Source organism: Ctenocephalides felis, unplaced genomic scaffold, assembly GCF_003426905.1.
Source record: "Ctenocephalides felis isolate EL2017-DRISC unplaced genomic scaffold, ASM342690v1 CF-g0.4_SCAFFOLD_01886, whole genome shotgun sequence".
Lineage (NCBI taxonomy): Eukaryota > Metazoa > Arthropoda > Insecta > Siphonaptera > Pulicidae > Ctenocephalides > Ctenocephalides felis.
This window is the reverse complement of record NW_020538040.1, coordinates 12,761,049-12,833,137: the sequence shown is the minus strand read 5'-3', so window position 1 is coordinate 12,833,137 and position 72,089 is coordinate 12,761,049. Positions and strand designations below refer to the sequence as shown.

At 29.8% G+C, this 72,089-nt stretch overlaps 4 protein-coding genes across 4 annotated transcripts; 2 read left to right on the top strand and 2 right to left on the bottom strand.

Moving 5' to 3' along the window:
- Positions 1–14,851: 14,851 nt before the first annotated feature.
- On the top strand, positions 14,852–36,495 carry LOC113374651. The gene is made up of 11 exons (XM_026614627.1): positions 14,852–15,371; positions 15,420–16,805; positions 18,883–19,048; positions 20,791–20,935; positions 23,177–23,382; positions 24,394–24,511; positions 25,603–25,902; positions 27,176–27,263; positions 28,331–28,376; positions 34,598–36,405; positions 36,470–36,495. The coding sequence occupies exons 1-11, from the start codon at positions 14,852–14,854 to the stop codon at positions 36,493–36,495; spliced, it is 4,809 nt and encodes a 1,602-aa protein (XP_026470412.1).
- Positions 36,496–36,510: 15 nt separating this feature from the next.
- On the top strand, positions 36,511–45,507 carry LOC113378112 (zinc finger C2HC domain-containing protein 1A-like). The gene is made up of 7 exons (XM_026618635.1): positions 36,511–36,650; positions 36,825–36,994; positions 43,453–43,550; positions 43,660–43,780; positions 43,884–44,011; positions 44,337–44,441; positions 45,106–45,507. Exons 1-7 carry the CDS (start codon positions 36,525–36,527, stop codon positions 45,204–45,206), a joined length of 849 nt encoding a protein of 282 aa, XP_026474420.1. The 5' UTR covers positions 36,511–36,524; the 3' UTR covers positions 45,207–45,507.
- Positions 45,508–48,468: 2,961 nt separating this feature from the next.
- Positions 48,469–60,706, bottom strand: LOC113377293 (protein transport protein Sec31A-like). The gene is made up of 25 exons (XM_026617552.1): positions 60,636–60,706; positions 57,900–58,268; positions 57,662–57,831; positions 57,522–57,604; positions 57,309–57,447; positions 57,108–57,230; positions 56,888–57,034; positions 56,644–56,814; positions 56,311–56,557; positions 55,858–55,961; positions 54,821–54,932; positions 54,637–54,747; positions 54,326–54,532; positions 54,036–54,241; positions 53,786–53,974; positions 53,601–53,700; positions 53,090–53,509; positions 52,846–53,001; positions 52,668–52,787; positions 52,315–52,439; positions 50,842–51,099; positions 50,580–50,750; positions 50,430–50,501; positions 50,282–50,348; positions 48,469–49,356 (listed from the first exon to the last, which is right to left on the bottom strand). Exons 2-25 carry the CDS (start codon positions 58,246–58,248, stop codon positions 49,235–49,237), a joined length of 3,969 nt encoding a protein of 1,322 aa, XP_026473337.1. The 5' UTR covers positions 58,249–58,268; positions 60,636–60,706; the 3' UTR covers positions 48,469–49,234.
- Positions 60,707–69,552: 8,846 nt separating this feature from the next.
- On the bottom strand, positions 69,553–71,214 carry LOC113374650. The gene is made up of 4 exons (XM_026614626.1): positions 71,056–71,214; positions 70,671–70,784; positions 70,342–70,566; positions 69,553–70,239 (listed from the first exon to the last, which is right to left on the bottom strand). The coding sequence occupies exons 1-4, from the start codon at positions 71,212–71,214 to the stop codon at positions 69,565–69,567; spliced, it is 1,173 nt and encodes a 390-aa protein (XP_026470411.1). The 3' UTR covers positions 69,553–69,564.
- Between the last annotated feature and the right edge of the window lie 875 nt (positions 71,215–72,089).

The following is a 72,089-nucleotide window of genomic DNA, read 5'->3' as shown; positions in this document are numbered from 1 at the left end:
TTTAATTACACATTAATATCAAAGGCAATTAATAAATCAAATTTTCTGCATTTTAAGTATAAGCACTAAATCTTATTCTGCCTTCAACATTGTATAATATTGTCGAATAAATTTTGAAATATAGGACACGAATATATAATTTATATTTTTCTTGGCTGTGATTTGGCTACTTGGCATTTTTCCAAAACTGTTATAACATTATGGTTATAGAAATCGTAACGGTTGCAACTGCGGCGGGAAGACACTGATTTTTTTATTTTGGATTCATCCAGCATTTTGGAAATAATAAATCTAGTGGTGAATGGCATCGTGCCTTAAGGCAAATTGCTGGCAAAAATTACCATTTTTGGCACTTTTTGCCCCGTATCTTCGAAACGGTACGACCTGCCTATGCCAAAAATTAATCAGCATGTCTCCTAACTAATCAAATCATTATTCGAATTGGTTCATCCGTGTTCTTGAAATCGTCGACGAAAATTTGTATCCTCACACACACACACACACACACACACTCACACCTACACCATTTTCTTTTTTTTTTGCGACTACTTTAACTTACTCTGCGGGAAGTAAAAGGATATATGGAAATACACTTGAATCCAATAATTGGACACAAATTAATATGGCTGTCTGATGTGAAAGACAACATCAATTAAGATATCACATTGAAGAAACCCTTTTTATTTTATTAACTATTTACAAAGTTATAATGAAAAAAAAAATCGCCGCGTAATGAACCACCTGTAAACCATTATTTAATCAAAATAACGACTAAATTTTCCGAAATTTGCTGTGGAAATGGCCATGGCAGCTCAAGAACCGATGCAATTGGTCAATGTCAATTTGTATAATAAATTTTGTATCCAAATTCCTTGTGTTTTATAAGATTAGCATTGCTTGGACTTTAATTTTAAAATACTATATTCCCAGTAAATGCCAACGATAGATACATCTCATGGAATGTTTTTGGAATTTTAAAAATAAGTTCAAAATTTTTTCAACACTTGATCGCAAGACTTCACCGATGTTAGCCTATATTTAATTCCTCCAACTTTTATTTTTAAATTTTTGAAAATTAGTTTAGGACTTATCAATTATAAATACGAAAATGAAGTTATATTTATATTTAAGTTATATTTAACTGCAAATTAAAAAAAATTGTTTGGTTGGTCACACAAGACTAAAGAGATAATTTAAAATGCTCAATGTGATTGGCATTTTTAAATAGTTCATAGAATATTTTTAAGGAGTTAATTCCAAGAAAACAGTTTCAACAGCTTCAATTTACTACATAAGTTTTTGCGATTCTATTATTTCAGAAAAATTTCAAGAAAAAAACGTGTGCAGAAGAAATTTTCCTTAAGTGTTTGCAAAAACTGATTTTCCCTAACAGCCTGATTTTCTTACAATTAGTCTCATCGTCAGTCATTTATATCTAAAACGCCTAACTGCACAGCAACCACATATCAATTTGACAGTTTTTAGTACCATTTTATATGAAAAACGGGCCATAAATTCGCCTTTCCGTAACATTGGTCTATTTTATGGCAGAATTGGCCGGTTAACATATTCCTCAACAGTTTGAAGAAACAACTCTAACGATTTCCATTAAAAAAAATCGTATATTATCGTTGAAATCTATTGCAGTTTTAATATATGAATTTTAATTTCCTTAAAATCGGTACAGTAGTGTTCGAGAAAATGAGAACAAAATGCAAAATTGTTATGAACACACATGCCGAAATCATATGAGCAAGTTGTATTGTATGTTTTTTTATATATTAAGACTTCAATAGAATTCGATCCATATCCTTAAAATCGGTACAGTAATGTTTGAAAAAATGGGAACAAAATGCAAAATTCTCATAAGCACACATGTCAAAATCACATGAGCAACTTGTATTGTATGTTTTCTTTTCATACAATTATAAAATATCTATCTTTCCATTTTCGTTAACTAAATCTCTTTTAAATTAACTAAATCGAGTTGTATTTAAGCCAGTTTCGTCTTTCCGTACAACATTAACTACAGGCTAAATACTTGTAAAGACATTGGAACGATCGGAAAAAGTAATTTGTCTAGAAAGACTTTTGTCAAAGGAGAGAAATAAAACATAAAATACAGGAAACTAGTATTCACCATCTATTTTCGGTAACTCTCTTTTATTTTGGCTTTGATATAGGGAAAGCTGTGGCGTAATGGACAGATTGCTCTACGACTTTCTTCCGAAAAACAAAAATGAAATATCGAAATCTAAATATTTACAACAAAAGTACTTTTTGAAAAAATACCTATAATTTACAAACACAAATATCTTGTAAATTTTAAAACGAGTATGAAATTTGATTTATAGAAAAACACTAATTATATTAGATTTCTGATTTCTAAAACTTAAACATACTCGTATATGATATTTTATATATTATAAAATTTATGTAAATCAGTAATGGAATTCCTACAACATATTATTATAACATATTAACCAACGTTTCAATTTCATTACTTTGATAAATCTAAATGTAGTGAGTTAAATAATGATAATTGGATTTACATTATATGTTGGTTTAAAACATGAGAGATGTTTTCAGTTTTTTTAGATGTAAAAACTCAAGTTATTTATAATTTGGTATACCCATACTAGAAATCTGTAAAAGTTTCTATTAACTTCCCGTAGGGTAAGTTATTGTAATCGTCCAAAAATCGAAATTAATAATTTTTGCATAACTTCACGTTTTGAAGGTTTCTGAACATTTTGGCATTCCTTAGAAAAAATGGATGTGTGTGTTTGTGTGTGTATGGATACAATTCTTCGTCCACGATTTCGGGCGCACGGATTAATTGATTTGAATGGTTAAAAAAACATTCGGTTGGCCAATTCATAGGAAGATGCGCTGATGTTTTTAAAAAGGCAGGTCCAGCCGTTTCGGAGATACCGAACTAAATGTGCAATAAATTGCTGTCTTTGAGAGAACCAAGCACCCGATTTGAATGATTCAAAAAACTTTCTGCTTGTGTTGAGAAAATGATTGCTTTTGGGATTTTTTTTCCAAAAAAAATTTTTTTGCCTTAAGGCACGATGCCATACACCACTAGTTTATTTATTGTATTCCATGTAATTTGATAATTTTTTACCATCACAAATAGTAAATTAGTTTTCTGTTATCACCACAAATAAGATTTTATGGAGGTAATATAAAAAAACTGTTGAATCTAACTTAAAAATAACAATACATCTCATCTTATAAAATAATTAGAAAATTACACAAACAACAGAGCTCACAACCAAAAAAAACTAACAACGAAAGAAAATACTTTTGTTATAGATTTTCAAAAATTGCCGTTTATCTCCTGATAGCGACAAGGTGATGGCTGGTTACACATCTTTTGCCCTCTACTTTCAAATTTTTTTCAAACTTTACTTGCTTTTGAAATATTGGTGATAGACCTATATACAGTCTTAAACTTGTGATTGAATTACGCTGTGCCACGAACAAAAAATTCTAGATATTTCGAACTTAATATAATTTTGTGAATAGGTATTCATTTTGGACGTGTCGGAACTTTGTAAGTAGCTCAATCTGAAAAATATGTCTTTGGTCGACAGTTTTCCCTATAATAATATGTATATATATATATATATATATATATATATATATATATATATATATCGTTTGTAGGACGTAAACACAAAAATACAAAGAGAAATAAAAGCTAAAAGTCTCTTAATAGGGTTCCAGAAATATCACACGCGGCGTCACCAACTGTCCTAACAAATTTATGCATACAAATATACAACATATATATATATATATATATATATATATTTATATATATACATATATACATATATACATATATAAATGTATGTATGTATGTTTGTATGTTTTACAATATTTTATATATCCTGCCGGAACTCAAATGTGTGAATTTATGCACTTTCTGCAAAAACGCCAAAACAGGAAAATCCACTTATTTATATCAATACTTTGATTTTCATTAGAGAAAGCAGTCAATGAAAAACCAGATTCAAAAAAATGGAATGTAAATAATATTGACGACTTTGATAAAACTCGTTACATGTCATCTGTAAACCAGGATTGCAATAGTATCATAATAAAATTGAATTGAAAACTAGTGGTGCATGACATCGAGCCTTAAGGATAATTGCTAGAACTTCCTGCACCGAAAATTAAAATGTTTATAAAAGTTTTAGATTTTTTTTGAAAACTTCAAAAAAATTTGATAGTTCAGAATTTTTGAAAAAAAAAGACTTAATTTTTCTTTCATTGTAAATTATTTTTTAATTTCGGAAATTAGTCAAGTTTTCACAAATCAATCATTCAAACTAGGCACCGTTTTATCAAGAACTAAATTACCATTTTTTGCACTTTTTGCCACGTATCTTCGAAACGGCTGGACCTGCCATTGCCAAAAACTAATGAGCACGTCTCCCTATCAGCATGAATCGAATGTTTGTTGAATTATTAAAATCGATTGATCCGTGTTCCCAAAATCGTCAACAAAACTTTGTATCCGCACACACAGAGACACCTCTACACACATACATCCATTTTTTTTAAGGTATGCCAAAATGTTCAGACACCTTTAAACGTAAAACCATATAAAAATTTCAATTTTCATTTTTTTACCTTAGGGAAAGTTTAAAACAAATTATGATTATGTGCCATGCTAATGGAACAAATATAATTATCAAAGAATTTTTAATTAATATAAAATTAATATTTAATACAGGAACTTACTCAAATATATTGGATGTTCACATTTGAAAGATTAAATTTTAGAACTGTTAAAAAATTTAAAGCATTCAAAATATTTGAATATTGGATCTATTAAAAAAAGTACATCAAATCGAAGAGGTTTCCCACGGTTTAAGTGAATTAAATATTATCAGGAGCCACATAGTATACTTTGGAAGTATACTTTAAATACTGCCAAAAAACTTTAATCAAATTAATAATTATTATGTTATTCAAAAAAGATATCTAAATATCTGATATTAAATTTTATTATTTAGAGAAAAGTTTTACGGTTGATGTTTCTTTTTATCCATAAACGTTCTTCCACATAGAGCATGAAAATCAGAGAGAACTAGAACAAACGACATAGTCTCACGAACCTATTAAAAACAGAAATCATCATAAGATTTTTTAATTTAAAAGATAAATTTCAAATACGGCTCATTGAATATTTTCAATATTCTCACTTGTTTATACTTATGTGAACCATTTTTTTTAATGTAATTTAAATAAAGTATCAATATTTTGTCGAATGACTTATTTTTGGAATGCGTTATTTTCGGTTTTTGAAATTTTTACGCTTTCAAAATTTTATACATAAAAGAGAGATTTAGAGACGGTATTAGAGATTTCATAAAATAAATTTTATTGCTCATTAAATTGGTTTATTTATAACAGTGTTTTATCATATCGACAAATCAAATGCTATAATGCATCGCTTGAAAAAAAAATTTCAAGTGCTTCACTTTTTTATTCGTTTAATATGAAATAAAACCATTTTTGAATAAAGTTAGCTCGAAATTTAAAAAAAATGCTGTTAAAATAAATTGAACTCTTTCTGTTTGAAACAATTACAGTAGAAAATTTCAATTTATTTTAACAAAACATTTTTCTTTACCAAAAATATTACTCTAAAGTACTCGGAAGACGAACGCACTTGCTGCGTTCGGCGCCTAGCTATTGATAACTGTTTCACACAGCATATGCGTGCAAGAAATAATATAAAACCAATTTAACAAAGAACTAGTAGTGCATGGCATTGTACCTTAAGGCAAATTGCTGGAACTTCCGGTACTGTAATTAATCATACAAGAAATAAAAATAATTAATTATCAGTAAAAATTCATCAATAATTAATTAGAAGTGTTTAAAATGTTTTCATATAGATATACATACTGTAACTTTCATTGTTCGTATTTTATAGACGAAATATAAGAGCTTATAGTAGATTAGGCGACGAACGGTATCAAAACTTATGTATGTTTACATGAAATGTAAACATATAAAGGAATGGAAACTATATAAAATATATCGCAGATAAAATTTCGCAACGGATTTAGAAAGTCAAAATATGCATTTCATAATACATAAGTATATAATTTTAAAATTTCTGAAATTTCTAGAAAAACTTTGTATATATTTGACAAATTCCTAAAAATTTTCTGACAGAGTTTGATAAAATTAAATATTAAATTTTTGTTTTTTAATTTTTTTCAAAATTTTGGAATCGCCGGACCTGTCTTCCCTAAAACTATCACATTTTGAACCAATCAAATCAGATGTGTGCTCCCAAAAACTATTATTTGTACTTTTTGGTCCGTATCTCCGAAACTCCTAGTCCTGCCTTCACCAAAAACTAATCTGCCTATCTCCCCATCAAAACAAATCGAATGTTTTTTGAATCATTCAAATTAGATGCTCCGTTCTCTGTCAAAAACTACGATTATTTTGCACTTTTTGCCAATTGTACTCGCTACGCATCTCCGAAACTCTTGGACGTACCTTACTAAAAACGAATCTGCACATTTCCCAATCAAAACAAATCAAATGTTTTTTGAATCATTCAAATCAGATGCTCCGTTCTGTCAAAAACTACTATTTTTTGCATTTTTTGCTAATTTTATTTGCTACGCATCTCCGAAACTAATCGATCTGCCTTCGTCAATATAAATCGAATGTTATATAAATCATTAAAATCATAATCGTGGCAAAAAATTGTATCCAAACAGACAAACAAAAGCACATACACACATACATTTTTCTAAGGTATGTCAAAATGTTCAGAAACCTTTTAACTTTGTGCTTTTTGTGCGATTATTATAGTTTACCCTACGGGAAGTTAATAACCAAGAAAAAAACAAATGCGAAAAAAGAATTTTATCTATAAAAAGTTTTTCCAATCGAGAAAAATAAGAAATTTGCTAGTATGCAAAACCGAATTCGCTTATGTTGGCGAGCATTTAATGAAAATTTAAATAAAGCATTAGTTTTTATTATTTAAAATAAAATTTTGTCTGAAGAGAACATTTAATGAAAATTTTGAAATGTTGAGCAAACTCATAGAAAGATAACAGTATTGAGTATTGAGCGTAGTAGAGGGCTACGCAGACCCATAAAGGATTAACAATACTTGAGAAGACATTGGAACGATTGGAACTTGTAAAGACTTGTGTCAAGGGAGACAAAAAGAATTTTTTTAATTTGCAAAATCGAGTTCGCTTATGTCGACAACCCATTGAGTGCATTTAGTGTAAAGTAAAATAAAACATCTTTATCAGCCTTCATTAATTTAACAATATTAGCTACAGACTAAATAGTGGATAGAACATCGGGGCGATCAGAACTAGTGAAGACTTTTGCTGGAGGAGAGAGAATAAAGAACTAATCTAATTTTCAAAACCGAATTCGCTTCTGTCGACGAACCATTGAGTGTAAAGTAAAATAAATCATCATCCATCATTAATTTAACAATATTAGCTACAGACTAAATAGTAAAGATAAGACACCGGGACGATCGGAACTAATGAAGACTTTTGCTGGAGGACATAGTATAAATAACAAATCTAATTTGCAAAACCGAATTCGCTTCTGTCGACGATCCAGTGAGTGCATTTAGTGTAAAGTAAAATAAAGCATCGGCCTGCATAATCCGAATGCATTTTCTCCATCCTCCATCCTCTCTTCACACTTCTTACTTCTCGTTTCTGAAGAGATTCATTCTAAAATTAATTATGCATGGATCTAGTTCAGCATCGGGAAGCGGCACACACACAGTACGACACAGTGCGGCTCACACACGATACGATACGAGATACACACGGGTCCGTCGTGGGGCCACGGGCGGACGACCGACAGCCCAAGAGCCCGAGCGGTTCATTCTAGAGCGCCCGAGGCGCCCGTGCGAAACGTACCGGCAATAAGGGATCGTTTGTTGGACAAACAAATGACACTAAACGATTTTAAGTAAATACAGTGCGCGGGGTCTAATCGAACTCAAGACTAGTGGCAGTGACAATTTTAGTTAAATTTAAAATATTTTTAAAAAAATATATATTTATTATTATTAAAGGGTAAACCAACGTGCGCGCGAAATTAAGGGTTATTCAAAGTGAAGTTAGTAACAAAAGTGATTATTGGACAATAGTGTGTTAGGATCAATTAAATTTAATACAAATGGTAGTAAAAATAATTATGATCGCGAAAATTTAATAAAATATTTATTTTTTAGTATCAAATGCATATTAAGATATTTGTTATTAAAGTATTCAACACTTTGATAAATAATAATATAAGTTTAAATAAAATGGTATTAAAAATACACCTATCCCCAAGATGTAACTCGAACACGGAAATGGAAAAAAAACGTGCTAAACCAAAATCACTATGAAAAATACCCTTTTGTCTGTTTTTAATTTTATCATTAACACACTTATTGAAAGAAAAACTATAGTGGGGCACATGGCATCGTGCCAAGGCAAATTGCTTGAACTTCCCGTACAAAAAAAATTTTTTTTAAAAAAGATTAACATTTTTGAAAAAAAATTACTCTGAAAAAATTAGATTTTTGAGAAACTATAAATTTTGACAAAAATTTACTTTTTTTTGAAAAAAAAAATTGAAGAAGAATTTATTTTGAAATATTTTGGAAATTCAGAACATTTTTTCAAAGCAATCGTACTGTTTTAACTGCATAGAGACGAAATATCGAAGCGCGTAAGCGCCGCGTCGCCGTCTAACGGATAAGCATTGGTACGGAACCCAGAGAAATGTAAACAAAATTTATACTTATTGTTAAAATCTCTATAAAATATCTAAGAAGGTTTTAAAACGTAAAGATCAATAAAAATTTTCATTTTTGATTTTTTTTGCGATTACTTTAACTTGCCCTACGGGAAGTTAATAATTATTAATATTTTTAATATCAAACACGTTTAATTAATTATAGCTTCATTCATAGATTACAAATTAGGGACGTCCATTAATCACGTGAGCAAATTTTTAAGAATTTTTTGACCCCCCTCCCTCTTGGTGATACATGGTGATATTCAAAATTAGCCCCCCTCCCCCTTGGTGATTCAAGGTGATATTCAAATTAAACCCCCCCCTTCCCCACCAAACATCACGTGTATTTTAAGTACGTGAAAAAACTGTAAAATTGATTTTTTTTTGAAAATGTTTCAACTTTCTTTTAAAAAATTAATTAAAAATTAAATGCACGTGATATCTTACTATACCCCCACGTGATATTTCGTGATTTTTTTGTCAAACCACCCTCCCCCTAAAAACCTCACGTGACTAATGGACGCCCCCTTAGCAACTTTTAATTTCATTATATCGGTTCCAAATTTCAATTTTAGTTTGAAAAGATATTGAAGCTTTTCTTTAACTCTCTAGCTTTTTATAATATCTTTTGCCAATATCAAACCATAAAATTCTAGATAAATTATAGATTTTGCAAAAAAATAATTGAGTTATTTGCTCACAATGATTAAATTTATGCTATCAATTGTCTAGAAAACAAAGTTTGAAAACAATAATGCTCTTTGTTTTAATATTTCAAACAAATTAGTTTATACACTCATTAAATTTAGTTATGATCATAAAACGGGGTATTCCCATCATACACATAGCTATGTACTAAGAATTCGTAACTGTAACATACATTTTTAGTGTTGTATTTTGACAGTAAAACAATGAAAATGTTATTGTAGATATAAGCAAATTATAGGTTAGTGTTTATAATTTTGTGTAAACGAAAAATTAAAAAAATTCATTGGAAAAAAATATTTTTCCAAAACCGTGTAGGATCGAAAACGTGTAAAACAAGTACTGCGTAAAACGGGAGATAAGTGTAATTATTACCCCAAAAATTTGAGTAAACTTTTAAATATTAATTTATTAGGATCTAATCTATAATAAAATATTTTTTTATCTAAAACTTCAATATAAGTTTAATTAACTCCGTTGAATAATAAACAAATAAATTAATTAATAAATAAATAAATAAATAAATAACACACGTGCACTATGAATTAAAAAATACTTTAATATAAATTTGAATTTACATACAATATTTAGGCATTTTGAATATTTTTCATATTAAAGATAATAGAGATAATAATTATAACTGATTTTAAAATCTAAGTAAAAATTAAAAACAATATTAATTTAAAGTTAATATTAATTCGTATCCATCTAAGATATCGATAGGATATATAATGCCCTCTGGTGTTTTTATTTATTTAAAACAAATTTTTAGCTATGTGTTGACGTTTCTCATGAAATTTTAAACCTAATTCAAGTGTTTTAAGTTTTGTTTGTTTTCTGGTTGATTATTGAATAGCTTGATAGCACACATCAAGTGTCGAAACGTTCAATTTATAAAGAATTTTCTATCTCTCTTATTGTTTTATTTGAATTAAATTTATGTTTGAATTTTGTTTCTGTTTTAAATATTTTTATTTTTCTACATATCGATTCAGAGAAAACACGTGCTCGGTAAAAATTACAGGATGCTCTGGTTAACAAATAAATTAAAAAAAAATCGTAAATTAATAGTTTTCAAATTAAATCCATAATTTAGTTAATGAATATTTAACATCAAAGTGCGATTTACTATATTTTTTACATCAATATCGTTATTATAAAAATAAGAAATTTATTATTAAAAATTATGGGTAAAGCAACACGCATTAAATTAAGGCATATTTAATGTTAACCAATAAATTAAAAAAGAGTAATTATATATTATTGAAATTAAATAAACTGCTTGCGATTTTCCAAAAACGTAATACAGCGTGATAAAAATTTGAAAAATATAAAAACAGAAATTGAATTTTTTTAACATTTAAATTGCATCAATTGCATTGCAATGCATTGATTTCTTATTATCAAAAATTAAATAGAAAAATTTGATTTAAATTTTGACTTTATGAAAAAAAAAATTATTAAATATTGAATAAAAAAAATTTTATACATGAAAATAATATTAATCTTTATAATATTATTATTGAAATAATATTGTATTCTAAGAATAAAGTACCACACAAGTGCAACCAATTGAATTTAAGGATTTCTAATTATTTTGCTTAATGAAAGAAAATCATAATTAGTTTATTTACAAAGCAAAAGCGCGTGATATTTATACCTAAAGACACGTGCTTTATTTCATAAGTTTATATATTATTATTTCTTAGAATAATACACACATATTTGGTAGAATAACATTCTACTTTTCAAGTTGCAAAGCAAAATAATAAAAAATTTAGCAGAGAGAAAACTAAGTACGTTGAAGTTTAACTTTTCTGTATTATATTATATATATATATATATATATATATATATATATATACATTTATAGAATTATAATTTAAACAGACGATTACAATAAATAAGCCAGCTTAACGGTTGATTGCAGAACGACCCAGACCGTTGACCGACTTCATTTTTTTAAACTGCTTTAATGTTTAAAAAAATATTTATAACTGATTAATAAAGAAGTGCACGTTGCAAAATAATCAGTAAATTAAAATCAAGTTAGAAATACATAAAATACGAAGTAAATACAAGACCTCGTGCTCGTGTCTTCAAACGTACGTATTAGAATTTTGTTACCCCCAATTTTTTATTCTCCCAAAATATTTTTTTTATTCTCCAAAAATATTTACTTGCATCATTTTATTGACAAATGAAGCAAGACACCTTTTCACAATAAACAGATGGATATTAAATAATACAAAAAGTGAGGATAAAAAGACTTTCAAAATGAAACATATCCTTAAACTGATCAAGTTTTCAAACGAAATAACCATTTTTACTTGAAAATATAAATCAAAAATATGTTTCCAATTGAAAATAGCTCTTTTCGGGCACTGCGGTGTGAAATGACAATGAGAAAACCCACACTATTTTTCCAAGGTTGAGTTGGAGTTGTTGGAGTCCTAAGGCAATACTACCCATTATTATAAAATTGTCATTTCTTTAGTAAAATACACGATTTTATAAAATTATTGATTTCCCGAAGTTCATTTTTTCCAAAAAATACGACTTGCTAATTTTGTGTTTTTTCGATTTAAGCCATTCTGAATCGTTTGAGACCAAAACTGAAAGAAATTATGGACATTTTGAACAAGCCATTCGATGTAACTCAATAAGAACTCGCGTTGATCAATTTTGTGCGGCAATCGGTCAAGCCGTTTCTTTACAATTACTAGAATAGTGCAAAATTTATTGTCCACGTTTTTCTAAAAATTCTGAGCGGATTTTGAAAATATATAAAATATGAAATTTCAAGTTCGAAATATATCAGTTGGGATTGGTACTGACTAGATCTTAGCAAAGATCGGCCGGGCATCTTTTTCATAATTTAATATTATTTATTTTTGGCATTTTTAATTAAATACAGCGTGTCGATGGAGTTCATGTCCTAAACGAACACCCTAAAATATTATAGTCCTAGGTAAAATAATGATTGCTAAATTTTGTGTTTTTTCGATTTAATCCATTCTGAATCGTTTGAGACCGAAATTGAATAAATTCATAAAATATGAAATACAAGTTCAAAAATATATCAGTTGGGAATGGTACTGATTAGTTCTTAGCAAAGATCGGTCGAGCTGTTTCTTTATAAGTGAATATTAGCATGCTGATAGAGTTCATGGCCTAAACAAGCATTCTAAAATATTATAGTAAAAATGAAAAATATTTAAATTACAAAAATTCAATAAAGTTTGGCCACGCGTTTTAGCACAAGATGCCACTTACGCCTAGTTAAATTTATCTTTAAAAATATATATCTCAATTAGAAAATTATTTAAATTTAAAAGCAAAAATATTTATAACATATAAGTAATTTATTAAATAATATTGACAATTGTTAATTTTAATAGTAGTTTAACCGCGCTTTTTAAGGCAAGATGCCACTTACGCCTAGTAAATTTATATTTAAAAAATATTTGTCATTTAGAATAATTATTTAAATTTAAAAGCGAATATATTTATAACATGCATTAGTCATTTATCAAATAATATTGATAATTGTTAATTAAATCCATAACCCTAATATAACTAACTTATATAAACGATTATTAAAAACGATCTGAGGATTAAATAATAAGCGACTAACAGATTTATTTATTTTAAACTAATTTATTTCATTTATCGTGTATAGATTCAGACGATTATTTAAAAATCTCAAAAACGTTTATTCAAAATTGTTAAGAAATATTTATTATCAAATGTGTTCAAAATGCGACAAATCACAACCGTAAATATTTCACAATTTCACACATGTGTTGGAACAGAGCTAAGTAACTTTGATGTTAAATGACACATTTACATCGACAGGAGTTAAAAATAGTAAATTAAATGTGTTTTCATACTAAAAATAACTAATCTATATCATTAAATTTATTTATTTAGAGAAAATAAATATAAACATGTAAGATTTCTTATACGAAGGAACTGGGTTTGTATGAATATGACTGAAAAATATGACTGTTTTAGTTGTTAAATTTAAAATAATATAAATGTGAATATGAAAAAATGAAGTACAAGAGTTTGCCAATTATAAAAAAAAATATATATAGAAGTTGGTAAAATATAAAATTGTCGAAAATAGCCAATAAAGGTTTACAAAAAGTATTTAAATAAAAATTATAAAGTCATTTATGTTATATCAAATTTATATAGTTATATATTATGTGATGCAGGACTATATAAACCGTGGAGTTAATGTTGACTGTAAAAAGTGTTGTGAAAAAAGTTAATTATTGACATGTGCGTCAAAAATACCGAAAAAAAATTAACAAAATGATCAAATAAATAAAAATGATGAAGTTGATATAATTGAATATATAAGTAAAACTTTTGATTGTTTTGTTGTCATAAAATAAAATTAATTTCAAAATGAATGTAAACGACATATTAAAGTGACTGGATATAAAAGTGACTGTATAATCAAAAGAATACAAACTATAAAAAAAAATTTTTTTTAATTTGAATTAACAATTTGCATTAGTGCAATAAACATTAACAAAGTGTTAAATACAAATAAATAAGAAGATCTTTAAAAATGTATCAGAATTAAAAGAATACAAATATTCGGCAAAAGGACTGCAATACCAAAAAAATCGAACCGAATAAAATTTGTACTTGCAATCATGTTGAATTCATAAAATAATAAAAATAAAAATTATACAAAAAATTATTTAAAAATATGTAATAATTGAAGTCGAAAGCTTCAACAAACTCAAATATAAATATGTAATTGCCTATGATTGAAATTAATAAAATTGGTCATAATAATACAAGTGCAAGGTGTTATTTAAATTTTGAAAAAAGTTGTTTATAAAAAATTGTGCATAAAAATTATTCAATGAATCTAAACTAACCAAAATCGTTCAAAATCATTTATAATTTTCCTTTTGAGCCTGTGGTTGCTATAGTTTCTGCTCAAAACTACCATAGTTACTTCTTTTGATGTTACAAAAGAAAACTTGTGGTTAACTATGCCATTATCACTTCATAATTTATGGTAACACATAATTCAGAGACACCACAGAACACATTTGTTCACGTGTAAAATATTATAAAAAGAACTATAATCACCGGAATACATTTTAATAAAAAACTTGTGGTCGACAATTTTATGGATGACAGAAATTTGCCATCAATGGCAACATCGTCACACTGTAATTTATGAAAATCTAAATTAAAGATCTGAATATAAATGTGGAAATAGAACAATTTGTTTAATTTTATATTTTAGTACCTAAACCATTAATATTTATTCATCCATATAAAATTGAATAAAATGTGGTCGACTATAACAAAAGCTGTGGTTTGTGGTACTCCTCGTACAAGAAGAAAAGCCGAAAGCCAGAACCGAAACCGTGATTTTAGCCGAGACCGACACGAACCGTTTTTATCACTAGAACGAATTCCAAAAACCGAAAATGAAAATGGTTATGGATTCCTTGACCAGGATACACAAGAAGTTCCTTATTACGTCCAAGATAAACAACAAACCATCAATAATAAAACACCCAAAAGTCAACCTAAAAAGTTCTTGGAAACCTCCCTAGACAATTTTGATCCTAGCACAATAGGTTCGGAAGAAATCATAATGGTTCTGAATAGATCATTAAACCGAAAACCCATCCAAAACCGTACAAACGGTTTAGAAACTTTTAAACCCATTTCTAAAACTAATGATATCTTATCACTTGTAGAACCAGAACAAAAACAGGAGGATGTTTCACGAACTACGCAAAATAATCATGAGGTCGTTGATTTGACTTTGAGTTCACCAAAATTTAATGATGTATCAAAATGTTTATCAAAATTTGATGATTGCGTTATTGAATATATTGATGATGTAGCTGCTTCATCCAACGATATCGATTTAGAAGCTATTCTAGCCAGTAATCAACATTTCATCGAGAATCACATACTGAAAAATGGTAAAGTGCCTCAGAATATGTTCCAAGTTGAACAAAATTTAAAGACGACACACAAGAACGCAGAAAATTTATCAGTGACTAAAAACAGTGTTGATAATCATCTAGAAACTGGTTCTAATATAAACAACATCTCAATTCCTGATGGACATACTTTAAATCCCATCCATTGTAGTAGATTAAAGGAAGAAGTAATTTATGATAGTTCAAGAATAGCAATGGGAAATTCCGGAACGTGCATCGAAGCCAGTAAAGGGTTTAGCAATGAAAATACATTAGATGAAGAACCCAAAAATTCTTTAAATATTTTAAACGACAACAAACCTATAGGTTCAAGTCATCAAACTGATACAAAAGATACAAATGCAGAAAATGCATTAAAATTAGGCTGTCAAAAACCTAAACCTAATGACATCAAAACTAATGGTACTTTAATAAACGCAGGTCAAATGATTAAACATTATGACAACATATTTGACACAATATACACACAACATTATCCAAAATTTGGTGATCCTGTTGAAGAATCAGGAAATATCAGTGAACAAAATAATAAACATTCTGGATACAGGAACGAAAATATTTACAGGAACGCATCATCAATATTCGGTCATGTTAGTTTTACTCCTGAACAAAATAGTAATATTAGTACAAATATTAGCAGAAATATTGACCAAGTAGTTAATTGTGATATGGTTGGTGTTTCTATGGACATCAAACAGAGAGAACAAAATGGCACTGAGAAACATGATAATAATGTTGAATCAAATCCACAAGAAGTTCATGAAACAGATGGACTAAAATCTGTTTGTAATTCTAAACAAACAAATGAAATTCAATTGAGTGATAAAAATACGATTGAATCCAATATCGATGACATCAAAAGTAGTACAAATTTTGAAAAGTCAAAATCAGATGAATCCTCCAAACCCAAAAAGCGTCCTTATTGGACTTTGAAGAAAAAGCATAAAATAACTGAAACTAACGAAGAAAACAAGATCGAAGAAAACTCATCAGAAACAATTATCACTTCTCCAAGGACCTCTAGATCATCATCACATTTAGATTCGGATAGTACAGCTTTCAATTCTGATGCTGAACCCACAGGGACAGTGAAGAGAAAAACCAAAAATTTTGAGAAAATGAAGAATTGGTTCATGAGGATAGGGGATGATGGGAGTACCATGAAAAAGAGTGGAAAAAATAAAATAAAAGTGGGTGTGAATAATAATAAAAGTGGTGGTAGTGTCGACGATGTTAAAATTGAAAGGAGAAGTAACGTGGGACAATATAAATTTGACAATATAGGTATGATCAAAATTTGTAAATAAGCTGTCTTAATATATATATATATATATATATATATATATATTAGGGTGGTCCTTAATATGGACATTTTCGAATTTCCTTGCTCCCAAGGGCTCAAATGGTTCCAAATTGATAAAAAACAATTCTCTGAAAGTTTTAGCTTTTAATATTAACGTTTAAATAGTGCGCAATTCAATCAAACTTTGTATGCATGGAAAAAAATTTGAAAATCGAAAAAAAAATTTTTTTAGGTATATCTTTGCGACAAATAAATTAAAACTGAAAATTCATGTCATTTTTTATTGTAAATTCGACGCTCTTCAAAATTTTTGAAAATTTTTTCATGCTTTTTCCATACAAAACTTTGATTGAATTGCACTCTATCTAAAAGACAATATTAAGAGCTAAAATTTTCAGAGAATTGTTTTTTATCAATTTGGAACCATTTGAGCCCTTGGGAGCAAGGAAATTCGAAAATGTGCATATTAAGGACCACCCTAATATACATATATACATTAGATGATAGAGTCTTGGATTTGTAAATATTTTTTTCTAGAGCTTCGAACAAAGAATCAAAAAATTAATAAAAAAACAAAAAAGTTTTTTTTTAAAAAAAAAACATTTCTTTATTTATTTACTGTCGACGTTTCGGAACTAGGTGCGTTCCATCTTCAGGACATCTGTCAAGAAACATAATTTCGATAAGACTTAAACAATTTATTTAGGAAAAGCAGAGGATGATGGATTTTTTAATTAATAAAATTGTTGAAAAAAATATTGTACAGAAAAATGACAATATAATCAAAGCGAAAATGATATGCTTATTTTGTTACTATATGAAATCTATTTCAACATAAAAAAACAATTTCTTAATCATAGAGTGATAGTAATTTTATAACTTAATGGGTTTAAAAAAAAAAAACATTTTACATATCACTGATCTAAAATGAATTATTAGTCAATTCACATCTGCAAACATTTTTATCATATACAACTGATTTTACAGAATGTTATATATATCGATAATTTTGTTAACAATATTTCACTTTTTCGGCAATAATAAATTAGAATCATGATAAAAATTCTGCTATAGCTAAACGTATTTAATAGCAAATAGCTTTGGATTAATTAAAACATTTCATACACTACTTAGACATGCTTTCAAAATATATAATTATTATTCAACTTGGGAGTAAAGATGGGTGCCCAAAATGAAACATGAAATTGCATTAAATCAAATAAAATATTATTCACAACAAATTATTACCTAAGATAGAAATAAAATATAGAAATCATATCTTGTTTGTGCCTTAACATTAGTACAAAAAAAGGTTTCTCACAGAAAAATCCTTCTCAAAACCAAAAACAAAATACCATATAGTCTATAAGAATTATATATGAAAAAAAAGACATCAGTACTGAAATTCCCGATAAAAACATGTCCAAATTTTACCAAATTTGGTATTTTTATTAAATTAATCAAATTTGATTTCCCAGTTTTCAGACACATCAGTACTGAATACCCCGATAAGGGATCGTTCAAGTATTACGTCAGCAGATTTATTACAATTATTTACCCCCCCATCCCCCTTGTCAGCAAAAGTAAGCAAAGCTCTTACCCCTTACCCCCATGCTTACGTAAACATTTTGCAATTAATGTATTGTTTTTTTAAATATTGTAATTATTAGGTTATAATTATAATTTAAAAAATAAGAAAATAGATTTAAGATGTTTATTAATTTAACTGATATGGTATTCAACATAGAGTAACAAAATTATTATAATCTTACTAACATAACAAACTTATTTAAAATAGTTGGTACTGGCAAAGAAAATGTAAGGTTGCCATTCAGTAAAAAAATAAAAATACTACCTATGACGTAATCATCATCCAGACTCCCCTGCCCCCCATATCAACCCAAAATAAGCAAATCAACAACCCCCCCGCCCCCCTATAGTGCTTACGTAATACTTGAACGGCCCCTAAAAACATGTCCAAATTTTACCAAATTGAGTAGTACTTGTTAGTATTAGGCCTTTTTATTAGATTAATCAAATTCTATTTCCCATTTCCAGATTATCCTCCGGCTAATGCAGAGCTGCAGGGATGCAACGTCTGCGGCCGTACGTTCCTACCAGAAACCCTGGTCAAACATGTACGAATTTGTGAACGGATGGCCACCAAGAAAAGGAAGCAATTCGATTCTTCCAAACAGAGATTGGAAGGGACCGAATTGGCGGCGTAAGTATAACAAAATTGGGCCTGATACAAAAGATCACTTGTCATAGTTCAGTTCCTTATTTCAAGATTTGAAATGACAAAAACTAGGTGAATCACTTGTTTAGTGCATAAAATTGGTGCAGAACTTTGAATCGATTTAATGTATGAGCTAGTGGTGCATGACATGGTGCCTTAAAGCAAATTTCTGAAACTTCGTTACCGTAATTTACAAGTTTTAACATTTTTGAACACATTTGAAAAACTTGAAAAAACGGTTTGATATTGTTTTGAAAATTTTGAAGTTGTTTTAACATTTTGAACATTTTTCGAAGCCATCGCGCTTCGTAGCTGTTTTAGAGACGAAATCCAAGCGCGTAAGCGCCGCTTCCCAGCTTAAAAAGCATTAAAAATTATAAATCTTGGTACAGAACCCATAGAAATCGTAACAAAATTTGTACTTATTATTAAAATCTCCATAAAATATCTGATAATTTTATGTGCATAAGTCTGATGATCATTTTTGACCGCCAAATGGCATTTTTTCTGCTGAAAACATATCCAAATTTCAGCAAATTTGGTAGTATGTATTTAGTATTTTTATTGATTTGGTCAAATATTATTTCTCAGCTTTCAGACACATCAATACTAAAACTCCGATAAAAACATGTCCAAAATCACGTAAATCAAATGTCCAAACTCATGTAGTATTTGGTGATTTGGTGACAAAAATTTAGTCAATTCTTCATTATCTCATATAAGTAAAATGTTTTTTGAATCATTCAAAATCGGACGTTCGGCTCTCTCAAAAACGTGAATCGCCTTTTGTTGCACTTTTTGACCCATATCTTCGAAACGACTTTGGTCTTTGCCAAAAAATTCAGCACTTTTCCTTATCAAAAAGAATAGAATATTTTTTCAAATCATTTAAATCGGTTGATTCGTGCTCTCTAAATCGTAGACATTGTAAATCGTAGAAATTGTATCCGAACATACATATACTACACATACACAAATCATTTTTTTCTAAAATGTTCATGAACGTAAAGATATGCAAAAATTTACCCTACTATTACTATAACTTTCCCTACGAGAAGATAAAAGAGTTTTAAACTAATTTAACTTATTTTTATTATTAGTGTTACTTAAAATTTTTGACTTTCATCAATTTCTGAAAATTGTGAATTTTATTTTAGTTTGAATTTGTGTTGATTAAAGTTTAAAATGTTGGATTTTTAAATTTTGGTATCATTGAATGTTTCAGAATTTGCGATTAATTTCATTTCAAACTTTTTTTTTTAATTTGCCTTTTTTGACTGATATATTTAATTTCTTTGAAATTTTAGTATAAGATTTGTTTTCGATTTTTTTATAGCAAACTTTCAGTTTTTAAAAAGTTTAATTTCAATTATTAAATCTTTATAATTCAGCTTTATCCGAAAATTGTATCTGAACACACATGTAATAAGCGCATAAATACATAAATAATTGAAAACCAAAATAGAAAAAAAAAATATCGTTAGTAAATTTTAATGGTTCAATCTTCTTATTCAAAAAAGTACTGTAGGTGTAAGGCTGGTTGCATAAATTTCGCGATATGTAAAAATATTAATAATTTATAACGAGATACCACCTTAAGCAATCGTTGATTTCAATCTTTAATAAATAAGGGGCTCAATATAACTGAAGATAAAATAACAATCTGCAGCAGGCATCTAAAGTTATAGATTGTTTATTAATAACTATATATTATATATTAATTTTAGTTATAATATGCCCAGAAAGAAGGGCGCCGGCGGTGGTGGCGGCGGTAGAAACGATTCTGATCTTCCAAAACCCAAACGCAGAGACTGGAAGGAGCAGCATCTCGAATTGGTGGAGACGATTCGAGCTTCGAGACAGGCACTGATGGTAATAATATGATAATGGTAATAATATGATAATGGTAATAAATGGTAGTCTGCCTAAAGACAGGTCCATGGTGTGAGAGCACCACAAATGATTGATTCCCTATCCTTACTTTATTTATTATTATCTTCACCATTTTATTCATATTTCTTCATACATAAAGTAGAAATAGTTGGCTTATTTAGTCAGTAGTATGTAATAATAATAAATGGTAGTCTGCCTAAAGGCAGGTCCATGTTGTGAGAGCACCACAAATAAATGATTACCTTTTTTCCCTGCCTTGTTTTTTATTCCCATTACCATTTTATTCATATATAAAGTATATAGAAATAGTTATTAGGCTTATTTAGTAAGAACGAGAAGTCAGTAGTATGTAATAATAATAAACAGTAGTCTGCCCAAAGGCAGGTCCATGTTGTGAGAGAACCACAAATGATTGATTATCTTTCCCTACCTTGTTTATTATTCCGATTACCATTTCATTCATATTTCTTCGAATAGTTGGCTTATTTAGTAAAAACGAGGGTAATATGGCTTGAGCCATATAGAACTTCCATTTTTCGCAAAGGTGACACTGCTGTACGAGCCAGAATGCCGCCCAAGTATTTGTGATATAAAACATTTTAAAATATACAATCTATATCAATAAAAATGAATTTAACCGCAATAACAAGTTAGAATTCTACGTTATTTTATTCGAAGTGATGAATTAAATAAATAGTGTCTATAGACGACACTCGTATACACAGGTCGTGAAACAGATGGCGTCTATAGGTGACGCTTGTAGGAAGAATGAACAAACAAAAAATTAGTATAAATGATACAAAACTGCAAACAGAACCGATATCTTTCAAGATATTTAGTCATTTTAATACTTTCATTTTTAAATTTATTATTTATCATTTATCAAAATACTTTTTTTAAAAAATACTAAATTTGAATCATACTAAACCATCATCAAAGGATTTAAAAAGAGGTTAAATTTTTTAAATAATCCCAACTTTTTGCAATTATCTTTAAAATTGTATATACAGGTCGTCAAGCAGATGGCGCCTATAGGCGACGCTTGTAGCAAAAAAAAAAACAAAAAATTAGTAAAAATGATGCAAAACTGCAAACAAAATCGATATTTTTAAATATTCCTAAGATTTTACATTGCTTAAATATTTCTTTAAATACTAATTTTTGATCATATTAAACGATCATCAAAGGGGTTTAAAAAATTTTGAAATAATCCCAACTTTGTGCAATTATCATTAAAATTGATATTTATAGAAGCCTTAATAATGGTGAATATAGAAAAATTAACAAAAGCAGATTCTAAACAAATATGAATAAAAAAAAACTCAATTAAATAAATCAAGTTTGTAGTCTTGTAGGTACTGATTGAATAGATAAGACTTAGGTACTAAATAATGAAAGTTTTGTTTGCATATTGGCACAAAATATATAACGCAGGATATAAATAAAAAATATAATGTAAGGAATGAAATTTCTAAATCCTCTAAAGCTCAGAAACTGCTGCACCTTTCTTTTCCAAAAAGCAACCGACTGTGAAATTAGTCGTGTTAATGAAATTAAAATGAAAGTTGAAGCAAAGGATTTTTCTAATTCAAATCCCTGGATATCATGAATAGCATAAGACATAATAGTTATCATTTTTATCTAAAGAATCATGGAAAACACGAAAGTTACTAATTTCTGGTAATTTTCGACATCAGATTTTTAGCATTCAAGATATGTTCCGTTCAAGTCAGACCTTTCAATTTTCTTTCAGTTTGTCTAAAGTTTGTACCCACTCTTAAAAGAAACTATCCTCAAATTCTCAAAAAAGCTGTGCCAAAAAGAATTATGAAAGGCACAAACGTTACTATTCTTTTGTAAATTTCGGCATCACATTAGGGTTGCACAGATGTTATGTTATATATGATATCCAGGGATTTGAATTAGAAAAAAATTATATTAGAAAAATCCTTTGCTTGAGAAATTAGACAAATTTATTTTGTAACTCAGAAACTGGTTACTGACTTGCTTTTTCAAAGAGCAATGGACACAAGCACAATGCTCACAAAGCTTTTGATTTTTCAATCGGCAGCAAAAAATAGTAACCTAGCGTATCTGTATCAATTTTTATAATAGGTATGTCAAAATATTCAGCAGCTCTTAAAAATATCATTTTAATATTTTTATTTTTAAATTTATTATCTATCATTTATCAAAATACTTCTGTTCTATTTCTATTAGGAAGAAAAACGTATGAAAGAAGATCCATCGTATGTGCCGTCCTATAAAAGAAACTCTAGAAGCGGTTCCTGCGAACCAAGCTCCACCCGAGGCGGCGGAGGAACTTCCGACGGCCAAGGCGGCGCCCAAGTCAAAAAAAGGGTTCCGGCTGGGCATGATACGTGTCCCTATTGTGACAGAAATTTTTGTACCAAAGCATACGACAGGTAAATGAATGAATAGATAGAATGATAAGAAATTTAATTTTAAAAGTAAAATTGGATGATAATTGGACATAAGTAAGACTTTTGGACCGATTCTGCCGCATAACAGACAAAGACTATGTTATGAAGAACTTTCCATACAAATTCGTTCTGAATATTGACAAAAGCCATGCTGCTGCTGTGCAGTCAGGCGAATTTCTCAGGTTGTCAGATAGAAAACCTAACCTAGAAACCGCACAAATGTAAAAAAAACGATTTTAGATAACAGGGTCTTTCTGACCCAGCCTCATAACATACGAGTGACGTTGCAGTTTATGTGTAGAACGCCTGAATACCTAGCAAATACATGACATATTGACAGTATTCAGTATGATTCAGTAGCATAATGTATGGAAGTTGGAACGTAACATGGTCTTGCCATAACATTTGTTATGCAGCAAACAAAATCGGTCCCTTTATTTAAAACTTTTGAAATCTGTATCTACTCTGCTAAATCTAATTTATGCTCCTCAAAATAATCCTTACTATTACTAGACATATGTATTAGATACTTTCAAGGCAGAACTCAAACACTACACCATTTACAAAAATTTTATAAAAGGATATTCTTGTCAACTTAATAAATCAAATAATACCTTTGTTCCTATTTCGTTATTTATGTGATAAATTAATTCTAGAGTTTAATCAATATAAATACTGAATTTTTTTCATAAAGTATATTTTTATCCGTATTTTTCAGATATTTTTCATCTTAAAGTATGAAATCTTATTATTGCTAATATACTCATCAAAACGTTTCATGGGTTAGCTGATATACAAAATAATCAATAAATACTTAAAACAAAAAACAAAAATTTATTTTATTCGTCAAATAAGTTCTAAAGCAAACCTTTTCTTTTAGCAATTATTATTTTAATGTTTCTTCAGGTACTTAAAAATAACGAAAAATTTGATAAAAAAATATTTTAAGTTATATTTGTCATTTGTATAATTTAAAATATCATTTAATTTCAGACACGTGGAATGGTGTAAAGAAAAGACAATGATCGCAAAGCAACATAAAACTAATACTCAAAAAGAGGCGAAACTTAATCCGGCTAGGGAAAGATTAGCAGCTAGAACCAAATATAAGGTGAAGAAATTTTATTAATAATCAAAATAATTGAAATATTTAAAATATTTAATTCCATGGCCTAAAACCTTTCTCTAATTCTAATCGGGCATATTGATTGGTAACTAGAAGATTTTGAAAACACGTTTTTCATTATTATTCATATTTATCGAAGGACTTAAGATCTATTTAGGAGAAACAAAACGAATAAATCAAAAGATATGTGATATATAGTTAATAAAAACATTAATGATTTCCTAATGTGGAATAAGTGAATTTAAGGAGGCAATTCTGCCGTATTAGAGCTCATGAAATATCTATTTGCAGTGCGATCAGGCCTATTTTACATATAAACGAGCAAAGAATAATGTTATGATAACGGAATTCTAGATGGTGCAGTTATCATAAGATAATCCCTTGCTGGTGTATATGTAAAATACGTCTCAACGCACGGCAAATAGATAGACATTTTATTATTTTCAATACCAAGAACAAGCATGACAACGCTGTTTTTGAACTCTGTTACGGCAGAATTGCCCCGTAAGTATCAATTTTCACAAAATTTTCTTATATTTCACTTTTGTCATATACCATTGCAAGCTTTTAGAGATTTTCAAAATGTTTTCCAAAGAATTGGATATAATTTTCACTTCTCCCTGAACTGCTTCTCAGGAGCCAATTCTCCCATAAAATAGAAAAGTTTTGGCAATGCTATGTTATGGTGTTATTTTCGTATGAATTGGTAGTAAAAAGTATCAAAATGCTGTGCGATCAGGCGTTTCACACATAAAACCTAAGCTACAAAACGCACAATGGTCAAATAACAATTTTATCAAAAATGCATCTTTCTAATGCGCCCTTGATAAACAACGATAATGTTAGGTTTTATGTGTAAAACGCCTGATCGTACAGCAAATGCATAGCTTTACTACCAATTCATAGAAAAGTTGGGTAATAGTTTATTACTTCAGCAATTAAAAATTAATTATATAAATTATAAATTATTATATTTCATACCATAGCAAATGTTTGAAGTTATTGAAAATGTTAGAAATGACCAATTTTTACGATTGAAAAATTATTATAACCAATAAATCTATTTTATTTTCCAGGTGCCAGCTTTAAAGACAAAACGCGCTGCAGCCAGAGAAAAGTATTCGCCAAACGGAAGCATAGCAGTTCAAAACAGTTTAGAAAATAACAATATATCTCCTATTAAACCTTTGAATAATGGTCCCATTATGAATTCCCCGCACGGAAACAATAACAACCACCACAACAGTGCCAGTAACAACAATTCATCTGGCAACACTGCCACAACAACTTCGAAATCGGGCAACACCAAGGCGATCAGCAACAGGAACAACTCTAGCGGCAATTTGGCAAATAATGTGAATAATAATAGTCCTGCAGTAAGTTGAATTATGATATTATAATTGAGTAATGCAAAAACTAGTGGTGTATGACATTGTGTCTTGAGGAGGTATACTGGTCTAGAGGAATTTTTTTTATTCTCATACCTGAACAGCAATCAGAACCTTGCGTCCTATGAGCTGTTAGGCTGAAACTTTTCCTTACTTCGTATTTTTAGATGGTAACCCAATGATTAACCGATCCATATTTGATGATTCTATTATTAGAATTTATCGAATAGGGCTGACTTTTATTGGTGCAACAATGTCGCACAAGGGCTATTTTCACTTGGAAACATATTGCTATCTATATTTCCAAGTGAAAATCGTCGTCACTGCCGCCTGACATCAGGCTGCTCAAAGTGGGTATCGAACCCGGGACCTCTGAATCAAGTCCTGTCGCTCTTAACCGCTTATTACCTTCGGGCGAGCCCAGACATGAATTTGATGCGAAAAAAAGGCAAATTATATTTTTACTATAATATCTACATGTTATTAATGTTTTAAAAATACAAAAAGAAATAATAGATAATAAAAGTGGTCATACAGTTTTAATTATAGAAGATGTTCGGAGGCTCCAAAAATTGGCACCTGACCATACCCATGATTTTACTCCTCCAAATAATCTGAAGCAAAAATATTTCTGTTTACAACTTATTTCAATATGCTCAATTTTTATTAATTGTAGTAGTAAATATCGGAATTTGAGCATGAGCGTAGTTCATACTGAAGAAAAGTCTATAAAGAATACTCTGTAAAACATTCAAGTAAGTTCAGTAGAAATTGAGAAATCGTGGGTATCCACATCGAAAAAAACCTTCGCAGAGAAAAGATACAAAGTAGGGTTATCGTAGTCAATCCGTTATATTCCAGAAAGAAATTTAAATTTTGATAAATCCTTTTGTACACATATCGTTGAATAGTTAAACTTTGAAAATATCAGAAAAAAACAAAATCGTTATTTTTTAAATTCTAGACCAGAATACCCCTTTAAGGCAACTTGCTAAAATTTGTAGCTGATAAATTCAAACCGATATTATGGAAAAAAATAAAATTGTGAGTAAAGTGACATTTAACCGTTTTTAAAAAAATTGAAAATAATGTAAATTTTGACAATTCGAATCAAAGTGAGCAATCAATTTTCTATAAAGTGGAACATTTTTGAAATTTAAAACAAAAATTCAAATTTTTAGTATATACAAAAACGCACAAATTAAACCATTTTTTTTTTCTATATATATTTATGTAAATAAACATTTTAACTATGCGTTAGGTTGGTCGCAAACAAGGACCTTTGAGAAGGTCTTCAGGCGCAAGTGCCTCGTCCATGACAGAAGTCGCAAAACACAATAACGCACAAGGTAATCATAATTCTTTTTTTTATTAAAAATATATTTTATCAAGCACACATTGTCATTTTTACAAAAACAAAATGCTTTTCAAATGGACTAGTATTTTGTTTGTGGTTTTGACATCGGGGGTTCAAAATTTCTGTGAATTTGTTTTATTTTAATTTTTGCTCATAATTTTCTAATTTTTAAGTTTAAATAGAGGGTCGAAATTTCATAAAAAAGCAGTAAAGAACGTAACTAATTTTTCTTTTCTCGATTGTAAATAAAAAAAAAATTTAGTAAAAATTTGAATAATTTATCATAAGTGTCAAAAAAAATTTCGGGCGATTGATCTTATTTATGATTTATGAATGTATCCGGAGGTCTTAGGTAAAACATTGAAAAAAGGCAAGGGCAAGGATAGTTTATTCGGTCGTTTAAAAAAAATATTATTGTTTGCGTGGTACATTATACGAGTCAATTGGGAAATTGCACGATACGAAAGCCAAAGGCAAACCAACTGAAACTGCAACAGGTGAATATTATATTATAACATGTTTCTGCAATATTTCCATTTTTTTCAAATTGTCAGAAGTTAATCTGGATTATCTGGAGCTTGATCTGTGTGATATATTACAGATGTTAAACAGTGATTATAAATATAGGGTTCGTATAAATATTCAATCCATTTTCTTCGATTACCTAATTTTTTAATTCTTGCAACCATAATTTGATGCCAAAATTTACAAAAAAAATAGTAACGTTTGTGTCTTTCATGGTTCTTTTTCAAACGGAGTTTTTTTGAGAATTTGAGGATAGTTTTTTTTGAGAGTAGGTACAAACTTTAGATAAACTGAAAAAAATTGAAAGGTCTAGTAACTTTGGTGTCTTTCATGATTCTTTCAAATTTTCTATGTATCTATTTTCATTACTTTATAAAGGGATATTTTTGAGAATTTGAGAAAAATTATTTTTAAAAATACAAAATTTAGCCAAACTGAAAAAAAAATGAAAATATAAACATTAAACATTTACAATGTTCAAATGATTCAATATATAATTTGCAACAATTTTAATATATAAATAATATTTTTAAGGTCCAGTCACAGGAGTCAAAGGTCGCGGGGACGAGTCTTCTATAAGGTAATTATAAACAATTTAACAAAAAAAAAAACATATTTTAAAAGGCAGTATGGCACTAAGAAATTGTTTTAATGGTTTTAATACAGAATTACATGATAATTCAAATTCATTGTTGAAATAAATTATCTATGAATGCCAAAATCTTCCATAATATATAAAATAAGTATATATAATCCCATGATGGTTCAATCAATTCTAATCGATATAATTGCATAAATTAATTTGCTCTGTGCCAACATACTTGAATGCGTGTTAAGAATTTTCTAATCGTATTTTCGGTGTGTTGGAACAGATCTGATGCTTTTTTCATCTTTACGCCAATCATTTCCTTCATGATTTGATAAATAGTTGATTCTTTCAATCGGAAATAAGGGTAAATAAGTAAAGAGGGGACAAAGGATCAGAGGAAATATATTTTTCTACTAATTTTGTTCCATCAAAATAAATAATTTATTAAATAAATTTAGAACAGGGTAATTTATATATAAAGTTTTACAAAATACTGAAATGGGAAAGAAATAAGCAAAACTATAATACCAGAATCATGTCGCCTCTAAGCTTTCCTCTTATTTCCGTTTGTAATCATCATACACCACAAAAATCCTTTATCCGAAAATATATATCCTCATTGTCCCTTTCTCCCCTCTTTTCCTATCCTCGCCTGGTGTTGCCGTCGTGCGGATTCCTGTCCTGGACCAATTCAAAAACAGTCCCCGCGGCCGTCGCTCACGATACCGTCAGGAAGAAATATATTCGCGGCAGTCTACGCCCATTAACAGATCGCCGGTTGCTAGAAGACCATCGAGCAATAACATCGCACCATATTTCCCTGATCCTGAGGAATCGGAGTTGATAAGCGAACCTTTAGCAAACATCGCTAGTGACAAATCTATCGAGAAGCCTAAAAGTCGTCGCAACACCAAAGCCGTTGTACAAAATTCCCCAAGACAAGAAAAAACTATTCGCACAACCTCCAACAGTCAAGACAATTTAACAAAAGATTGCGCGTCTTACACAAATATTAAAGATATAAACCAAGACGCTGCTTTATCGTTAACCTGCCAATCGTACGAAGATTTACAATCTAACAATACAAAACCAGTCATCAAAACTAAAACCGTTTTGTCAAAAAATACCTTGAACAACACAAAAACAAACCAAAAAATCAATTCTGGCGAGTTACCCGATGATGATATATCATCGCCAGAAACAATGGCAAATCGAAACTATCAAAATCCAAATATAAATAACATCCAAAGATTGAATAGACAATCTGCTGTAATAAAAAGACCCAAAAACTTGTTGCAACAAAATTTAAATTTGAAACAGCAGCAAATAAGCTCACAGCTAGAACAAAATTTGATCGACATGCCGCTGCATTCAAAATGTCCAATTATTGGCAATGTCAATAGACGTGCAGCAAACAATAGTGTGATCAATAGTGCAATATCGAATAATATTAATTCTGGCAAACAATTGAATGGTTTTGACGCTAATGATGAGTTACAAGTTACTAGATGTGGTTACCAAAGCTTTAACACAGAGAGTAATAATTCGAGTCCACATAGACAGCAAGAACCTAGTAACATAATATCGATGCAAAACTCGAATAACAAGCTGATGACGTGGCGTGATACTGTTGACGGTCAGCAGCAGCAACAACAGGAAATTCAGCAGCAACAACAACAAATATATCTTCAACACCAGCAAATCGTGCATCAACAAATTATTAATCCCCAACGTAATAATACACGCAACAACGCTAAGCAAAGTCCAGTGCGTCAAAAACAACAAAATGCTTTGCAACAACAAGAACTTTTGCAACTACAACAACAACAGACAGCTCAGCACCAGCAAAATGCCCAATATCAGCAGAATGCGCTGCACCAACAGAATGCGCATCATCAGCAAAATGCACATCATCAGCAGAATGCACATCATCAGCAGAATGCACATCATCAGCAAAATGTACATCATATGCAGAATGCGCAACATCACCCGAATGCACATCAGCAGAATGTGCAGCATCATCAGAATGCACATAATCACCAGAATGCACATCATCAGCAGAATGCACAGCATCAACATTTAATTCAGCACCAGCATTTAGCTCAGAATCAGCATTTAGCTCAGAATCAGCAGTTAGCGCAGCATCAGCAATTAGCGCAGCATCAGCAATTAGCGCAGCATCAGCAATTAGCTCAGCATGAGCAGATAGTTCAGCATGAGCAGATAGTTCAGCATGAGCAAATAGTTCAGCATGACCAGATAGTTCAGCATGACCAGATAGTTCAGCATGACCAGATAGCACAGTATCAGCATATAGCTCAGCACCAGCAGTTTGTTCAGCATCAACAGCCAACACAACATCAACAGCAGATGTTGATACAACAGCAGCAACAGCAATTAATGAATCAGCAAATAATGAATCAGCAATTATTGACACAGCAAAAGATAATTCAACAGCAACAGCAGCAGTCACAACTGCAACTCCAACAACAGCAGCAACAGCAACAACAGCAGCAGCAACAGCACCAACAACAACAATCACAACAATCACAAAGACCAAAAATTTTTGCAAGAAGAAGTCCAAATCGTGGAAACATTTATTCGCAAAAATTTCAAATTCCAATTGATCCAGTCACTGTGATGAGTGATAGTTGTATGGCGTCAACAAACTATGGTCCAAATACAAGTAATACGACCACTACAACCTATTCCACTCTTAATAGCAATTCGGATAATTCGGCAACTTCTACTGTGCCTAGAAGTTCGTCAAGACCATCCGTGTGCGGTGATGATACAACAGCAGTTGCTAGCTTGTCTTCACTTTTACTTCAAAGGGATAACCAGAGCAGTATTCCAAACAACGAAGAACATAAAACAATAGATATGTCATCATATCCCACTACAAGCAAAAGTTATAATAATTCTGATGAAAATTTCGAGCAACATATGATTCAGTCTGAATATATAGAAAATGTAATCATTATAGCGGGTGATGACTTACGAAAAACAGTATCATCATCTGCCAAATTCGTTGAGAATGATCAAATATACCAAGAAACCGATGACAAAGAAATTAATTTATCAGATTCCGTTATAGATTATAATAGTCAATTAAATAAAACTATCACAATTGAAACTCATTTTGACCATGCTAATTTTGACGACGCCACAAACGAGGAAACTCCAAGCGACAGATCTCTACTGACAAGTGATGAAGACTGTGAAGCTATAGTGGGTCCAGAAGCCATCAGGATTTTGACATGCGAAGAAGTCGAAGAAGAGGTGACTGATGAAGAGTCTTTAGCGAGATTTTTAAGAGCAAGAACTCAAGACGGACATGCGCAGAATTACTTCGGAGGAAGAAACATGCATAATGAAGGTAAATTGTGAAATGTATCTATTTATATAAAAAATATTACAGTTACTTATTTTAAATATTGCTTGCATTAATGCAAATAATGTTTGTTGAAAAAGAAGAGTTACTCAACTAAATATTCTTTTCAAAAACTATAAAATTGTAAATATCAGCCAACGGTGAAAGCAAATTAATTAGATCAGATTGAATGACTGTTATGAAGTTATGATTAATTTTCATGAAATAATATTAATTAATGTGTTAGAATTTAAAATCCATTCATATACAAACAAACATTATAATCAATGTAGGTGGCCAGATAAGTCCTGAAGAATCTGGCTGCAGTCCACCAAAGCGCTCCCGATTCCGTCTTAACTCCACTGAATTCAGTTTAGACTTGGACAAAATAAGCGAAGAAAATGTTATCAGAGATAACAGTAGAATGCTGCTCGTCTCAGGTAAACTTTTGAAATAAAAACGAAAATCTTCTGCGAAACGAAATCGCTCGGTGACTTAACTTTTAACTATATAAACTATATTTAACTGTTGCCGATGTTAAACTATTATATCTTTTAAGATAGTCCAAATTGCATATTATTGAACAAGTTTGATCATAATCGGTAGAGTATTTTTGTAGCCCGAGGAAGATTAGCATGCGTGAAGTTATACCACTCATAAATATCTTTTTCTCTGTAGGCGATCAAATGTTAGAAGTAAGCGATTGTGAAGCAGCTCTGGGAGCCCGTGTCCAACGAGCTATCTCGGAAAGTGAGACTGAAACCGAGGCGGCAGACGACGATGATGACACAGTTCGAGACGATTGCGAAGGGCAAGACCAGCAGCTGATGCAACAAGAAGAGCAGCAAGAGATAGACGATGCGATTATAAATGCCAGATCTTTGGAAAAAGAAATGGATGTTGATGGACAAATATATGATGACATTATGGAAGTTGGTTGCGAGAGCGCAAGATTGTTACGGGAGTTAGATAATTGCAATAACGTTGATGTAGAATTAGATGAAGAAAGGGATGGTGATGATAGTTGTAACGAGACACAGGTTTGTTTTTATCTATTTTACATTCCTTCCATGTAATAAAATGTTGATTTAAACTTTTAATTCTAATTAAAAGTTTTCATATATTTTTACAATGCAAATACTATTTAGTAAAAATTCTTGATATATGACATTGATTTTTATTCTCATAACACAAATTCGTAATAATCAAATCTTTTTGGAAGGAAATGTCACTAACTTTCTTTCCTTCCTATCTCAGGCAAGTGAGCCCCTTGAAACCCTTTTCGTTTCACCAAAATATGATGCCCGTTCCACGTCTCCCGAAAAGAGCGATCAGGAGGGCTTAATAGATGAAGACGAGGAAGAAGATATTATTGTCGACGACGCTTACCTCAAACACGCCTGCGAAATTGCAGCTATGTCAACCCCTCAAGAACAGCAATCTCCTCAACAGAGACAACCAGATTTAGGTAGACGACATTGCCCAGTTCCATGCAATAATAGATCTCTTGACGTTGTCAGAAATACAATTGGAGATTGTCGAAGATTGACGGGATCACCCAATATGAATTTGGATGGAATGAGAAACATGACAGATGATGATATCAGGAGAACAAATGGTCTCGATGAATCGATGTATACAGATAATGAAGATTCTAATAAAAACTATACAGGTATTAAATAATATATTTTACATGAATTTAAGTATGGCGAGTTTGAACAACTTTAAATAGTTAATTTGTCATTTTAGCAGTATATGTACATTATAATTCGTTATCAATTATCGTACGTTTTTGTTGTTTTATAGAATAGGACATCGATACTTACTCATCATGATATTTTATTCTCCAGATGGCCCTCTGAACAATTCGTGTTCATCCAGAAAATGTTTATTACCAGAAATCATAAAAGCAAGTGACCCACCAAATCGCCAACCGATAGCAGGACTTGATCCAAATATACACACGAGAAATCTGAATCAAAACGTACCAAATGGCGACTCGACCAATCTAACGCGTAGACCGCCGAAGAAAACGAAAAAATCACGTCACTTTGCTAACTCTATGGATCGCGACGTCACCCCCGTAAGAGAATGTGGTGACACAGCCTTGCCCAATTTGCTGGACAACATGGAAGGAGATGACTGTATGGTTTACAATAACGATGCAACTACTGAACAATCAAATATTTCATACAAACGTTTGCCACAAAAATTGGCAAGACGCACATTCAAATTAAACGATAGCAACAATGGCGATTTTCCTAATAGTTACGTGAGGAATTTGCCTCAGAAATCTAGCGATACGTTGACTTTGCCAAGTATAGGGATAAATAATGGCAATGCGATCAGCCGCCCTTCGATGATGCCAAAAAGAATACCTAGTGCGACTGTTAATGGGAACGGCAATTTAGCGTTGGCTTCAAATTTGTCTGCTGGTGCTGCAATGAATGACAGCGGTAGTGGAAGCCCAAGATGCAGAGGTTTGCAGATGCCCAGACACAGGTTTTATTTAAAAATCGCATTGTATTTAATTATATATAATATACTGATAAGATTTATGTCGTCATGTTGAAAAGCAACATAGAACCATCATGAGATTTTCAAAAGAATTGAGAGAAATTTGTCTAATAACTAAATTCATAATTCTACCAGATTTAATTAAATATTAATCTATTTTGAGCCAGTATTAAAGCTTATTTATATTTTAGAATTTTGGAAATTAACATAAAAAATAATTACTTTTAATTCTTTTGAGATAATAGTATATCTGTCAATTCTAAATATTCTTAACCATGGTTTTTAAATAGATAATTCATCTATTTAAATAATTAATTTGTAGAAGACAACCGTCAATCCGTCGTAACCCAAATCCCTCCCAAAAACCCAAACGCGATCAAATGAAACCGTCTACCGTTAATTTAAAACTAAATTTTGATCACACGACTTCGACAGACTTGAAGAATTTGCAACAACAATCTGCAAATACAAATAATTTCTATTACGATCAAAGCAATGCCCAAACTCCAAACTATGGGTATGACCCGTTCATATCTGCCCAAATGCAGATGATAGAACTGTACACACCAGACGCTACAGAAAGCGAAAAGACGTTTTGTGACGCTTCTTCGGAAAAGTCTACCAAATCCAATAAAAACTCTAAAGCTGATTGCTTAAGTCTGAGTTCTATAATTGGTACAGATCATAAGAAAGCAACTGATAGTAAAGATACAAAACATAGTAAACAAAATAGTAAGAAGCATGAATCAAAACAAGGATTTTATCTTCATGAGCAAAAAAAGCCTAAAGTAGATGAAATGCAGCATTCCGGATATGAGGAAGATTTCTATATAGATCCAGTTTTGATAAACGATAGAGATGGATTTTCAACGGCAGCGTCTGATAATTCATCAGATGACACTTTTGAAACTTATGAAAGTATGATGGAAAATCTGGATGATTTTGAAGTTAACGACAATTACAGTTTCCAAAATAAGGCAGAACATAATATTGATAAACTCTTTCGGAATCAAAATAATAATGTAGATAAAATCCATCAACGTTCATCTACAAAAAGTGCAGGAAAAGAAAATTGTAGCAACAATTTACCAAATCTTCGTGCAAAACAGAAAGAACCAACTATCAGTAGAAAAGAAAATGGCTACAGCAAAACTATGGATGAATTCCTTGAAGCTGAACTATTGGCTGAAAGTTACTGTGCAGATGAACCGCCAATAATTCGTACTAAGAGACAAGATAGCATAACCAATGATCAAGAAAATGGTTTAGTCAAATCAATGGAAGTATCTGCAGAAGCGGATGGACTTTTAGCCAATTTTGGTATCTCGCGAAGTACAGACAGTTCACCGAGATTGAACCGAAGCAAAAGAATTGATTTAGAAAAATTTGATTTGACCGAGATTTTAGATGGAAATCTAGCGACATCTAAACATAATCAAGATGACCTTTTTGGCAGCTCATCTCCTATAAGCGGAAGCAAAAAATCATTGGACCGAAAAAGATTATCTAAAAAAACAAGACATGAAATGTTATTCGCATCATGTGATATTGAAACCGCTAAATCCATATTCCCGCAAGAAGAATATCAAGTATTTTCAGCAAGTTTTGATGCAGACAGCGGTTTTTCAACAGATCGGGATGTAAAACAGTCGCATGTTGATTTTTTAAGAAATTCGCCGAGTCCGCAACGATTGAAAAATATTTCTGAAAATTTTTATAGCAGATTATCACCGACAAAAAATTTTGATGATTTTGAGAAACTATCCAGAACCAGTTCTCCAAGTTATAACTTAACTAGTAGCTTGAGAAATACTCCAAGTCCCGAAAGAATTAGAAATATTACGATAGATTTTAGTTCAGGAAGATCGTCTCCAACTAAAAATCCTGTAGCAAATAAAAAATCAAGAAATGGTTCACCTGTATATAATAAATCGGATAGAAACACGCCGAGTCCTCACAAGTCAAATCATTCAGGAAGATCGTCCCCGAACAAGAAAAACAGCTCAACTAAAAATGCATCGAAGAAAAATTCGGAGAGCGTTTCAGGACGATCTTCTCCAATAAAAAATTGCTATAATAACGCGACTCCTTTATTACCAAATGACATTGTTGTAAATTCTTCAAATGACAGTGAATCAGAGAAAACGTTAGACGACGAAATTAATTACATAAACAATGACATTACGCCTTATAGTTATTCTCCTTCTCCTTGCTTACTAAATGACTTACCTTTTAATGATTTTGATCCTATGTCCTGTGATTATAATCCTATGTCCCGAAATGATAGCGACTCGTCAGCGGCGTCGAGACACAGAGGGCAAAAACTCGGAACGAGCAAACACCATCAGCAGAAGAGAGAATTATCGCACGACAAGGTACGCCTAAAATGAAAAAGAAAAATTAGAAAAAAAAATCATATTTAATTTTATGACGATATCAATTTATATCAGTACACTGCGGTGTATTGCTTCACAAGTTAACAATAAGAGTCTTAATTAATCATCAATTTTTGTATCAGTATTTTTTATTAATTAATTATATAACTATAGAGGCACTATTCTCGAACTGGTGATGGTGCAACGGATTTGTCAAATGACACGACTAGTTACGACGGCGAAATATGCGGCGACGCCTCACCGGCGAGACGTAGCGCAGCCCCCTCCTCCAACGGGAGCAGCAACACCAAGAAAAATGTTAGCGCAGATAGCGCCTACGGCAGGTACGATTGATAAAAGAAACTAGTCATGCATGACTACGTACCTTAAGGCAAATTGCTAGAACTTCCCGTACCGTAATTTGAAATTTTGAAAAAGTTAATTTTTTTTGAGAATTTTGAAGATAATTTTTTTTGGACATTTGTGATGAAAATTTTTGATTGTCTCGAAAAAAATCGATTTTTTTGAAAAACTTGAAGTTTTTGAAAATTTTGAAAAGAATGAACTTTTGAATCAAACTTTCGAAAATTTTGAAACCCATTCGAGTTGGTTGATTCATAGTGTCGACAATGGCGAATAAATTTGTTTGAACTATATAAGTGAACTTTAAACGTCATGGTACGGTATCCAAAAAATTGGAATCAAAATTTATACTTATTAATATCTCTCTAAAATATCTGATAATTTTTTCAACCTTTTTTCTGGTTCTCTGAATTCGCTTGACCTGCCTTCACACAAAATTTAATCAATTCTCAATTCCATCAATAAAAATGATTTTTTTTATTGTTCAAATCGAACGCTCCGTTATCTCAAAAACTGAATAACCAGTTTGGCACTTTTTACCCCGTATCTTCGGAACGGCTCGACCTGCCCTTCCCAAAAACTAATCAGATCGTCTTCCTTCGATATAAGTCGAATGTTTTTTGAATCATTCAAATCGGTTGATCCATGCACTCGAAATCGTCGACGAAACTTTGTAACCGCACATACGCGCACAATCACTAACACACACATGGAAAGAGAAAGAGCGTATGGGACTTCGCCCATTTAAAAGATGAGTATAAAATCAGTGTAAGAATGGTAACATTCTATATCCTCTCCCCACGCATTAATGTCTCACGGCGGTTTCCGTGTGGACCAGAGGGAAGGGCAAAGCGGAAGCTTTAGTCGGTATTATATCAGACAAAATACCAGTCTGGGATGCATAAATGCATTTACTTCGCTTTACAAAAAAACACACACACACATCCATACATAAATGCATTTTTCTAATAAATAGTGGTGCATGCATCGTGCCTTAAGGCACAATACTGTAACTTTCCTTACTGAAAATTAAATATTCAAAAAAACTTTAATTTTTTTTGAAAACTGAAAAAAATAGATTTTTGAACATTTTGAAATTGAACTGCTATTTTGAATTCTTTGATGTTTTTGAAAAATCTGATTTTTTTTTTCAAAATTTTGTAACCGCTTGACCTGCTTTCCCAAAAATTTATGCATCGTTCATGCCGTCATTACAATTGAAAAAAAAATCATTAAATATAAGGGGGGAATATATAAGGGGGAAGACATAGTTCAAAATCACGTGTAATTATTTTTTCGTCAACGTAAGCCGATATTGATGTGTAATATGAAAGAAAGCCACCATGTGCAAGTTGTTTTAATAACTGAACTACTACATACGTAATATTCCCTTCGACTGCCAAGCAGCTGTGGGGAATAACGCTATCGCTTATCGAAAATCCCGGGGAAGCACAGAAAGATTCTCGGGAACGATTGTAAAAGAAATCTCTCACTTTTATTCATCAGTGTTCAATGAGCAGTACGGTCGAACATAAAAATTAGTAGTGAAAAGTAGTGAAAATGTCCAACCTAGGCGATTTATATAAAAAGCTCTTTGCAGAATATAAAGAAGAAAAACACACACATATACACACACACGTACATCCATTTTTTTTAAGGTATGTCAAAAGGTTTTTTTATAATTAAATTAAATAAAACTAGTGGTGCATGACATCGTACCTTAAGGCAAATTGCTGGAACTTCCCGTACCAAAAACTAAATTATTAAAAAAAACTTTGCAAAACTTTGAAAAAATTAGATTTTTAAGAAATTTTAAAATTTTTGAAAAAAAAAAGACTTGAAGAATTTGTTTTTTATATTTTAATTTATTTTGTATTTTGATTTTTTTTATTTTGAACATTTCTTTTGAGCAATCGCGCTGCATAACAGAATTTCGTGGCGAAATATCAAAGCGCGTAAGCGCCGCGTAGTCATCTAACGTGTAAACATTGGTACGTAACCCATATAAATATACACAAAATTAGCACTTTATTATAATCTTTATAAAATATCTGATAATACGCTGTACATATCTCTAATATTCATTTTTGACCGCCAAATGGCATTATTTTTTACTTTTTTTATTGGATTTCCGGAGACTCTGGACCTGCCTTCACAAAAATGTTACCAGTTCATTTCATCAATACAAGTAAAATGTTTTTTGAATTATTTAAATCGGATGCTCCGTTATCTAAAAAACTGAAATACCATTTTTGGCACTTTTTGCCCCGTTTCTCCGAAACGGCTACACCTGCTTTTGCCAAAAACTATCAACACGTCTCCTCATCAGTAGCAATCTAATGTTTCGAATTATCCAAATCGGTTGAACCGTGTTTGCAAAATCGTCTACGAAAATTTGTATCCGCACACACATACATTCATTTTTTTCTAAGGCATGCCAAAATGTTCAGAAACCTCTGAAATTTGGTGGAAATCGCGTTGATTAGTAGGATTGTACCGAATATTCGGTTACTATTCGGTATTCGGCATATTCCGCACCTTTTTTAAGCCTTCGGAATAGTAACTAACTATTCGGCCGAATACCGAATATTTAAAAGGAGCCACCGCCGCCGCTCAGCGAAAGTGTATCTTTTAGTTTAGTGTGTTTTATCTTTTATGCGATAAAGAGCTTGCGATGGATCTGTATGTTTAGAAGTCTTTAGTTTACAGAATATGATAAGAAAAAATTAATTCGTTATTGTATATATAACAATTCAAACTTTATCGACTTTTGAGATTAGAAGCGAACACGCGAAGAACTATTTTCTCAATAATCAAATGACACGTTATTGTTAAATGTTTATGTAATTTAATAATAATCATTCAATGGGTACACGCATGTGTTGCATTATCTATATTCAATAAAGTCATTCATTATATTCAATCTAAGCATTTCTAAATAAAGAGATATAGACACTTTATCGCAAAAATTACGAATAATATTTTTGATTAGTTTTTATTTATTTTATTATGTTTAGCATTCCTAATATATAAGAAATAATAATTAATAAATAAATAAATAATAAATAAATAATAAATATAAAAAATAAATAAACGTTTATGAAAGAAATAATTGGAAATACATTTACATATATGTAAAGAATCGCTTTTTTCATGATGTGGCATTTATTTCCCTATCACGTATGTTATTTAAGTATTCGGTATTCGGCTGAATAGTATAAAATGGTGACAAATATTCTAAATAACAAAGAGTAACGAATATTAGTTGCAGGCCTAGGTATAAAACTTGAATAAACATGTAATATGAAAATTGCAAATATTCGGTATTCGGTCTCCGGGGCATGCCGAACATTCGGTATTCGTTGAAAGTGTAGTTAACTACCCGCAGGGTAAATTATAGTGATCACAAAAAAATCTAAAATGAAAATTTTTATATATCTCTAAGTTTTAGAGGTTTTTGAATATTTTGGCATACTTTAGAAAAAATGTATGTGTGTGCGTGTGTGTGAGTGAGTATGTGTATGTGAGTATGTGTATATATGTGTGTGTGTATGTGCGGATACAAATTTTCGTCGACGATTTCGGGAACACAGATCAACCGATTTGAATAATTCAAAAAAACATTCGATTCGTATTGATAAGGAGACGTGCTGATTAGTTTTTGGCGAAGGCAGGTCTAGCCGTTCCAAAGATACGGGGCAAAAAGTGCGAAAAACGGTAACTCAGTTTTTAAGACTAAATTTTTGGGAAGGCAGGTCCAGCGGTAATGGACTCTCATTAAAAATAAGTTAAAAAAATGACATTTGGCGGTCAAAAATGTTTATTGCACATATGTACACCAAATTATCAGATATTTTATAGAGATTTTAATAATATGTACACATTTTGTGTATTTTTTTTGGGTTCCGTACCAAGATTTTTAATTACGGTACGGGAAGTTCTAGCAATTTGCCTTAAGGCACGATGCCATGCACCCCACTAGTTTTTCGGTCGAGCCATTTCTTCGTTGAAATCAAATGATGAAAAAATTTATTTGATGATTCTGATGAAACTTTGTATAACGACAGATTTAATAATCTGAAATAACATACTAAAATATTATAGGCCTACGATAAACGGTTGAATTATAAAAATTCATCAAAGTTTACAATTTCACCATAAGCTTGAATGATATTAAACATAATCTGTGCCGAATTTGTACGTTCGACGGTGTTTAGCCACTGATTACAGTTTACGTCCACACTTAAATTTTTAAAACCCAAAATAGATTAAATGAAATGTGATAAAAAAATACAGATATAATACAAAATCAAAAATATCAATTGAAAATAGTATTTAATGAAAGCGAAATCTTTATTTTCAAAATAAACAGTTTGAACATTTTATCTAAATAGAAAAGTTCATGCAACTTTCCTTAAGGAAAAATGCCACTTGCAACTAGTTTAATATCACTTCAACGTTTTTAGTTTAATTTCGAAAGTAGTGTTTTGAAAACATCTGTACGCCCTCCTTCTAATAGCTTGGCGCCCCCCTGAAGAAGCGCGCCCCACAGGTTGGAAACCATGTTAAGTAAAAATATTTTAATGTAAAGTTTTTTGGCAATCTATTATATATGTCTAGTCAAATCTATCTACAAGTGATACAAAATCATATATGAAATGTTTATTTCTTTTCCACGATCCTCAATGACATACTGCCAATTCGCCAATGGCTGCCCTAGACGAATGTGCAATGGCGAAATTGGGCTTCGCGGGGCCTTTCTTTTTCTCAGCCGAAAAAACCTAAATTACACAAGCCTAGTTGTAGGTAGACTAATATATGAGTAAATAAAATTTGCTGCTGATCAAAATAATGTCATAATAAAATAAATTTCGGGGCTTCCGGGAGCAACAACTTGCCTTAAGGCCAAATGCCACTTACGACTAGTTTGATATCATTTCAACATTTTTGGTTTATTCGCGATAATAGTGTTTTGAAAACACCTGTATGCCTTCCACGTAATACCTTTGCGCCCCCCTGAAGGAACGAGCCCCACAAGTTGGAAACCAAGGCTAGCATGTTAAGTAAAATTATTTTAATGTAACGTTTTTTGGCAATATATTCTATAAGTCTAGTCAAATATATCTACTAGTGATACAAAATCACATATAAAATGTTTATTTCTTTTCCACGATCATTGACTGCCAAATTGCAAATGGCTGCCCTAGACGAGTAGGCGGCGACAAAATTGGGCGGGTTCTTTCTTTCTCTCAGCCCAAAAAGCTAAATTTCACAAGCCTAGTTGTAGGTAGTCTAATATATGAGTAAATGAAATTTACTGCTAATCAAAATATTAAAATTTTGGGGCTTCCGGGAGCAACAGGAGCCCTAGACTGAGTCGCCGATACCTTACGCCGCCATTGTTATTGCTATACCAGACCAATTGTTGAATACTCATGCTTTACTGAAATCCCAAATAAAACGTATGTAATTAATAACTCACCAATTATTATTGCGCAGACCACTTGGTACTGCACAATCGCGTTACGAATTCACTAAACTTTTTTAACACTCAAAGATCGACTATAAATGTAATACGAAATTTCGGGAGGAAAAACACATTACCCGTTCTGTATTATAACACAACTGATGTCATTTCAATAGTTTTCGCATGGTTTTGGTCATGGATTATACAACTGACGGATATGTCACTGATGTTGTGATAGGGATGGATACTGGTGCAGATTTAAAAATAAACAGAGCATTATGTTCAATTTGTTAAAATAAATTAATATATTATTAATTAAATGATTTTAAAGAAATAATTATTAATCAATTAGTTATCAATAATCAATTATGTAAATTACTTCCAATACCTTTTGAGATTTTATTATATGGGTATTGCCATAGCTAAAAGAAGAGTATAAACATAGATAAAAGAAGAGTATAAAAATAAACAGAACATTATGTTCAATTTGTTAAAATTAAGTAATATATTACTAATTAAATATAATAAATATAAGTATAAGTAAATATGAGTATAAATAAGCCATAGAGAAAAGAAGATGAGTTGAATATCGTTATATATCTGAATATTCTTATTCTTAAGCAAAAACTTCTCGATATGTGTATATAATCAAAATTTTCGAATGGTGTTTGAGTCAATGCACGGGACATCAGAATTTATTTTAGAGGTATGGTTTCTTCAGAAAAGTATTTTATTTTGATCTCTAGTATCCGAAAATCATATGTGGCTAAGCGACTTTTTTTGACTCATAAAAATCTACCTTCTCTAATACACATATTTATCCAATTTTGTTACCATAATAGCCTAAATTTCATCCGTCTTTAGAAAGTTAAAAAATAATCGTTTTACTAGATTACTAAATGTACTACAACCAGGTTTTGTATTTTCGTTATTTCGAAATGATTTTTTACCAATAAACATTTTTACCTTCAGTTTAAGCAGAAGTTCTCCGGGAAAGCAGCTTTCAACCGGCAAAAACTCGAAAGGAGCTAAAGAATCCTACCCGGCTCACCAACAAGTGGAAACATCTGGTAAGCAATTTAAGGCAAACTATATTGTGATTATGATCTTAAATACTTTTACTTGTGTTCTGTTCAAAGTAACTCATCAATTAATTTGATCACTTTTTTACCTTTTCAGATAGAGGTGACTGTAGCGGCAGATTATCGCAGCAACAAAATGCGAACTATATGCAAAATTCGGTGAATTCGCGTCAAGCACTTTCTCGAAATTCAAGCATGAACAGCTCACCAAAACATAGGTAACTAAAATTGATTTAAAATCTGCATTGTGATGGCAAATTATTTATTGTAATAAATTCAGTCGTGCTAAATTAAATATAAATTCCAATTTAAATATTGCAGATTAATCAACAACGACGACGCTTTATCCTCAACAAGTGGAGATTCCCTTTGTATAACTTTAAATAAACTTAATTTGGATGCACAAGGTTTTGCCTCGCCATTAGATACAGATCGAACAGATCGTAGTGGTAAGTATCATAAAATCCAAAAATTGTTTAACGAAATAGTTAAAGCAATTCCTAACTCACATCTTCAATTATTTTGAACTTTCAAAAAGAGTTCAATATTTTATGGGAAAATCATTTTTAGAGAAATATTGCGTCCAAATATCACACATTTTATTCATTATCAAGTTAAACTATTCGAATAATTTCAAAGTCCAACAACAGAAATTTATAGATAACAATTTTTAGACAAAATCTATGAACATCTCTCCGGACAACCAAATTGAACTTTTATATATTCGAATAAAGCACAATATGTAAAATAAATTACATTTTATTTATAATTTAGGTCACCAGACATCTAGCCGAAGTACTAATCTGGCGAATCCTTCAATTGGTAGACAACATAAAGATAAAAAGTCTACTGCAGGCCATGCAGATGTTATCTCAACAGGTAAACTAAATGATTTATAATAACAAATATCATCAGTAATAAGACATACTTGATAATAATAATAGATAGTAGTCTACCCGAAGGCAAATCTATGGTGTGAGAGCATCACAAATTAATGATTTGCTTTACCTTTCTTGTTTATTATTCCCATTACCATTGTATTACTATCATTCACATTTTTATACATTTTTCCTTACAAATTTATGCTTCCTTGCTTGCTGGTCCTGTGCTTCATGTTTCAGTTCCCAGTATTTTGTCTTCGCATCAGTCTTCAATCATCTGCATTATTCTTCTTCCCAATCCTTTTGGTCTTTTTATTTTACCTTCTAGTCCAGTCATTTAAGCTTAAATTAGATAAGAATCTCGGAATTCGAGATACCCAGCTATAAGTCTGTAAATACTCGTATATTGACACCCTAAAGTTGTCTCGAAACCTACATATGAGAGGTGTTAATACCACATTATTATTATGACTGGACTATTCGACGACGTCGTGCAGGAGAAACTATTTTGCAGAATGGATTCGATCCAATTTTCTTTCAAGGATGTTGTTCAATAAAGTTCTATCTTTGCCCACTCTTCTCAGTGCTTTTTCATTGCTTATATCAACATTATTTCTTAATATTAATTATTCAATTATAATTATATTTATTTATTCCATCAGGTATTCGAATGAGCAAATTCTGCCACGAATGTGGCAGCAAATTTCCCCTGGAAGCGGCCAAGTTTTGCGTCGAATGCGGCGTCAAGAGACTAACACTCTGATGCTCATCATTGACGAAGAAACAGCGACGACGACTTTTTGTATCGGAAGCAAAAATACTTTCATCGTCGAATTTATGAAATTATAATAAGATATTTCATAAAACAACTAAAGTGACCCAAGTTACCCACAAGCGCTTTATACAACAGCAGTAGTATATCGCGAACGATCGATTTAAAATATAGACGAAACATGGTTTTAGATGATTATATGTTGATTTTGAATAAAGATAATTTACGGCGCCCCTTTGTAATAAAATGTTTGCATTTTTTATTACTATTAATACTCACGCTTTTTGCTTAGTGGGCTAGTTGTAAAAATTTACTTCCATGCACCTAGAAAAAAAATTTGAACTAGTGAATATCCCACTTCGTTCTTATATTAATTTGCAAAGGAGTAAAATAAAAAATAGTTACTATAGTATCGATAGTTAATGGACACAACGAATCAATATTGATTCTGCTTTTTCACAATTATTGCAATAAGTGCCTGTACTTAAGTAATACGTATATAACATTATATATAAAGATATATTAATATTTTTATATCAATATATATTTTATATAACTTTATATATATATATATATATATATATATTATGAGAAAAATCATAATTGAAAATGATATTAACGAATGAGTATGCAAATATATTATGGTTTTAATTATTTGAATTAGAAGTCTCCTTTTTCCTCCCCAAATTTTTTTTTTGTTTCAGTATATATTTAGTTCAAAACTATAGTGAACATCTATTGCTCGACCTATTTTCAAAAATAATTTTTGGAGAAGTCTTTAATTTCACAGTTAAATATTAAATAAACTACTTAAACTTTCAAATAATTAAAACAGTGCATAAATAAATAAAAAAGCTTGTTATTAATAATTTCTGAAGAAGGTGAAGACCCATATCCTCAAAACGTATAATGAAATAAATGAAAAAATTAATTTTTTTTTTTTGGCAAAAATTCCTTTTTCATCAAAAAATTATGTATTTGTTTCCATTATGTTATTTTACTTTTGGGGATATGGAATGTCCTTCATCAGGGACTTTAAACAAAAAGCATTTTTTTATATATTTATTCTTTTTTTAAATATTTGAAAATTGAAAGAATTTCCTTATCTTTTACCTTTGAAATTAAAGACTTCTCATAAATTGTATTTGTAAATATCCCGAGCCAAAGATGTTTATCATAGTTCAGAAAATTAAAATCCCAATAGCTATTCACAAAACATATAATAAAATAAGTCTTATAGTAAATCAAACTTTCATAATATAAAAATCTAGAAAATATCAATTCAAAAAACTAATTAAAGCCTTTATATACTTGTTATTTTTTTATATATTTGTTATTTATATTTTTTAATTGCAATCGGCTTTTATAATAATTTGCAATGAAAGATCAAAGCTATAAATATTATTACTTTATTTTGAATATAAAAATTCAGAAGCCCTGCCTTATAAAAAAAAAAAGAACTTTATACAAGCAGCTCAACGTATCGGAGCAAAAAACAAAATGTGTATGAAATTGAAAACGACTTCATTTTTTACTAAGTTATTCTTAATATTTATTAAAATATTATTGGCACAAGTAGGAACTATGTATTAAATATTTTTCATATACCTTTTGTTTGAAAATTATTGAAGGGAGCTCCAACCAAAAGCTTGTTGAATATGTATCTATAATTAATTTGGATTAAAATAACTAACATCTAGTCTTAGATAATTTACCTTGAATATATTCACACATATAGTTTGATTTATATGTGATCGAGAATTGTATTTAAGCTAAATATTGAATTGCATTCAAAAGCTGCGAATATTTATATTGTTCAAAATTAATATTAGAATTGAATAATAAATTATTTTGTCATGTATTTAGAAGTCTCACCTTATAATTAACAAGACTGATAACTGAAATGTGTAATGACATATTTTAACGTATTTTTTAATCATATGTATTGTTGAGTAAACTTCACATATTTAACATTTTATGATCTGAATAAAATTATTATTATAACGAGAACGTAGTTTGAATTTATAATTGCTATAAATTTTTATAATTAAACCACTTTTTATAGAAATAACATTCTTAATGTTTAAAAATGTTAAGACCATAAACCTTAACTTTATACAAAGTTTCATCAGCAATATAAACGAAAAATCAATAAATTACAACAAAATCTTCAACATCGGTTCAGGATTTTTGTGGATCCGCGAATTCCAAAGAAACGGCTTGGCCGATCGTCGAGCATAATTATCAACGCAAGTCCTTATATAGTTTCATTAAATGACTTTTTTTTTAAGTAAAACTTCTTTAGGCGCGACTAGGGTGTAAATCCGTACAAATGCAAGAAAAATTGTGTTACGCTCGAACTGTACGTCATTCGCTCTCGATGAAATCATTTCAATAAGGGTTGATTGTGGTTAACCCTCGTGTATGTGAATAGAGATCTGTCGTTGTATGCGTACCGATATCAACAAGGAAGTCGGCATAGATAAACAAACATTTCAAAGTTACATCGTAGTATAAATCTTGATTTAATGAAAAAATGTCTGAATCAGAAGAATATTTTACCCTGTTCCTTGCAAATAATAAAACCAATTAAACATTCTAGCCGTGTACTAAACATAAGTTTATTGATTAGAAATTATTTCTATATTATTCGTAGTTTGTATAAATCTTTGAAGAATAAATATATAATTTATCATTATATGTGTATAATGGTTGACACTAGTAAATGTGTGCATCACGAGTGTTATCATATTACTAATAAACATTATTCAAAATTGTTATATGATATATTTTAGTAGCAAATAAGTTTTACTTCTATGGTATGTAAACCTTACGCAAACACTTTTTTTACATCACCGCATCCATTTTTGAGAAAACGTCGAAGGGAAGCCAAGTTTTTGTTACAATATATACACATTATAGATACATACTTTATCCAATTTTAGTACCAAACGATTCAGAATGACCTAAAATTAGAAAATCAAGTTTTCTAATGAAAATCAACTTTTCCTTCAATAATAATATGTACATTGCCGCCAATTGAACTATAGTTTTAAAATAACATTTTCAACAAAAACGAGAAAAAATCGAAGCATTGTAGTTCAAATCGATTTAACAAATCTTCACGTTTTCTTTTTTATTAGGATATCAGTACAAATTTGTGTACAATTATATTTATGTATATAATATAAACTATTAATTATTACTTTTAATACATCTTCTAAAACTATTTACAATTCTAAAATGCCTCAAGATTAAAATATAATTTGTTTAACAATACAGAATAGAATCTTATTGCAACGTAATTTTGTATTTGACTAATTCTAAAAATAAATTTTTAAACATGAATTAATTTTTGGCTCCTTTCGCTAATGCTTTCAAAATTGCCTAGACTTATTCATACTCATTGGCAGATGACGACATAAATATGTTATTTGAAAATGTGAAATTAATATGTTCGAGAAGTCAATTGTGATATAACCTCGCATTTATTTTTCACATCATGTAGTAATAAATGTTGATAAGAACTACTCATTGCTATTCGGAGTTAAATTATGTAAAGTACGGCTTTGGATTTATCAAAATTCATGAATGCTAAATTAAGAATTAAAATGATGTGAATGATTATATGCATACCCAAAGAAAAAATCAGTTTTCACGTTCTTGAAATATTATATGATGAAAAAATTGCAAATAATCATCATAATGGAACGCAAGTCTATGAAAACTTTGAAAAGAAATCCTATAGGCACTGTAATAAATTGCACAATTTCTATAATGAGTGTTTCTCGCCATTTTAAAATTTGGCGAGATTAATATCAAACCAAACATCATTTAATATATCATAAACATATTTAACTCAATAAATTTCAAGCTGTATAAAATAATACTTCAAAAGTATGACTGTTTGTAATCACCTCAAATGTATTTTTACTTTCAAATTAGACGCTTGTCTAAAGCGATGCAACAGGTGTCAGGAATTAATCTTGTTAGTTTTAATTGTTAAGTTAATTTCCGTGTTATCGAAGAACAACTTGTAATTGAGATGCAGATAATAATAAAACTTTAAGTCCCGGCATGAAATTTGCTATTTGAGCAAAGTCTGGACCAGAAACCAAGGCTGTATGCAAACCTAAACCACCTGATAAAATAGAAAAAAATGTAGATAAAACAGCATTAGAATTTATTAAAATTTAAAAATAGAAAAAATATACATGGTGTCTCAAAACTTAACGCCAAGCCAAAACGGGATGATAATATTGATTTGCACCCTAGATTGATTGATTGATTTACACCCTAGTCGCGCCTAAAGAAGTTTTACTTAAAAAAAATCTCACGTTTGGAAATTGAGATTTTAAGTGCAATGGCTTTTTTATGAATTTTGTTTATTTTAACTTTGGAACTGCAACTGCAAATAAAGTTCCTAGAACCACAGTAAAAATTAACACAATTGTTTTCAAGAATTAACTTTTTTTTGTTGAACTTTGAATTTAAAATTATTTAAATCTGTCAACTCTGTGTGGCTCTTCTTTCAAAAAAAAAGTACTAAAGTCTGTTGGCAAGTTTTATAAAAAGCTGGTGCATTTAAAACTTGGGGCAATTGTGTTATTTTTGCTAGAAATTTTATTCACGGCTACGGTTCCAAAGTTGAAATGAACAAAATTAATAATGATGAAGCAATATAACCGAAAAATGGTCATAACTTCACTAAAGCGCTAGGTTGCACTTAGAAGCTCATAATTTACAAACAATGTGGGATTTTTTTTTCTAAGTTTTTCCAGAACATTTAGGATCAATACTATCACCTAGTTTCGGCTTGACATGAAGTTCTGGGATACCCTATATAATGCTTTGTTAATATGATATCAAGTATAGAATATTTGATACCAAGATGATTTCAACATATTTAAATATGAACACCAAAGTGTGTTATCATTTGGTCTAGACCAGTTATTCCCAAAGTAGCTTATATGGAACCTCACAATACAAAAAAGTTTGGAAACCTATGGTCTAGACTATTTAATTAATTAAACTTATTTGAACAATATTTATTTCATGCAACAAACCTGCATAGTCTCCTATTTGAATCATTTGCACCATTTGATGCAAAACTTGAAGCGTATGATCAGATAACTGCAATTAAAAGTTAATAAATAACACAAATTATATTGTTTGTATAGTTTAAATAAATATATAAACATGAACAAGTCTTACTCTATTTTCTCTAAGCATATCGTATAAGGCCTCTAACTTCTTAGATACATCTTCCAATTTTCGTTTCAATTGCTTTAAAATAATAATATAATCATATTATTCATTAATTATAAAAACTAAAATTATTATATCTATATATATTTCTAATACCGGATTATTAGCGTGCTGAGCACATTTGTTTCTAAGTTCATCTAGCACAACTTGAAGATAAATATGCTCTTCTGGAATGGGGAACTTTTCAACAGGCTCTGGAGCCGGTGGTGTAGCAACTTTCTGTTGCATTTGGTTATTTAAGTTATCAACATATCCATTATTATAATTCTGTTAAAATGTTAGAGATTAAGTTTACCAAAAAATTAGGGCAAATATACTAATACTATCATGCACATATATTTTCTAAACCGATTTTCACCTGATTAAATTGTTGGTTTTGATTCATCATGGCTGGAGGAGCATTTGGTAAACCCGTGTTAAATTGCGCGTGTTGTTGTTGAGGGTTCATGAACTGTTGTTGTTGCTGTTGTTGATGTTGCTGAGGATTCAACATTGGCATTTGTTGATTTTGTTGTGAATTCAACATCATCGGCTGCTGCTGAGGTGGCTGTTGGCCAAACAGCGGATGTGTAATCGGTGCAGTTGTTGCTTGATGGTCTGCATGAATATGCTTTGCCTATAATTAAAAATAAAACAATAGAAATGATTCAAGTTTTTGATAATTATTAGGTTGACACCTAGGTAAATGTGGCTTTCAATCTTAGATGGTTTAAATTGAATTTATAAGTTTGCTGATGTAGTCAAAATTTAAAATACTTTTTGTTATTGGATAGTAAGTAATCAGTAAAAAGAGAGTTTTTTGATAGATTGCATAGTTTTCGTTCAGTTGAAGTTGATTACAAAAGAATTGTCTATATTAAAGTTTTACGGCCAACCGAATGATTAATTCTATTGTCTACATTGCACAACAAATAAAATTAAAAAACACAGAAGAAAGGCGGCTGGAATTGACAAAAAAGCGGTGATTTATTCCATTATTGATATCATATCTTTGGCCACTCAACAAAAATTATTTAAACTTGGTTGGGATGTTTTGCCATATCCACCATATAGTCCTTACCTTGCACCTTCTGACTTTTTGTTTCAATCTTTACAAAACTTCATGAATTAAAAGAAGATCAATAATTATGATGGTGTCAAATTGTATCTAATTCAGTTTTTTGCTAATAAAAACTGGAAGATTTATGAAAGTGGGATAATAATGTAGATTGATGACAAAAAGTCATTGATCATAATGAACAATGCATTACAGAATGCAGTTATTTAGTTGCATAAAAAAAATGTCTGATTATCTAACAAAAATCCGCAATTTCTTAGTTGCCAACCTAATATATAACGCAATATAGATGATCTAAAATATTATTATGCAAGCTGCACATTTCTGATTTGATTTTTAGTATATGTCCATCATATGTTGGTTTCTCAAATCTTAGTTAATATAATGCTGAGATCACTTGTACTTCTAATCACTCAATTAGAATAAGATAGTGTTTGCACTTGTACTTGTCACTGTGCAAATAATTAGAATTGTCAATTTCTATTCTATCATCCTAAATAAATTTTCAAACAGTTTTATAATTCCAAGAAAAAAAGAACACAAAACAAGCACAACCCCACGCACACACAAAGTTCACCTTTCCCTTTTCAGTTTTTGATTTGAGCCAACATCTGGTACCAGCATGGCGAGCTGACATTTCTTCTAACTATATAATAGTATCTTTGAATATTTCATTCGTTTTTGACAATTATTATAAAAACATAAATTTAGAAATTTATAAATATATATATATATATATATATATATATATATAATATAATATACAATACTCACCGATGATCTCCTAGTAGAATTAAGTACGGGTGGATCATTCCAACCTGGTGGTGGTGTAGGGTTTGCTCTACTTGGCATTTGAGTAGGAGGTGGTGCTTGCGGTTGGAATTGATTGACAAAACCTGCTGTAATAACATGACATAAATAAAAACATTTATCATTCATTCATCGGTTCTTGGATATGATCATAAATCAGGCAGCATTTACAAGTGAACATTTTTAATCGAACTATGTTTACTGAAAAGTAGTTGGTAAAGTTCCATAAATGATAGTTTTGACGCTATAGTTCAAATACACACAAATAAATTTATATAAAATGGCTCAAATATGATTTCATTATCCATAAAACTAACCTCCTTGTGGTGAATTCAACATAGGGTTAAGTAGGGCATTTGTTGGTTGAGGTTGAGAACTAATAGGATTCAGAAGACTTGCTGGTTGTTGGAATTGACCAGACATTGTGCTCATCGTAACTTTAAAAAAAATTTTTGATTAGTATTCAAAATATATAACATATTTTTTCCTCATTACCTGTATTGGCATTTACAGGCGAATTGTACATTGAGTTAGAAGGCATTGGACTATTGTATGATGTATTGTTATATACAGAACCATATGGATTGGTAACACCTGATTGTACAGAAGGATCTAAGATGTATTTACTTCTAGAACTACCACTAACAGATCCTAAAACAACGTGTGTGAAATTACATTGGTTTATAAATGAGTGAAATTACATTACAAATGTTTATACTAATACTAGATATTCACTTACCATGAGATGATCCAACACTCACAGGTCTAGGTGGAGGCTGCATCGGCGGTGGTTGGACAGGCTGCGGCGCCTGTGGTAAATTAGGCGATTGGAACATCGTGGAACCGATAGATGGGGGTTGGAAAACATTACTTGGTGGTTGACCAAACTGTTGTTGCTGCTGTTGCTGTGGCATCATGCCGGTGCTTGGAGGAGGTTGCATAAGAGTGCTAGCCGGTTGAAGAATTGATGGTTGGGACAATGGGTTAGCCATGCTCGATGGAGAAAGTATAGAACTTTGTGTTGGAATCATAGGATTTGTTTGAGGCATAGCTGGAAGTGACATTAATGGATTGGAAGATGCCATTATTGGATTTGTAGGTGGCATCATTGGCTTAGGTGGTTGCATCATTGAGGAAACTGGAATTTGACCAGGTAATCCTGTAATAAATAGATTAATAAAAAATAGCTACATCTTATAAGCTTTTAAGTTGGTAATATACATTACTATTATTGCAGTACAAAAACTTACCAGTATTGAACATTGGTGTTTGATTGCTGTTTACTTGAGAATAGCTAGGTTGTCTCATCTGCTGTTGGTACATAGAATTTTGTGAGGTTTGCTGTACTTGCTAAAGTAAAAATTTCAAATGTTCTCACAAAAAAATTACAATGCAATACTTCAAAAATATAGTTAGTTTTTTATCAAAAACATACCATATTTTTTCTATAAGGATCAGTTAGGCCTAAAGCACAGTAAAGTCTATCTCTCAATTCATCCAATTCTGTCTGCTCTGCTGGCACAGTGGATTTTTGGCCAAGATGTGATAGAGCTGTTTCCAAAGATCCCTGAGTTGACAACTCCATTGCGTACCGTGTTAACAATGTACTTGTTGATGGAGAAAGCTGATAAAATTATTACAATTAGAATCAAAATCATAAACAATACATTTTGCCATTATGATACCTCAAGATGCTGCCCACGCATAGCAGCAGACGCCCGCATTACTGTCACCAATTCAACAGCGTCCATAAGTGCATTAACATCACAAGCATCACCTGATCCCCCACTAGTAACACGTTTGGCAAGGGCATCAGCATCACCAGCACATGCGTGGCAGAGTGCAGCCTCTTGAAAACGTTGAGCTGATGTTAAACGATGGGCTAAAGTTTCTGTGAATCAAAGAAAAAACAGGTAAATATGCATTATATATTAAAAAATAATGAACACTTCTTTGTTCTTCAATTCCTACTTACCGCAATATTCCTTGAAGGCATCTTCTTCATTACAATTCTTTAAAATAACAGCAAGTACCTCACGCCAGGAATCCAGATCCGATTCAGACACTATGCGAGACCAATCTTCAGTGACTAAACCAGATATTAAATGCGATAAAGCTGATTTTGTTTTTGCCTGAGATTCCAGATATCGATGTTGGGTTCTGGCAAGAAGCTCAGAGCCACCTACAAACAAAAATTATGCAATAGTTTTTTTTAAAAAAGATCAGCTCTCGATGTTTCTATTATAAGATACATGATAGATTGAAAATAATTATCAGCCAATTTACCTGTGATAGAAATTATTATGGCATCAGCCATTCTACCACAATCAAGACAAAGTTCGACAGCTGCTTCAATATTGCCAGATAAAATAGCTAATGTTATCAAACCTTCGACATCTAAATAAACAAAACAAATAAAGTGTATTCTTAATATGGTCTTGATTATAGTATTGGATGAATTTGATCATACCTTCACCAGTATTTATTTTAACTGGAATGGAGGGAGGAGTATTAAGATCCTTTATAATCTCTTTCTGTCCGGCAGCTGCAATAGCATCAAAAGCAGCAGAACCATCAACACCCTAAAATAAAAATTAAATATTTTATTTACGTAAGAAGATGTCTGCAAACAAATTTGAGATACTGTAAGTACAATAATAATTAATTAAATACTGTACAGCTATACATAAAAAACTAAAAAATAAATTAAAAGTAATATAAATATTTTAAATGATATTTATGACTTAATCACACAGTGCACTTCATTCAACAAAAATATTTCAGATATTCAATTCTGGTCGCAAATCCTAATAAAAAAATAGAATAAAACAAATAAATATTATTGAGTTATCTAAATTACAGACAATACCTAACATAAATTAAAATACACTTATAAATAATTAAGTTTAAAAGCCTAAGTTATATCCATTAATGAATATTAATTTATTGAATTTATTATAGCTAAAATATATGCTTCAAATAAAAATAACACAATAATTTTATCTAAAATCATGCGCTTAATGCTAATTTACTTATTTCGATATTCATATGTATAAAAATACTCTAATACACCAATAGTCATGCTGAATAACATTTAATTATACGACATACTTTGATGGTTTATAGAACCTTACCGAGTTAGCACAGCTGATATCAGAGTCTCCTGCATCTGGTTCACATTCAGAAGAATCGCACTTTTATATAATTATAAATTAATAAGTATATGTATATATTTAATTAAAGATAAAACAGTCAAAACTTAGCTAACAATATATCTATTGAAATTATTATTATAATGTATCATACCTGCAATAATTTCTGTGTAAAAAATGTATCACTATATATCAATCATACAAAAATGCACACAACATGAAATGTTTTATTTAATTGTGATATGAAAAATGATGATAGGAAGAAAATTTAACATTGCAGTTCATAAAAAAATTAATAGTATAATAATAATTAAATTATAGAATTATATTATAGTAAATTATAAAAAAAACATACTTGACTGAGATTTGCCATCTGATCTGTAAGATTATCAACTTGGTTTGTTTGGCTCAATTGAACGTGTTGACGTAATTTTTGTGTAACATCATCAGTTTTGTATCCTGAAACAAAGTGGTAACAATTTTACTTTGAAGGTATTATAATTTTTAAAATACTTGAGCAGACATAATCAAAGATTAAACTAGTGAAGTATGGCATCATGCCTTAAGACAAATTGCTAGTACTTAGCGTACCAAAAGTTTTTTTGTTTTTAAAAAAGTATATTTTTTTAATCTTTGAGAAAATTTGATTTTTGAGAAATTTAAAATTTTTGAGAAAAATTGACTTTTTTGGAAAAAACTTAAAAAAAAATGTTTTTTTTTATTTTGGAAATTTTCAACTTTTGCTTTAGCAGCATAGAGACGAATTATGGGGATTTAAAAATTAATCTTTTATATTCTCAGTAATTACCTAATAAATCCAAAAGTTCACCCCTGGTGTCAGGTGCAAATCTGGCCTTTAAGAAGTACCATAAATATCTATCGTTTTGATCTTGAGTTCGATCTGCCTTTTCAAGACAATATTCTAAGAAAGTATTGTTTTGTACACATCTTTCAAGATCTTGAGATCGAGTCACCAGCTCAGGTTCTGTTACCATTTGAGACACATCTACAGTTTTTGGTCGCTCAGAAGTATATGAAATAAGTTTACCTCCAAACTAAAATGATAAAAAATAGTATATAATCATGACAAAGTTATAAATTATATAGTCAAAACGTGAAACAAGCTTTAATTGTGTGTTACCCCAAACTTAGCACCAGCTTTCTTCTTTAACCATTTTGGAGGTTTTAAGGGATCACTTGAATGTTGAACAACAGTATTATTCACAGAATTAAACTGATTTGCAGCTTGCTGTTGTTGGAAATTATCCATGCCAGGAAAGGAATCAGCAATATTTTTTGTTGACTGAACTTCCTATAATAATTATGTTAAAAATAGTAAAACTAGGTTTACATTTCTAAAATGCACCAAGTAAATAATGATGTACCTGTACAAAAGAGCCTCCCATAAGAGTGTGAGCACTTATTGCTCCATCAAAACTTGACACAGCAAACAGAGAAGGATCTCGTGGACTTAAACTTACTGCAAAATTCCATTGCGTAGATAAACATTGTTCTGAAAGAAGTTCTCCTCCCTTTAACAACAAAATTGAGTGTCAGATAAATAATACCGTCAGATATTTCATAAATTATATTTATGTTACTCACAGGAACTTCACTGTTAGCATCCCAAATACAGAGTTTATTGTCTTTACCGGATGACAATAATATACTTGGATCTTGTTGACTCCATGCCAATGATAACACACCTCGAGAATGTTTCTGGAATACCTGTAAAATATAGTTCATGCTTTTAATTACATTACTTTCTTCCAGCTCCAGAGATTTATTTATAATTCACAAACTAACTTTTAATGGCGATGTAGCAAATCTGAGATCCCATATTTGAACTACAGGATTTTGATCATCTTCTGATGATAAGGCTAATTGTGTAGCTATTTCTGGATGCCAACAAACACACGACCATCGCAAATGTGATTGGCTATCACTACAAAATTCATTGAATACATATCATAATTCAATACATTTAAAATCAATTCAAGACAATATCAAATATCTTACGTTAATTTAATAATCGGTTCATTTTTTCTTAAATCCCACACTACACAACGACTAGGAAATGAGGATGCCAAAATGTGTTGTACCTAAAAGTTTAAATAATAAATATTTGAATTTTGTTGTAAGTATGAAGAAAGACTAACTTGTCTGTTCCAGGCTAAAGAAACAATATCTTCACTCGGTTGTGTTTTTGTTCCTGGAGACATTGGTGTATCTGTTTGATTTAAATCCCAAATGTATATTTCAGATTCACTAGCACCTGATGACAGCAAATTTGTTTGAAAAGGATTCAAATCTAAAGCTCGAACAGCCCCTGAAATAAAAATTAATGCTAATCAGTACCCTTAACTTCTTTTTCTAACTGAAATTATATTTATTAACCTGTATGCTTTTCTTGCTTTGCTATAAGTCCTTCCTCTCCATTAATCAACTTTTCAGCATCATAAACCTTAATCTTTCCAGCTTCACAACCTCCAACAATGGCACCTTTTCTGTCGCCATGATTACCCCAAACTAATTTATAAAACCTATCCTCACTCTGGACACTTACGATCGATTCGAATTCTTTATTATTATTTTTGGCATTTAAGCCAAGAATCTCTAATGAACAGGATGTACTAAAACTTGAATCCAATTGCTGGGCGGCGGTGCCTGTTGCTAAATATATTGGATGGACTGTAGCCGGTGACCAGGCTATATTGGCTGTCTTCTGACTCTCCTTCAGTTTCATCTTGACCTGTTAATGGTCAACTGAGGGAAAAGAAATAGAATTAGTGATGATAATGCTCTCAAATGTAATAAAATATTTTGCACAACATTATTTAGCAAATAATGTAATTAAATCAAACAACTAATAACTAATATATTAGTAAACATAGAGACTAAAAGAATTAAAAATACAAGAATTAAAAATATAAAATATTAAATTAGATTAAGAATTGTTAATTTGTAGAATACAAGAAAAAATTGTTTTAGAAGTAAGAAGGTAAAAAGTAGTTTAGTTTAAAAAATTAGAGGAACATATTGAGAAACAAAAAGAAGAATGAAAATCAAAGAAAAATTGAATGGAAGATTAGGATATAAGAAGAGATAGTATTTATAATATATGTATAAGAAATATATATGTAAGAATTGTATAGAATATGATAAAAAATAATATGAATAATGTAGATGGCTAAAATGCTGTAAAGCGGAGGCCAATAAAAATTTAAAAAAAAAAAAAAAAAAAAACGTGTAGATGCTAGATAACAATAGTCGATATAATGAAATTTATTTATAACAAGTGATTTTTTTTAAATCAAACAAGTTTTTTTAATCATACAAAAGCATAGGTTTTACCAAACTCTAAATTGTAAATTTTGTGTAGATGTTGGACAATAAAAGTCAATATTGAAATTTCTTTATTCCAAACACTTGTTTTTCATATAAATTATCTTCAGTTTATGTGTTTATCCCAAAATTCGATTAAGTAATTTTATGTTTTCTCAATGTTTCAAGTCATTCTTAATAGCCTGACTCCAAATTCGGTAAAAGTATGTAAGTGCATATTTTTTTTTTTTTTTTTTTTTTAATTTCAATAATTATTACAACTGCTAATTTATTAACATCAAGTAATATTGATAAATAATAATATAAATTTCAATAAATAAAAGAGCAAAGGATAAAATTTACATGAAAATAATATCCGTAATATGATTTAATGTAAAATATAAGCAAATAATAATAAAAATAAAATTAATAAATAATATAAATAAAATTTCTGAATAATAAAATAATACTAGAAAAATAATAATGTATAACAAAATAACAATAATAGAAATAGTAAGATAATAATAATAATAATAATAATAATAATAATAATATGTGAGTGCATATGAGTGAGTGAATAAATGTTATTATTTTGATCCTTTAGTAGTTTCAATATTTCAATGACAATAAGGCGATCCACAGAAAAAATATTTTGTAATTGAATTTTCCTTAAGATTTTCAAATCTTTTACTCCATGTTTTCTATTGAATTTTCTCATATTTATTTTTTTTCAAAGATTATTTTATTCGTTCTTCTTTCCCAAAGTTTTTTTTTGCCCTAAAATTTGATTATGTATTTTATTTTGTTTTTTCCAGTAATTTCTTTTATGCTTATTTATCTATGGTTTTCTCTATGTTTCAGGTCATTTTGACTCCAAATTTTAAAAAAGTATGGGTCTGTAAATATTTCTGTGAAGATAGATAACAACAGTCGCTATAATGAAATTTCTTCATAAAAAGTGAAATGTTTGAAATCAAACAAGTCTTTTTAATTATACTACAGCATAGGTTTCGCTCAACTGTAAATTGTAAACTTTTATGTAGATGCCAGACAATGGATGTTGATAATAACATTTCTTTATACCAAGCGAAACAAACACTTGATTTTCGACTAAATTATCTTAAATAAAAGATAATGAACCTTACTATTACAGTCGAGGCTTATACGGAGATGGTAAATATTATTATTGACAAAAATACATTTAAACAATTCTGTTACGTAAAATAAGGGTGATAAAAAAAATTATTAATTAATATTTGATTTGAACATAAACTTGGTATGCTACAAGTGTCAAAAAGTGATTTCTTACTTGTTTTAACCGGATAATTATATCCGGTAATATATTACCAAATATTAAAATACGTAATTTTAATTTGTTAGTGAAAGATTAAAAAATTTATTTTTAGAACAATTTAATAATACAATTACTATATTAAAATATATACCACAAAAGAAATAAGTACAACTCGACACTATCCAAAATTTACCACATAACCTCAAAATACACGTCACCCGCTGACGTTTAAACTAAATTTGCACAATTTTTACAGCAAATTCTAAATTTATAAATATTTCAAATTATCAATAGATACAAATAATTATATCTTATTCAGTACTTTTTATAAACAAATTGTTTATGAAACAACAATAACAAGAGCTCACTTTGACAGCTCATGTAACATATCAACAATTGCACAAAAATATATTTTTCTAGAAATGCATTTATTCACAACAATTGCCCAATAATAAAAAATCAATTAAATTTAAAAAGATAAAATCACATGATATATTTTTCCGTAATAAACTCACCTAAAGCAAATAATATTTACTTCTTTGCTTTGCCTGAACACTTTATTATGACATGCACGTCACCACTACAACGTGGCGTTGCAGAAAGCTGTTTTAACAGCTGCATTTTGAATACATGGCGGGGTTTGTGTTTGTAGAATGTATAATACATAATGATTAAATAAATTCAAATCATCAGGCGCTGCACGGTAACAGTATTTCGTTGGTATTTGGTTGATACCACAATAATCATAATATTATTATCATTTTAATCTTTTAGTATTTTCAATATTTCAATGACAATAATATGCAATTCACAGAAAAATTTTTTTTTTTTTTCTTAAAATGTACTCTTCAAATCTTTTTATCAATGCTCGAGCATTAGAGATCTCTATTGATTTTTTTAACTTTCCGTAGGGTATGTTATAGTAATCGCAAAAAAAATTGAAAATGAAAATTTTTATATATCTTTACGTTTCAGAGGTTTCTGAACATTTTGGCATACCTTAGAAAAAGTGGATGTATTAGGTTGTCAAATATCTGCTCTTGGTTTATAATACAAAAAGGCGGAAGGGAGATATTTGACAACCTATTATGTGTGTGTATGTTTGCGTTTGTGTGTACGTGTGTACGGATACAAACTTTCGTCGACGATTTCGGGAACACGGTTCAACAGATTTAAATAATTCAAAAAAACATTCCATTCCTATTAATAAGGAGATGTGCTGGTTAGTTTTTGGCGAAGGCAGGTCTAGCCGTTCCGAAGATACTGGGCAAAAAGTGCCAAAAACGGTAACTCAGTTTTTAAGAGAACGGAGCGTCCGATTTTAATAATTCAAAAAACATTTTACTTGTATTGACAATCTGAAAAACTGATTTAAAAAAGTGAAAAAAACGATTTGGCGCTCAAAAATGATCATTAAACATAGGCACATCAAATAATCTGATATTTTATGGAGATTTTTTTTATTTATTTTTTATTGGCTTTGTAAGCTTCTACATTGACAGATTTAAATTGAGATTTAAATAATACGTTTAAATTTTGTTTACATTTCTATGGGTTTCATAACATCGTTTGTCCGTAAGACGGCGACGCGGCGCTTACGCGCTTCGATATTTTCCATGCAGCTAAAGCCGTACGATTGCTGTAAAAACAAGTTCAAAATTTCCAATATTTCAAAACAAAGAATTTTTTTTTCAAAAAAGTATATTTTTTTCAAAAATTTAAAATTTCTCCAAAAATCTAATTATTTCAAAGTTTTAAAAAAAATTTAATCTTTTTAAAGAAAATAATTTTTTGGTTCGGGAAGTTCCAGCAATTTGCTTTAAGGCACAATGCCATGCACCACTAATTTATTTATTTATTTTTCTTAATCATTTTTCCTTTTCTTAAAATGTACTGTTCATTTTTTTTAATGCTTTCTATTGATTTTTCTTACATCCAAGACATTTAAAAATTATTTTCTTCTTTTTCATTTCTCCCAAATTTGAAAAAAAGATAGGCGTGTATGTGAGTGAGTAAATAAATATTATTGTTTTGATCTTTAAGTAGTTGATTTTTTCTTACATTTTTTTTGATGCTTCTATTGATTTTTTTTGTATTTTGTATTTTTTTTTCTTTTCCGAAGTAAAAGTTTATGTTTTCTCCCTTAAATTTGATTAAGTCATTTTCTCCAGTACTTTTTTCTTTTATGCTTATTTATCTATGGTTTTCTTCATATTTTAGGTCATTTTGACCCCAAATTTGGAAAAAGTATTTGCGTAAAAGTAGTTGCATGTGAGTGAGTAAATAAATATTATTTTGATTTTTTAGTAGTTTCAGTATTTCAATGATAATAATGTAATCCCAGGATAAAAAAATTAGTGACTGAATTTTTCTTAAACTCATTAAATCTTTTTTAATGCTTTCTATTAAATTTTCTTGTACTTTTTCAAAAACCTTTTTCTTAATATTAATTGCGCGAAGTTGAAATTTACGTTTTCGCCCAAAAAATCGATTAAATAACTTTCGACGTTTCAAGTCATTCTTAATCGTGTGGCCCTAAATTCGAAAAAAGTGAATAAATATTATTATTTTGAGTTTTTAGTAGTTTCAATATTTCCAGTAAAAAAAATCAGTAATTAAATTTTGCTTATAATATACTTTTCAAAAGTTTTTTTCAATGATTTCTCTTTTCTTAACTATGACGACTTGCAGCTTGTTTATTGTATATCGGATATAAATAATATAATTTATTTAGATATTTATTGTATATCGGAATAAATAATATTTTGTATTAATTATTTAACTTTAAATTAAAATGTGTTAAATTGACTTCTGAATATTAAAGTATGCGACTTCATACAACAATAGGCAAAAACAAAACAATATCTATTTTCTATGATGTGAAAAATTCATTTGTTTTAATTTTTTATAAATTGTTTTTTATCAAATACCTATATTTATTGAATTATATTAACACACTTTATTCACAAAGGTTTTAAATCTTTTTATTTCACATATAATTAAATTATTTTCCCTTAAATTCGGCCCTTAAATGCCGAAGTCAAAGAAAAAATCTAAAACTGAATTTCTTAGTCTAATATCTGCAGATGATGATTCTCAATCTAGAATAAATGTTTTGTGGACTCCAAGCAATTTAGAGAAATTGATGCAAAATGAAATCGATGGTTCCAGAGAGGATTCAGAAATGGTAAATTATTGTTTAGATAAATTTATAATTTTATATTTAAGTAAAAAAGCTCAATAAAATAATAATAAATGAAAAATTAATATTTTATTTAAAATTATTTATTTCAAGTGTTTTAGCTAGAATTAAACTTAAAATCTGAATTATTTTCAATATTCAAAAAAAAAAAATTTTTTTTTGCTTTTTCCAAAACGATCGTTTTGTCAACACAAGCAAAAAGTTTTTTTAATCATTCAAATCGGATGCTTCGTTCCTTCAAAAACTGCCATTTTTTTACACATTAAGCTCTGTATCTTCGAAACGACTAGACCTGTCTTTGCCAAAAACTAATCACTACTTCTCCCCATCATTACGAATTGAATGTTTTTTAAATAATTCCAATCGGATGCTCGGTTCTTGCAAAAACCGAGTTTCCATTTTCTGCACTCGTTACTTCGTATCTCGGAAACGGCTGGACCGACCTTTGCCAAAAACAAATTAACTCCAATTCTTATCAGTGGGAATCGATTGCTTTTTCAATCATTCAAATCGGTTGAGTGGTACTCCCGAAAACGTCGACGAAAAATCGTATCCACATTTATAAACACAATCACACACACATCCAAAATGCCAAAATGTTCAGAAACCTTGAAAACGTAAAGATATGCAAAAAATTTTATTTCCGATTTTTGGCCCATTAAATTTAACTTACTAGAGTTAATAATACAATTGCCCCAAGTTTTCAAGAATTAAGACTTTTTGTTAAACTATATATAATTAAAATTTTTAAATAAATTTAAGTCGATGATTTAAGAAAGATTTAAATCGATTTTGAAAGGCCCTCCTTTAAAAGAATGAACTTAAGTGCGAAGAAAAGTTTCTTCAAAAGTAGGCGTATTAATCGGGATTGCAAAATGGTAAAATACTTGATAATTTTATTATTGAAAAAATAAAACCCTAAAAATAGCATAATAACGGCTAACGCATTTCGCTGACATTCATATATAAGATATATATAAAAATCGATTTGTTATAAATTTAGTATGACAAACAAAAATTACATATACAATATGAATATTTAAGTAGACTTGTGTTCTTCAAAACTAATCATATTTGATAAATGGTCGTGATTACATAAAGAAATGTCATTGTAACTAGTTAAAGTCAGAGGCTTAACTATCGAGATAAACGGATCTGCCAGCATACAAAATGTAATCACCAATTAAAAGTCCATTGAACTTATACTTAACTCTTCCACAATAGAAATTATACATACAATTACAAACGAAGAGATAAAACAAATATAAAATAGTAAGGCAAATTGCTGGAACTTTCCGTGCCGTACAAGAATTATGAAATTTTTTGAAAATTTTGAATTTTTTCAAAGCGATCACGCATAGCTGCATAGCTGTTTTAGAGATGAAACGGTTAAACATATAAATCTTGATACGGAACCTAAAGAAATGTAAATAAAATTTATATTTATTATTAAAATCTCTATGAAATATCTGATGATTTGATATGCATATGTCTAATGATCATTTTTGACCGCCATATGTAATGTATTTCTTTCGAATCTTCGAAACCACTGAACCTTCTTTCCCAAAAATTTAGTAAAGTCTTCATTCCGTCAATACAAGTAAAATATTTTTTGAATCATTCAAATCGGATGTTCCGTTCTCTCGAAAACGAAATTGCCATTTTTGCACTTTTTGCCCCGTATCTCCGAAACGGCTGGACCTGCCTTCGCCAAAAACTAATCAGCACGTCTCCCCATCAATAAACATTTGAATTATTGAAATCGGTTAATCTGTGCTCTCAAAATCGTCGAAGAAAGAATTTTTATGCCAAAATATTAAAAAAGTCTTAAAGATATGCAAAGAAATTTGTTTTTCGATTTTTCTTTGCTATAATTGACCCTACGGCAGTGGTTTCCAACCTTTTTTGCACCGCGCCTCCCTGCACTAATATAAATAAATTGTTGCGCTTCCCTTTTTTTGATGATTTAATTTTAATTTTATAAATTTCAACTGATATCAGACTACAAATTAATATGCAATATTATGTAAAAATATGCATAAAAACTAATTATTTTTTGTTTATTTTTTAATTTATTTTTTTATTTCAAGAAATATAATTAACAAAACTAATACGATTGCAATTTTTCGTTTTCTCGACGTTTTGAGACATTTTGAAACGAATAAGACCAATTTCGGAAAAAGTATGTATGTGTGCGTGTGAATGTATGTGAACCGATTTTTTGACCACCCGTCGACGTTTTCTCAAAAACGGCTGGACCGATTACAAAAATTAAAAAGCCATTCAATGTAACTCGATAAAGACTATCATTTTTCAAATTTGTGTAACGATCGGCCGAGCCGTCCCTTTGTAATTAGCAGCAAAGTGAAACGTTTTTGTCCACGTTTTAGCCAAAAATTCTGAAGCAATTTCAAAAATTCAAAAGCTATTCGAAAGATATCATTTGGGAATCAGGCTGATTAGATTTGGATAAAGATCAGCCGAGCCGTTTCTTAGTAATTAACTGTAGAAAAAAAAAATCGAGAACATTTTAAGAATATACTAAACAAAATATTATGGCTCTACAACGAGTCGATTAATTTTTTAAAAAATTAAGTTAACCAAAGTTTGAAAAAATATGATAATAAAATATCTGTGATGTGATAAGCCAAAATTTGAATTTCTGCAATCATATAGTTATTAAGTAAAATTTCAGGGATGGGGCGGCATTTTCGTCAGTGCCCCAGAGCCGAATGTCTTAATCCGGCCCTGCTTACGGAAAGTTAATTAATAAACAGTATAAAATTTATAATTTATATTTCTTTCTTGTTAGGGATTTCAACAAGTCGATCCATCAACGGTTTCGACTCAAAGTTCTTATATGTCAGGGCAGCTTGGAGAATGGGGTGCAATTGGCCTGGACAAAGATAGGTAATTCAAATGCAAAAGATATAATAATGAAAAATATTTATTCGCAGTTTTTAATCAGTGCATCCTTTATATATCGTAAATATTTAATAGATACGATAAAAATGCAAAGGCGCGTGATATTGCCCTACGTTCAGAATCAGGAAATTCTATGGCAGAAATCAAATTTCTGAAAGGCCTAGGACAACATCCTGAAACAAAAGAATTTATGCTGCTGAAACTTGACTTAAGCGGATTGGTAATTGAAATATTTGAATATTAAATCTACTACCCAGTAATAAAGATTAAAACATTTATTCATTTCTTTCATGAACTGCCTATATTTATTTTTTTAGTGCACTTCCAGAGTAGGCTTAGCGGACCCTGCAGACTCCCAATATATGTAATTTAACAATTTTATTCGAATTTGTAATCTTTGTCCAATGTCTATTTTTGATATTTACTCAGTGTCTATGCTGACAAAAATAAAATATTTACGTTTTAGTCACGTGGCTGGTTCATATTCAGTTTCAGCTTAAAAAATGAAGGTTTCTCATTTGAAAATATAAGCACATAGTCTCATAAAATGATATATTATAAAGTAATATCAAAAGTATTATCAAGATTTTAAAATTAGATATTTTATATTATACCTTATATATTAGGAAAATTATATATACATATTTTATTTTTTGCAGTTATTATCAAGAAACTCTCAATTTTCGAAAACAGAGAAAATTACAATAAATTCTACAACTATTATTAAAACCGCAAATCGAAAATGATATAACTTTTTAATTCTGAGAATTTATATGCATATATTTAAAATGCTTAGTAATATTTTTTTTATTTTAGGGATTGATAAAATTGGATTCTCACCTGACCAAATGCCGTTATATCCAAAGCTTAGATTTATCTAATAATTATCTAACAAATATTTCGGAAGTGGGCACGCTGACCTATCTTAATAATCTGGATTTGAATCATAACGTATTAACGGAATGTTTAGCTTTTAAAGGTCTGTAAAACAAGTTAATAAAAAAATTTAAATATTAATATATACATGTTTATTCAATTGGGTTAAATTATATGAGCCCTAAGTTCACCGTGCACATCTTGTTTCTATGGGTTATTTTAAAAAACTTTGGCAAAACAAATACTTTTAGGATTTTCTTTTGACTATTAACTTTATTAGAAGATTAAACATGAGTTCTTGTGAGGTTCTATTCAAATTTATGGAGAAAAAACATTATTAGAAATATCGCTGGCTTAAAATTTCATCCTGAGCTATGGTTTCTTCAGCAAAATTTCTTAAATGTGTGCGATGTGACCCAATGACCACAAAATTTGACCCGCCCTAATCTAAGTAATAAATCAAATATTCTTGAATTGTTTTCACACTTTTCTTTAACATTAAATATTATTTTTAGCACCTTGGAACCTGACTTATGTGAATTGTTCCTACAATAAAATAAAAGCTATATACGACCTCACAGAATTTTGGTCCCTGGTCCATCTAGATTTATCCCATAACGAAATAGAACGCCTGGAAGGTCTAAACCATCTCATGTAAGCAATGAATTTATGCATTAAAGTATTACAAACTGACGTAATATATATTATATTATTTTTATAAGGTATTTGAGGTATCTCGACGTTTCTTACAATTGTATCAAAAATATTTCTGGATTGACTAATTTGAGATTGATGGAACTGGATCTGTCCCATAACGAAATCGATTCTTGTGAACCGGGAGAGATTGCAAGTCTAAGGCAGTTGAGAAGACTGCATCTTCAGGTTTTTTTCTTTTGACAAGAATATTAATATATATATATATATATATATATATATATATATATATATATATATATATATATATTAATTTGGAAATATGAATAAACAACACTCTTTTTTGCACTAATTTATTAAATAATAATTTTCACAAACGTTTCGAGGCTAGGTTTGTCTCAAAAAGAGTGTTGTTTGTTCATAGTTCCAAATTAATATCTATTATTCACTCAGAATACATTTGTTATATATATATATATATATATATACACATACTATAAACTACGCTTACCAAATGAGCTATAAGTAAGAACTCTTAGAAGAGATTGAGAAGTCCAGAAAATTAAAATTGCAGTTGTATATGTGCTTTTCATAAAAATAATTTTAAGTAAATCTCTTTCCTTATTTACTTAATAGGCTACTAATTGTCTATTTCTGAAGTTTTGCTAAAATCTAAAGTAATTAAGATATTTAATATAAAAACAATACATAATATATATATATATATATATATATATATATATATATACTACTTAAATGATTATAAGTATCTATTAATAAATATTAACTATTAATATTTCTAGCTTAGGGTAAATATAAAAAAGTATAATATAAAAAAAGGCAATAAAGGTTAAATTTTCATATATAACAATTAAATTATATTATTATATAATTATATTAAAACATCATCAGTTAAGCCGTATTAAACAGTTTGTAAATACGATAGTGCAAAGGCAAATGTTGTCGCTATTTTATTCAAGCATGAATTAATAAACTTTGAGTGCATATCTTAAGTCGAAGTGTATTCAAAACCTTATAATTAGCAATAAATTGTATTTTTCGAAGGATAACAAGTTGTCTAGCCTGAGCTTAATGAAGGATACAGTGAAATTATTACTGATAAACTTTTCATATAATAGAATCGAGCATCTTTACGAAGCCAGTTATTTACAGGTAAAAACATTCATTTCATTATTTAATTATATATATATATATATATATATATATATATATATATATATATATATATATATATATATATATATATATAATATTTTTAATCGAATAACAATTTCACTACTTCATTTATAAGTTTCGACACTTTGTATGTATCATTAGTGAATCAAATGAAAAACTAAAACACAAAATTAAAACATTTTTTAATTGACAAATAACAAAAAAAAAAAATAGCAACAATCTCAAACCTAACTATTTAAGAACTTACAAAAAATAATTTTCTAAATTTTTGCCAATTTTGAATTGATTAAATTGCAAATTTTTAATGAAAAAACTCTTAGTTTTATTTTTTGATTATTTTAACAACATATCAAGTGCCAAAACGTTTAAATAAAGAAGATGACTGAGAAAGAGTACAAATTTTGAGATTGCATTAAAAAAAGTATGAATGCAAAAATAAATACACATATGGTTGAATAATTGACTGAATGATTAGCAAATAGAATTTGGCAAAAACGAACTACTTCTTCAGGACGTTAATGAAATTAGAACTATTTTATTACAAATAATACAAAATGGTACCACGAATTGTTATAAACAAATTGTTTTAATCAAATCCCAATATGAAATGTTAGCCCAAACTCTTTTATGCGAGTCCAATATCTATCACCATGGTCCAAAATTTTATAGTTGTTGTCTTTCTTGAGTAACCAATAGTCGATCCTCTTATAAGGAGATTTTGTTTCAAACATTATTTCAAATTTGGATCCTTTACGAAAAACATGATTCTTTCCTTTGATTGAATCAAAGTTAGTTTTCATAAATGTATCTATTGTCAGATTTGACCTTGAACGTATTGGTAATGCTATGTCATCTACTATTAAATTTATTGAAAGTCTATCGAGTTCAGACTTGGGCATTTTTGTACGCCATACTATATATTCGATTGACATAGGGACGGCACATAGATACTCAAATTTTTCTACAAGCTTCTCTATGGGTTTGATACGTCCCGGAAATTCTGATTGAAATTTCACAGAAGCTGTTATTTTAGCAAATAATTTAGCTCTGCGAGGTCTTTTGGCTCTGATAGGTGTCATTCTTGGTTCAGTTATTGAGCAAATAAACGAACTCTTGATGTCTGGTTTGGCCTCTTCTTCTGAATATAAGTAATCGTATATAAATATGATATCATTAGCATCAAATGCTTTTAAAAAAATTGGATCAAATAGTAGATCATTTGCATCAGAAGTTAGAATACGAACTTTGTTAATCAAACCATGCGACTGAAAGAAAAATTATATAATTTTTATAAGCTCTTAAATAAAACATTTTTTAAAAGGGCTTAATATATAATATACAGTTTTCATATATTGTATTGTAATTACCAAGAGAAAATTTCTGATATGCAATATTTCTTCATCAGAATTTATGTTGTGTTCATATATGATGGTTCCAAAATTTCTACGATTAGTTGCAGATGAACATATTTTTTTAATAGTTATATTTTGAATAGTTCGATTAATAGTAACTAAATTACTATCTTCGCTGTGGTTACATTTTGGCCTTGTTTTAATATTTATGGAAGCATATTCATACAAAGCATGGAGGAGCTAAATTATAAAAAAATTAACATACAAACAATAAAATGTATATGATTAAATATTTAACTTAATCAGAATGATATATTAAATAATAAACATATGTATATATTCACATTCAATTCTTCCATATTTAAGGAAGGCAAATTAATAATTTCACTCAGAACACCAGCGTCCAGTTGAGCCAATTTTTTATGAAGAAGAATTTCATCAGCATTATTTGCTATAAACTGTAAAGTGAATCAGTTCGATTTTCAAATACATTATAATTTATATTCATGAAGAGATTGAATCATAATCATAACTTTTTGTACACATAAATGTTGACAATGCTTCTCATTTGATACCTCATTTTGCTTCATCAATAATAAAATCTAATATTAACAAATGCTAAAGAAAAAATAAGTTCTAATTTAGTAGCATGCATAAGGAAAATATAAGAAATATAAATTAATCTAATTAACTACTTTCCATTCATTATATAAAACTGAAATTAAATACATTCATGCAGGCAGCTTTCTTATATTCGCACTCTGTTTTTGTTGCCAAATAAAAACATTCCAAAGCATTACCAACGTTCAGCTCTGGTCCTAAGAGGTACTTGCAAATATTTGACAATTCAGCAATTTCATATGTTTTTTGACATAAGATACAAACCATCGATTTGTCTTACTGTTAATTCATCAAGATCATCATATGAAATGTATTGGTAAATATATCTAAAAAATGAATTGGTTTCTACATATAACACTTTTTTACTAAATATTAAAGTACATAAAAATGTGGAACCTATATGTGGCTCCATCAGTCTTAAATTAACTAATACATGCACATGTTTTATTACCATAAATTAACAAGAAAGCAATAGTGCTAAAATTAGGTGGTTAATTGACTAAAACAAGGTGAATATATATTTGGTGACATGCAATATAATATTATAGTAAATTAATTTATAAACTACTGAAATATTTGCCAATGAAGGAATACATACTTCAAGAATTTTCGAAAACCTTCTTATCTTTTTCCTTGATGCAAATATTCGACTCTACAGTTGAATTTGCAACTAATATTTTATAGACATTACCAAGTGTCGCCCTATCCAACTTGTAATCTGTACTAGTTCCCTAGATTAAAATAAATAGTTAATTAATTTTTAATATTGATAAATACTTATCCAAGAACGTTACATCTGAAAAGTGACAGTTATTGTTACGTCTGAAAACTTGGCTAATAATTCCAAATTAAAAGTTCTTTTTTGGCCTGCAAACAATCTTTTCAGAATGTCAACATGGTGCAAGTGTGATCACAAATTAAAGTAAACAACTTACATAAAAGTGCAAACTTTACAGTTCAATGTGATTTGAAACAAAATCAGTTTTCGCCATACGGTAACGTAGATCGTATATTATATAGATCAGCCATTTTATATTTCAGCACGCTATTAGCGCCATCTAACATTTGACTATTCAATTTTATGAAATACTTTGGAGCAAGAAGGATAATAGAGCCATAGAGCACCCTTACTCGATTATTTA

What these genes read in the sequence shown, in the direction of transcription:
- LOC113374650 (XM_026614626.1), bottom strand. Translation starts at nt 71,214, where the DNA reads ATGGTTTGTATCTTATGTCAAAAAACATATGAAATTGCTGAATTGTCA. An exon ending in TAAATATGGAAGAATTGAAT is followed by an intron (nt 70,567 to 70,670) that starts GTGAATATATAC and finishes TTTATAATTTAG; the next exon opens with CTCCTCCATGCTTTGTATGA. An exon ending in ATATCAGAAATTTTCTCTTG is followed by an intron (nt 70,240 to 70,341) that starts GTAATTACAATA and finishes TTTTTCTTTCAG; the next exon opens with TCGCATGGTTTGATTAACAA.
- LOC113378112 (XM_026618635.1), top strand. Translation starts at nt 36,525, where the DNA reads ATGTCCTGTGATTATAATCCTATGTCCCGAAATGATAGCGACTCGTCA. An exon ending in CCAACAAGTGGAAACATCTG is followed by an intron (nt 43,551 to 43,659) that starts GTAAGCAATTTA and finishes TTACCTTTTCAG; the next exon opens with ATAGAGGTGACTGTAGCGGC. An exon ending in TGCAGATGTTATCTCAACAG is followed by an intron (nt 44,442 to 45,105) that starts GTAAACTAAATG and finishes TTATTCCATCAG; the next exon opens with GTATTCGAATGAGCAAATTC.
- LOC113374651 (XM_026614627.1), top strand. Translation starts at nt 14,852, where the DNA reads ATGTGGTCGACTATAACAAAAGCTGTGGTTTGTGGTACTCCTCGTACA. An exon ending in ATTTAATGATGTATCAAAAT is followed by an intron (nt 15,372 to 15,419) that starts GTTTATCAAAAT and finishes TTGATGATGTAG; the next exon opens with CTGCTTCATCCAACGATATC. An exon ending in CTTCGAGACAGGCACTGATG is followed by an intron (nt 20,936 to 23,176) that starts GTAATAATATGA and finishes TATTTCTATTAG; the next exon opens with GAAGAAAAACGTATGAAAGA.
- LOC113377293 (XM_026617552.1), bottom strand. Translation starts at nt 58,248, where the DNA reads ATGAAACTGAAGGAGAGTCAGAAGACAGCCAATATAGCCTGGTCACCG. An exon ending in CTTTAGCCTGGAACAGACAA is followed by an intron (nt 57,605 to 57,661) that starts GTTAGTCTTTCT and finishes TTAAACTTTTAG; the next exon opens with GTACAACACATTTTGGCATC. An exon ending in AAGCTGGTGCTAAGTTTGGG is followed by an intron (nt 56,558 to 56,643) that starts GTAACACACAAT and finishes TTATCATTTTAG; the next exon opens with TTTGGAGGTAAACTTATTTC.